Raw genomic sequence first — 72,089 nt, forward strand, 5'->3', positions numbered from 1 at the left:
CAAGGGGGAGAGGGGCTCTAGGTGGGCTCATGTTGGTATTTAAATGCCCTGACCCAACTGTGCCATGTTACAGTAGTGCAAACTAGCCATGTACATGACTTCACAGAACCATAAGGGGATCGTGAAGTGCAGTCCTTCCCATGGAACTGGAAAGAGAGAGTAAAAAAAAAAAATTTTAAATAATGATGCCAATAATTTATAAGTTCTCCCACTGGCAATCATTTTCTTAGCGTGATCACATTTTACCAGTATTTTCATTCACATTATTTTTCTTACATGAGTGTTGCTTTTAAACCTAGCTAAAATACCATTATAATCATCTTATTTGGAAACTCATGATTATTTTTATAGGTCCAAGGTCTTTTTAATGATATAAAATGATTTCCAATATAAAACATCTGTATTCATCTTTTATTCCTATTAACCACACTAAATTGTGTTGAAAATAGAAATGATATGTAGCAAATTGGACACTTTAAATATTTTTTTGTTTCTTTATGAAATTATTTCAATAAAAATACTTTTAAAAGGTAAAATATAGCCATTTTGTGATATTAAATTAAAAACTAGGGCTTGAGAAACAAATGTTTCTTTTATTTGTGAAGTAATCTAAATTGCTATCTAGCTGGATTTCGATACCACAAATACTAAGGGGAATGAAGTAATCTTAAACCATTAGTCATAATGTCATGCAAACACACAGATAAGTAGTTATTAATATGACCTCAGGAGGTAATAGATTTTTCCTTTGAAAAATAGTACTTATAAATAGATTAAATGAAATACAAGACTCAAAAGCAGTATTCATCTGACATTCCAATGCTCAGTATATATAACCATTTCTGGATGATGTCAAGGGTATCACATCTGTGGGAAAGAATAAAAAGAACTGAAAAGGGGAAAGATGATTATTTTAGAGAACAGACTCACTTTTGTTTAGAGACTTAGAATAGTTGAATCTCCTCCCTTTCCCCATGCCCCAGGCCTATGTGAATAATTGCTGGGTATATTACTTCACATCAGTCATCACCTAATAAGATGGCACTTCTAGGATCTCCCTGAAATTTCATCAGACTCCCGCATTTACTCTTCTGCTAGAAATTTAAAGAAGGAAATGCCTAACTAGTCAGGCAGCATGGGAATTATGTTAATTTTTAAAAGGCTCTTACAGTATTAGAAGCTTTAATGAGCACCTCAGTTAAAAAGAAAAGATATTCTGAAAATCAACTGGGCTCTCCCAGGTCAAGGGAGATCAGATGGAAAAGTTAAAAAATACTGTAACAACAACAACAAATTCCCATGGGACTCTGATCACCAGTGTTTAGCAGTAATGAAAAGAATGATAAAGATTTCCACATACTGAGGGTCTAACATGTTTGAATTAGATTCATTACCTCTAAGGATCCTAATAACATGTAAAATAGATGTTAAGATCCTTAATTTGAAGGTGAGGAAATTGAGACTCCACCTAGTAAAGTCACTTCATCAAAATCACACTTGCTGGAGCCAACGGTAGACCACAGTCACCAGGTCCGTGTCTGGGACCATTCTCCTTTTCTTCCAATCAGTGGCTTGCTGGAGTGCAAGGGACAATCGTTAAATTTTCAGGATGTTTCAAGCCATTATGAAAAAATAAATTATATAAACCTCCAGGCAAAGAAAGTATATTTCATAAGGTAATAAATACTCATAATGTCCTAATTCTTTTCTTATACTTTATTATCTGAATTATTGAGGTGTTTATGCCTGTTGTATCTGTTTAGTAGGAACAATACACAGTGGTGTACTCCTGTGTATCTCTTTCTAGCTCCCTTTCCAGTGGCATGTTGGTAGCTTAAAATCAGTCATAGTGGGAGTATTCAGACCCTGGAAATTAGTAAATGCTACGAACCAGAGCTTGGATTATTGTTCTGGTACTTTTCTAGATTTAATCAAGTGATAGAAAAAGTGTTAATAATGCAGATTAAACATAGAAGTGTTCTAGACCTGTAACCATTATGTTGTTAATAGCAGAAATAAATGACATATTCTTCCAATGTTAGAAAACTGTCATCCGATTTAGCAAAAATTCACTCATGTTCTAGGCAGAATGAGTGAAGTTTTAACGTTGACCTTTAATGTTTCACTCTCATCTTCTTAGCATAAATGAAAATAGCACCCAACATGGATGTCAGAACTACATTCATTCATTCATTCATCGGTTGTGGCCAGAATGTAAGAGTTAGGCAAAAATCAACAAAAGTATTCCGTCATGATAACTTAACTAAACAACACTGACAATTTACAATATAGAGTGTTGTATGTTATATTAGTATTTATAAATTGAATTCTGTACAATCTTTAATATCATTGAAATTCATTAAGAATATATGTATACCACACTTTTTTCAGAGAACTGGTTAAGCATTTCTCAGAACACCAGAACATTCAATGTCATGATATTGTCAACACTGCTTTTGCCAAAGTCACCAACTCCTAGTTGTTAAATTCAATTCTTTTTAATTGATTTCTTTTCAGCATTTGGCACTTCAACAACTCTTTTTGTGTGTGAAGTATTCTTAGCTTCCAGAAACTACTCCTCCTTTGCTTTTATCATAGTTCAATCTAAGTCCCTCATTTTCATGTCTCTTCTATTTCCTACACCCAAAATATTGGTATTCCAAGGAGTTCTATTCTAAGGTCTCTGTTCTTATAATATTCACTCTTTGACTAATCTCAACTACTAGTATGGTTTTTTTTAATTTATTTTATTTTCAGCGTAACAGTATTCATTGTTTTTGCACCACACCCAGTGCTTCATGCAATCCATGCCCTCTCCAACCCACCACCTGGTTCCCCCAACCTCCCACCCCCCGCCACTTCAAACCCCTGAGATTGTTTTTCAGAGTCCATAGTCTCTCATGGTTCACCTCCTTTTCCAATTTCCCTCAATTCCCTTCTCCTCTCCATCTCCCCTTGTCCTCCATGCTATTTGTTATGCTCCACAAATAACTGAAACCATATGATAATTGACTCTCTCTGCTTGACTTATTTCACTCAGCATAATCTCTTCCAGTCCCGTCCATGTTGCTACAAAAGTTGGGTATTCATCCTTTCTGATGGAGGCATAATACTCCATAGTGTATATGGACCACATCTTCCTTATCCATTCATCCGTTGAAGGGCATCTTGGTTTTTTCCACAGTTTGGCGACCGTGGCCATTGCTGCTATAAACATTGGGGTACAGATGGACCTTCTTTTCACGACATCTGTATCTTTGGGGTAAATACCCAGGAGTGCAATGGCAGGGTCATAGGGAAGTTCTATTTTTTAATTTCTTGAGGAATCTCCAGGCTGTTCTCCAAAGTGGCTGCACCAACTTGCATTCCCACCAAGTGGAAGAGGATTCCCCTTTCTCCACATCCACTCCAACACATGTTGTTTCCTGTCTTGCTTATTTTGGCCATTCTAACTGGTATAAGGTGGTATCTCAATGTGGTTTTAATTTGAATCTCCCTGAGGGCTAGTGATGATGAACATTTTTTCATGTGTCTGATAGCCATTTGTATGTCTTCATTGGAGAAGTGTCTGTTCATATCTTCTGCCCATTTTTTGATATGGTTTTCTGTTTTGTGTGTGTTGAGTTTGAGGAGTTCTTTATAGATCCTGGATATCAACCTTTTGACTGTACTGTCATTTGCAAATATCTTCTCCCATTCCGTGGGTTGCCTCTTTGTTTTGTTGACTGCTTCCTTTGCTGTGCAGAAGCTTTTGATTTTGATGAAGTCTCCAAAGTTCATTTTCGCTTTTGTTTCCTTTGCCTTTGGAGACATATCTTGAAAGAAGCTGCTGTGGCTGATATCGAAGAGGTTATATGCCTATATTCTCCTCTAGGATTCTGATGGATTCCTGTCTTACGTTGAGGTCTTTTATCCATTTTGAGTTTATCTTGTGTACGGTGTAAGAGAATGGTCGAGTTTCATTCTTCTACATATAGATGTCCAGTTTTCCCAGCACCATTTATTGAGGAGACTGTCTTCTTTCCACTGTATATTTTTTCCTGTTTTGTCCAAGATTATTTGACCATGGAGTTGAGGGTCCATATCTGGGTTCTCTACTCTGTTTCACTGGTCTATGTATCTGTTTTTATGCCAGTACCATGCTGTCTTGGTGATCACAGCTTTGTAGTAAAGCTTGAAATCAGGTAACGTGATGCCCCCAGTTTTGTTTTTGTTTTTCAACATTTCTTTAGCTATTCGGGGTCTCTTCTGATTCCATACAAATTTTTGGATTATTTGCTCCAGCTCTTTGAAAAATACCAGTGGAATTTTGATCGGAATGGCATTAAAAGTATAGATTGCTCTAGGCAGTATAGACATTTTTTTAAATTTATTTTTATTTATTTTCAGCATAACAGTATTCATTATTTTTGCACCACACCCAGTGCTCCATGCAATCCATGCCCTCTCTAATACCCACCACCTGGTACCTTGACCTCCCACTCCCCACCCGCCCCTTCAAAACCCTCAGATTGTTTTTCAGAGTCCATAGTCTCTCATGGTTCACCTCCCCTTCCAATTTACCCCAACTCCCTTCTCATTTTAACAATGTTTATTCTTCCAATCCAAGAGCATGGAATGGTCTTCCACCTTTTTGTGTCTTCTTCAATTTCTTTCATGAGTATTCTGTAGTTCCTCGAGTACAGATCCTTTACCTCTTTGGTTAGGTTTATTCCCAGGTATCTTATGGATCTTGGTGCTATAGTAAATGGAATCGATTCTCTAATTTCACTTTCTGTATTTTCATTGTTAGTGTATAAGAAAGCCACTGATTTCTGTACATTGACTTTGTATCCTGCCACGTTGCTGAATTGTTGTATGAGTTCTAGTAGTTTGAGGGTGGAGTCTTTTGGGTTTTCCATATAAAGAATCATGTCATCTGCTAGTAAGTTTTAACAATTTATACTTTGATAACTTGCAAATCTGTATTTCTGGCCTAGATATCTCTCTGAGCATTATATAGGCAAATGTGTAAATATCCTTAAGTGGCTATCTTTTACAAACTGCCATAAACTGAATGCTTGTGTCCCCCCAAATTCATATCGAAACAAAATCCCCAATGTGATGGTATTGAGTGGGGGGCTCTGGGAAGTGATGAGGTCATTGGAATGAAGCCATCATAAGGGCATTAGTCCTCATGAAAGAAATCCCAGGGAGCTCCCTCATTCTCTCTACTCTGTGAGGACAAAGCAAGAAGAAGGCCATCTATGAACCAGGAAGCTGGCTACCAGACACCAAATCTGCTGGCACTTTGATCTTGAAATTTCCAGCCTCCAGAACTGTGAGACATAATCTTCTGTTGTTTTTAAGTCTCCCAGTCTAGGGTATTTTTGTTATAACAGCCCAAATAGACTAAGACAGAAGTCTTGCACTGCATAGAGCAAAAACCCAATACGTTTTCCCTTGCAATTGTGCTCCTTCTTTGTTATGTTCTAATCTGATTAATGGCATTATGCAGCCATCCAAGAAATATGTGAGTCATCCTAGCCTTCTCATTCAACTCCAATTTCAATCAATTATGAAGTCTCTTTATCTGGTACATCTCTCCTTTTCTTTCTAAAGCTAGCTAATGTTTAAGTTGGGCTCTAACCATCTGTTGTCCGGACTATTGTAATAAGTTTCTAACTGTTCTCCTCACATGTACGTTTGCCCACCTGTAATCCATTCAACAAACTGCTACCAGAGTTGTATTTCTAAAATGCAAATGTAATCATATTATTCCCCTACATGAGACCTAATTTTCTAGAGTGGTGCTTTACGGTCTTTTTCATGTCAACTTTGTAGGAAAAGATACTTCATGTATCAAGACCCAGTGTATGTACACATGCATGTATGCACATGAATCTGCTGGGCACACATGTGTGCACACAGGTATGCATGCACACATATGCGCACACCCACACAAAATTGAAACAAAAATGTAACAAAACAACAGCTAACTTTCTTATATGCTTGCATTCTGTTTGGTACCTATTGTGTAATTTTTTTTAATTTTTTATTTTTTATAAACATGTATTTTTATCCCCAGGGGTACAGGTCTGTGAATCGCCAGGTTTATATTGTGTAATTTTTTAAATGCTAGTCAGCTACAGTCCACTGAATTCATTCTAAGGCCTACAAATTATGTGAACCTTCATACTATAAAATACCAAAGTAGAAGAAAAACAATCTGCATCCATGAAGCATAGCAAACAAAGCCTTTTGTGATCAAAAGTAACACTACAGGGGCACCTGGGTGGCTCAGTTGGTTGAGCGTCTACCTTCGGCTCAGGTCTTGGTCTCAGGGTCCTGGGTTTAAGCCCCACATCAGGCTCCCTGCTCAGCTGGGAGTCTGTTTCTCTCTGCCCCTCCCTTGGCTCTGCTCTCTCTCCCAAATAAATAAACAAAATTCTTTAAAAAAAGAAACACTTGAAAATGAAATGAGTGGTAATAAAATATAACCTATCAAAATTTGTTGTATGGTTCTGTAAATCTAAAACTATTCTAAAATAAAGTTTATCAAAATTGTGTTGGATATAACTAAAGCAGGACTTTGAAATCTAAAGTAAAGGCAAGGTTAGACTAAAAACAGGCATGAGGAAGCTTTCTGGAATGATGGCAATATTATATACCTTGAAAGTTTAGGCAACACAGATGTATGCATTTGTCAAATTTCAACAAAGAATATTCCTAATATCTGTACATTTTATTATATGTGAAATATACCACTAAAAGAAAAAAAAAGGAACTATATGAACATGTTCAACTATAAAGATATGCATGTTGAAGTATTTAGAAAACATCGTATTAATATGTGTGAACTGACATTAGTATGCACCAAAATCTACTACGTGTTGATGAACAGACAGATATGTGAGAAAGCAAGTATGGTAAAAGTTTAGCGGTAGACTCTGCTTTGTGGCTATGCGGATTTTCACATTCAAACCCTTGTAACTTTTTAATATGTTTAAAATGCTTTTAATACAGTGTTTAAAAACCTGCTGTGTGAAAGAATACAGACACAGAAGGGTACATACTATAAGATTCCATTTCTGTGATGATCAAAAACAGTGAAAAGTATGTGGAGAAAAATGAGAATAGTGACTGACAGGAGGAATGGGAATTGACTGAAAGGGGTAAAAGGAAATATTCTGGTATGAGGGAAATGCTCTGTGTGGTGGTGGACAGATATGTCGATTAAAATTCACCACATTGACATTTACAATCTGTGCATTTCACTCTACATAAATTTTAACTGAATAAAAACAAAAATTCTAAAAACAATAGGTTATGCTATTGGTATCAGACATGTTGAATTCAGAGACAAAATATTAAATAATACAACAAAAATACTTCATGATGAGATATGAGTAATTAGCAATGTGGATTTTAGGTTATGAGTTTTGTGTGTCCAATTACATAGCATCAAAGTGTACAGGGTCCTACCACAGGTATCGTTACAGGGTCTGACTCCATTGTTGTTTATCTGCTGAGAGTTTTCAGGCCCCAGTAGTCCTCCTCCTCTGGCCTTAGGTCTGAGCAAGGTGTTAACAACAACAGTGGGTGCCACTGTCCATGGTACTGGTGGAAAGTTCAAATCATCAAGCCCTGGCCCACACAAGGGAGAACCCCCACTCCAGGCCCATCCCCAACCCCTAATCAAGATGAAAAGGCCCAGCCGGTCTCCTTCCCCAGTCCCATCAAGCCATTTGTAGACCTCCTTGGGAGCCACCCATATCTCTCTGGGAAACCTTATTATGTGAGTGGTAAATCATTTCAAACCCATTTGGTGTGTGTGTCATGTTGTTTGGACCAACTTCTGGGTGAGAGGATCCATCCCATTTCCGCAGAGTGACTACTTAAAACAGAGCATGCAGTAGGTAGAAGGATCTCTCTTTGCCCTTGAAATGGCACATAAACAAATAAGAGCTTTTCACTTTTGCTGCATGACAAAACATCTCATTACCTCAAGCTGGAAAAATAATTTATGATTTCTCACAGTTCTTAGTGCTGACTGAGCAAAGGTGAGTGGTTCTCACTAGCTTTCCATCAAATGCCATGGATAGAATCGATTGGAGTCTTCTTTACTGGCATGTCTGGCTCATGGGCTGGGGTGGTTAAAAAAGCTGCGAGCCGTCATTCTCTCTACATGCTTTAGGGCTTCCTCACAGCAAGCCGTTCTCAAGTTAGTCACGCTTCTTACTGGTGTCTGGCTTCCAAGAACCAGGAGGTAGAAGCTGCCAGGTCTGTGCTGTGCCTGGAACTGGCACCCTGCCACTTCTGTAATATTTTATTGGTCAAAACGGTCACAGGGCTTGCCCAGTTTCAAGGGGTTGAAGAGGCAGGCTCTTTTATTTAAATTTAAATTTCAGTTAGTGAACATGCAGTATAATATTAGTTTCAGGTGTAGTGTTTCAGCGCTTCCACGCCCATCTCCTTAAGCCCCTCCCCTGCTTCCGCCACCCCCCACCCACTTACCCTCGGGTAACCAGCAGTGTGTTCTCTAGAGGTAAGAGTCTGTTTCTTGGTTTGCCTCTTCCTCTCTCTTTTTTTTCCCTTTGCTCATTTATTTTATTTCTTCAATTCAACCTATGAGTGAAAATAATATGGTATTTGTCTTTCTCTGACGTACGTCGAGAAGCAGGCTCTTTTGAAGGGAGAGCAGCAAGTGTCATAGCAGGAGAGCGTGGGGGATGAGAGTCATTGCTATTGCGGTCTTTGGAAAATGCTTTCTCCCATGATAAGGACAAAGGCCTGAAAACTTAAACCCTATGCCCTATTTGTGTACACATAAAACATTTGCAACACTAACCATAAGTAAAAATTAATATATTCTAAATAGTTAGAAGCAGGGCAGGGAACATTTTCTGATCAGTATAACTGAACAATAATACTTCTTGATTACCAAACTAAGAAAGCAAATATTTATCCCCCCCCCAGAAAATTAAATGCAATAAAAAAATTAAGTCCTTTATGAAATAACTTGATCCACAGAACAAATCACAACTCAAATGTTGGAATCTCAGGAAATAACAAGGAAAATGTTATATATAGGAAACTTTAAGATCCAGCTCAATCAGAGATCAGAGGTAAATTCATACAGAAGTATTTATTGGGTCGGATAGGCTGACGACTGTAACAACTGTGCACACCTGTAATGGCCCAAACAACAACAGAAGTGTGCGTATCTCTTCCATTCAAGGACAGCACTGGTGAGCAGCTCATAGTGCTGTACTCCTCCACATAGTCATTTGGAGTCTCTGGCTAATAGAGCTTCTGCTATATTGAATTTCTGGCTTTCAAGGTTTTCCTAGGCGTCATCCACATCCACACAGAAGAGCAGAAAGGAATGGATAGGGGGGGTTTTCTTTTTTAAAGTGCACAACTCATTTTGGCTTACATTCCCTTAGTTAGAATTCAATCACATAGCTACACAGAACTGCACCTTTAGGGAAGATGAGCTAAAAGAGCAGAGTCAACATCTATGAAAGCGATCTTTTTGTTAACAAGTGTTTATTGAATGCCTAATATTTACTGGGACTTGTGCTAGGAATCTGGGCTTTAGTGATGGATATAAATAAGACACACCATATTCTCATTAATCTTAGAGTCTAATGAGAAAGCAAGTAATTATAATAATATATGAGCTATAATATATTCATACAATGGAATATTTCCATCAGGAGAAGTAAATGGATTAGAGAAGTATCAATGTGTATACATCTTAAAAGCATATTGCATAGTGAAAAACAAGTTGCATAAGGTTGTATTTTACATGATATATTAAATATGTATTATTTAGGAATCTTACATATTAGTGAACTTATTAAGACATGTGTGTGTGTGATAAATACCAAATTCAGGATAGTGGTCAGCACGGAGAAGGTGAAAGAGTATAATCTGAAGAAAGGTCAGTAGACTCGCATTTGTAATGCTTTATTCTTTTTTATTTTTATTTTGAACAAGTAAAAATTGTATGTATTTAAGGTACACAGCATGATATTTTGGTATATGTATACACTAAAATAATTACCAGAATCAAACTAATGAACAGATCCATCTCCTCTTATAGTTACCATTTGTGTGTGTGTGTGTGTGTGTATGTGCATATATGGTGAGAACACTTGAGAGCTCAGCAAATTTCAACTATCTATTATTAACTACAATTACTATTACCTATAGTTACATGCTGTGAATTAGTTTCCTAGAATTTATTCATCTTACTGCTGCAAGTTTATACCATTCAATCAGTATCTTCCCTTTTCTCCAGCCACCATCCCCAGCCTCTGGTAACCACCAGTCTTTTTTTTTTTTTTAAACATTTTATTTATCTATTTGAGAGACAGAGAGAGGAGCAGGGGTAGGAGAGGAAGGGGAGGGAGAGGGACAAGCAGACTCTGTACTGAGTGCAAAGCCTGACATGGGCCAATCCCAGGACCTGGAGACCAAGACCTGAGCTGAAACCAAGAGCAAGAGACTCAAATGACAGCCATTCACGTCCCCCTGGTAACCACCATTCTATTTGTTATTATGAGTTAGAGTTGTTTTTTGGTTTTCTTTTAATACTTTGTCTTTTACTATGGTCATGGGAATGCAAGTATTCATAATATTATACCTTCCATGTTTTGTATGTCTGAAATTTTTGTAATAAAACTTCAAAATAAAACCAGAATCCTATGCATATATTCAGTAGTAAATCATATGCAAGTGCTTTTGTCATAGTCATCAGTAAATATTTATGGAAAGCTTTTTAAGACTGTGGGGGAAGATATCACGTTCATTATTCACTGGTACAAAGAGTGATTGTATTATGGACAGGAATGGAATGTTCAGTGACTGAATCAGTGACTCTCATGAGCATCTCCTGGACAAGAAGTAAGTTCCTTATATGGCCAATCCAACCATCTCTGCATCTGCCTGTTCAGATTTAACCTGTCCCTCAATTCCACTGACAAATTAGTAAAGGTTTCCCCATGGATGGACCAGGGTGGGAGTTTCTGCTAACAGATAGCCATCACTTCCTGGTGCTGGCCTTGGGGATCTAGGATTGATCGAGAGGCTGAGCAACCATAAGTCACCGCCAAGTTTTTTTTTTTTTTTCCTAGAATTATTTATCGAGTAAAACTTCAGTTGACTGCCCCAAAATTCATTCTGGAGAATTGTTAATAGCAACTAATGCCCATAGCACCATTGGGTCATGCTGTTTGAATCCCTGATGAGCAAATAGAAAAACCAAGGATGTGCTAACTCCCCAGGGTTTCTCTTTTCTCCTGTATGCAAAGCTTTTTTTCTCTTGTTCCCTGCTTAATGGCCTGGTCTCAAAGTTTGGATAAGAAAACCATTAGCCTGGGGGCACCTAGGTAGCTCAATGGGTTAAAGCCTCTGCCTTCAGCTCAGGTCATGATCCCAGGGTCCTGGGATCGAGCCCCACATTGGGCTCTCTGCTCAGCAGGGAGCTTGCTTCTCCCTCTCTCTCTGCCTGCCCCTCTGCCTACTTGTGATCTCTCTCTGTCAAATAAATAAATAAAATCTTTAAAAAAAAAAAGAGTGAGAAAACCATTAGCCTGGTATGTTGAGTTGAGAGACCTCTCTAATCTTCCTTAGAATGTAATGTTGGCTTCCAACACCACTTATCAATTATTTTTATTTAGTAGAGGTAGTTCAAGAGGTGTTTTGGAGAGGCCTTAAGTTTCTGGGTTCTCTCAATTCCACCAGCTCCTCCCAAATAACCCTATTCAAACCAATATAGTGCATGATTACCCAACCAGCATACCTATATTAATTTTAGAAATAGGATTCAGCAGAAAACTGCTGCTTCAGTCCAGCAAAATTCATGATTATAGAAATTTCAGAAGTCCCAATAACACTGGCTAAAGTCAGAAAGGACCTCCTTGATAAATGTTTCCTATCTTTAATTCTAGATTTTCATGTAAACAACCATTGGTTGCAGCACTTTTATTTAACATTTTTTTTTAATCTTTTTAGTGCCCTGGGAAGAAATTTATGGCATGCTCAAAGTGAGTAATATGAAAATAAATTGGTAAAGGGACTATTAATACAGGTGTGTTCAGGGTTTATGAAAACCAATGACAGAGAATGTGGTATCCAAGGACTAACACCAACAGGTAGCTCTTATGAACCTTACACCTAACAGTACAAAGGGAGGGACCATTTAATGAAACCCTAGTAGGTAGATGTATGGAGAAGGCTGCTGGGCAGGAGCTGTGGGCTTCCACAGATGGACTCAACCATGGTGACCCAAAAGGGTGAGAAACATGAATATAAAAGCCCTGCCTTCATTTCTCTCCTTCTGTCCTTATTGTGTCAGATCACAATCAGACCCAAAGGTCAAGGGAAATCACTGGTGCAATGAATCCATATAGGCCAGCCTACCTATAGGCATAGAGCTGGGTAGGGCAGGGTGAAGGGTAGTACTTAAAGGGACAAATGTAAGATATCCAGCGTGCCTCACTCTTATCGTTTTTTTTCTTATAGTTTCTTTTTAAGACTTAATTTTTAGAGTAGTTTTAGATTTACTGTAAAACTGAGGGGAAGATACAGAAATTTCCCATGTACCCCTTCCCAGAAAAGGCAAAGCTTCTCCCATTAACAACATTCCCCACTGGAGTGGAACAGTTGTTACAACTGATGAGCCTACCTTGACATATCACAAATACTCAGTGAATAATGAATGTTATGTCTTCCCCGTACTCCTTAAACCCATAGTTAAATTTAGGGTTCACTCACAGTGTTGTACATTCTAGGGATCTGGATAAAGGTATAATGATATATATCCATAATTATAGTGTCATACAGAGTATTTTAACTGCCCTAAAAATCCTGTGTTCTCTACCTATTCATCCCTTCCCTCTACCCCAATCCCTGGCAAACACTGATCTTTTTATTGTCCCTGTAGTATTGCCTTTTCCAGAACGTCATATAGTTGGAACCGTAGAGTATGGAGGCTTTACAGATTGACTTTTTCCCTTAGTAGGATGCACTTAAGGTTTTTCTGGGTCTTTCATGGCTTGATAGCACCTTTAGTTTTAGCACTGAATTATTCTTGTAGTTTCTTACTGAAGAACGCAAGAATAGGTTACACACTCTGATACAATGGCAGTTTCCTAGAACTCTCTCTTAAGCTTAAGCCACATTGGTTATTACATATGGTGCATCTTATACTGTGATTCACCCAAAACTGCTCAATAGTGGCCATAATATTTATCTATTTGATATATTCTCCCATAATATAAGTTAACATTATAATATATTGAAATGAACTCTAGACTCAGGTTCTTAAATCTTGTTTTGAATCACTGCTCTATGACTTACAAGCCATGTGTTATTCAGTAAGTCACCAAGTTCTCTGAACCTCAATACTATGATCTCTAAAATTGGCTTTAATAATACCTTCTCTGACTACCCACTGGGTTTTCATGGCAAACAGGCTGTAAATAAAAGATATATGAATAAAATGAGATTATGTATGTGAAAGTTCCTTCAGAAAATATAACTCAAGGCAATTTTAAGTTGCTTGCATTTTTAAAGAGCTATTTCTTCCACTCTTTTTCTTACTTCTCAAGCTAAAGGCATAGATCATTAACTTTTAGTCCTTCTTTCTTTTAAATATAGGATTAAGTGCTACATTTTTCATTTTAAGCATGACAGTAGAATCCCATGAGTTCTGATATGATTATTTTCACTACCACTCAGTTCTAAACGTTTCTTGATTTCCATTTTTATGTGTTCTTTGTTTCATGAGTTTTTGTAGATACGGTCTTTTAAAATTCCAAATCTTTGGATTTTTAAAATTTATCTTTTTCTTATTAATGGCCAGAGAATGAGGTCTGTATTCTCTGAAATATATCAAGGTAGACTGTTACTTTGGTGGCTGTCAATGAACTACAATTCCCTTTATTCATTCCCTTCCCTAATATCCCTACTATATTAACTCTGGGCTCGTGCATGTGACAATGGAACATTAGCAATTATGATTTAAGTTGGACCTTGATAAGCACTAGCAATTAGATTTGCCCTCTTGGAACATTCCTTCTGGGAACCCAGCTACCACATTGTGAAAAGACACATGGAAAAGACTTGTGTTTTGGTTATCTGTTGCTGTATAACAAAACATCCCCAAATTTAATAGCTTAAAAAAAACTTCCTATTTCTCACCATTTTATGAGTTGGCTAGCTGGTCCTTCTGCTTAATGTGGTGATGGCAGCTGGGGCACTGTAGCAGCTGGAATGTCCAAAGTGGATTCATTCATATAGTTGGCTGATGTCTAGGAACACAGCTGGAGATGTTGGCCAGGGGCCTTTTTTCTCCCACATGGGCATTCCCAAAAGGTTGCTTGGGCTTCCTCCCAGCTTGGCAGCTGGGTTCCAAGGAGTGTTTCAAAGGGACATGACATTACTTAACAGCAGAGCCAATACTCCAAGGGGAAAGGAGCAAACAGGCAAAGATAACACTGTATTTAAGAAGCATAAATTAAAAAAAAAAAACTAGCATTCTAGGTACAGATTCCATGAAGGAAAAAGGGAGGCAATAGTATATAGCCTAATAAACCTACTAAAATGGATAATGGAAGATATAAGCAATACAAAAGAAGAACATAAGAAGATGAAAAAAATCCCTTTAAGTAATTTATCATTATTAATAATTATTATTATATTTATATTTATTTTTGTACATTTTATTATAAATTTATTAACATTAAATTATATTTACTAATAATTATAAATAAATTTATTATTTACTTTAATAATAATTTAGGTTATATAATGTATCTAATAATTGAAATTAACTATGCAATACATGAGATAAAGAGCAGATAGATAAAACTGAAGAAGAAATTGGGAAATTTATAGAGCAGATTGAAGACATCTCATAGAAGGAAGAAAAACAAGAAGTAAGAACTATAAAAGAAAAGCTAAGAAATATGGAAGATGGACATAGGATATCAGAAAAAAATAGTAGAAAATTTTGAAGCAATAACAGAGATAAATTTGCCCAAAATCTAAAAGAAAGTTCTCAGAGTGAAAGTCCCCCTAGGGGGCCAACATGGGAGAATAGGGGAAAAAAATACACCTAGACATATCTAGAGGGGAAAATATTAACAGAAAGCAGAAAATAGAAAAATAAAGGATAAATCTAGTAGTGGGTTTATCTTTAAGAAAGAAAAGATCATATATAGAAGCACAAAAATCAAATTGACAGATTTTTTTTCAACAGTAAAACTGGAAGCAGAGAGAGTCAATTATCATAGGGTTTCACTTACTTGTGGAGCATAAGGAATAACACAGAGGACATTGGGAGATGGAGAGGAGAAGTGAATGGAGGGGATTGAAGGGGAAGACAAAACATGAGAGACTATGGACTCTGAGAAACAAACTGAGGGTTTTGGAGGGGAAGGGGGTGGGGGGACAGGTGAGCCTGGTGGTGGGTATTAAGGAGGGCATGTATTGCATGGAGCATACATGGGTGTGGTGCATAAACAATGAATCTTGGAACACTGCATCAAAAACTAATGATGTATTTTATGGTGACTAACATAACAATTAAAAAAACTGGAACTACAAAAACAATGGAATAGAATTTTTGAAGTACAGAAGGGACGTAACTGCCTTTCAAATATATACTCATAAAAATATCCTTAAATATAGAAGGCCACCAGAATTATGCCACATGAAGCCTCACATCATAAAGTTTGTATGACATGCTTAAATAAGAGACAATAAAGAGGAAGAGATGAAGAAAATTAAGGTTATCAAATATCTTGGTAAAATATATTGATATCATTTAAAAATCTAAGAGTAAAGAAAAAGAGAACATATATTTGTAGTTACTTGTAATTAAACCTTGTAGATAATATTTACATGATAGAATTTGGGAGTAAGGAAAACCAACACATGTGTGATCCTAATAAAATATTTGTCTTATTAAAGAGGTAAGACAGATAGCATTTTTTTAAAAAGTAACAAAGGATAAAGATAAAACAAAAATTATGGGACAAACAGAAGTAATAAATTAGTATGATAGAAATAGTTCTAAATATATCTGTAATTAGACTAAATGCAAATAGATTAAACTGGCTACTGAAAACAGATGGACTAATTGTGGGAAAATGCAAATATATGCAGTTTACTAGAACTACATCTAAATATATGGAAAAATTCAATGTAAAGTGATGGAAAAAGACCTGTGAAACAACTATAAATTCTAAGAAAGTTATAGCTTGCTTAGCTATATTAATATGCAGCTATATTAATATCAGAGACAATAGGCATTAACACACATGCACAAAACCATTACTTAGGGATGGTAAAGGTCACCACATTATAAATGTCTACATTCAAGATCAAACATGGTTAAATGTGTAGGCACCTACTAAAACAGCCTTAAAATTCATGAAGTAGAATTTGTAGAACTCCCAAAAGTTGAAGGAAACCATCTTCCTTTTGAAAATTCCAACACAGCTCTCAATTCATAGCTGAATCAGGGAAAAGGGTATATAAAAGATGAATATGATTAACAATCTTCACCTAATGAATATTCAGATACTGTATAATGGATATTAGGATACTGCATAGTGGAAATTAGGATATCTGTATGTACATATATAGGTAGTCAATGGATAATAGATGATAGTCTTCCAGCTGTTAGAAAATCCACATTTTCCCTGTACATATGGAACATTAAACTGTACCAAGCCATGCCATACAGAAAGCCTCAATAAACTTCAAAGACTGGGTGTCATACAAACTATGATCTCAGATTTTACTTCAATTACATTAGAATTTAATTAAAAATACACTTACCATATTTAGACAATAAAATATATATTACCAACTAACTCATTGGTTAATAAATTTTAAAAAAGCATTTCAAATATAAATCCCTATTTTCTGAGTTCCAGTTTTTCCTCTTGTCCTATGACCTTTTACATACAAGCTTTTTGCTAATTAAGAGAAGAAAATTACCCCAAAGCAACTAATTGCTATGAATTTCTGTTCTCTCTCTTCATTTTGTTCCCTGAGGAATTCCTTAATTTTATTGTGAGCTCAGATATTAATTTAAAATGATGTCTTATTTTATCCAGCATTTCTTGGTGGGTTTTGGAGTGGATTTCTGTTTAGCTGAAGGGTTTTCAGAATATCTAGTCTGCCATATTGTTGGAACTTGAAGTCTGTACTCTCTTTTACTCAGTCATATAAATCCATCTACCTTGTTTCCTTCAAACCTAAATTAGTACATATAATGCCTTCACTAAAGATTATTTAGCAGATATGATCTCTCTAATTATAAAAGCATACAACACTCTAAAATATGTATCATTACGATTTTAAAATGTAAATTGAAAGATAGATGTTGGAACAAATTGAGAAAATAACCAGCATTTTTCTAGGTATAACCATATGATGCTCAGTAATTCACATCTGATCTATTTCCTGCTTTCCTGATATTTTCTAGATTTTGATATATATTATGTGCAATTCCTGCCTCTGGCATAGCTAGAAACATAAAACAATTGGGATTTTCACTGCTATGACTATGAGTCAAATTACTTTGTCATTTGGACCAGAAAGTGAACAATAAACTCAGTGACAGTTAAGAAAACCAAAGACTTGACAGGTAACCAAACCAGCGCTGTCCCTCAGCATATGGAGATGGCATCAGAGGTCATAAATGTCAAAGCGTCCTGCCCAGGATGTGGACGTAAACACAGGCTTAACCTTGAAACTGGTGTCAGGGACAGTTTTATGATATTTATGGTGTGATATGCTTCTTGAAGAAGCACCTTTCAGAGTTACCAAAACAAGGAGAATTCACCTGTGCTAATAACAACCCCGGAGTTACATTTTCACTCATTTTTTTCTTATTTGAGTCTAAGTTACCCAGCAAATTGCCTCTGAAGCAAAAACAATTCAGTAATTTCTTTCTATATTTCCCTGTCTCATCCAGGAAGCCCATGGGTGTCTCGTGTGTGCTCTGTATCTTTCCAGTGGCTCTTCTCACATCCTTGTGTTGACTGACTGATGGCTGAGCTGTAGCTTATGAGTATAAAACAAGAAATTGCCCCTCCTTTTTACCTGACAGAGTTCTGTTAAGAGTGATAGTAAAGAAACAAAAAGTGATTTTAAAACTTCAGCAAAATAGGGCGCCTGGGTGGCTCAGTTGTTTGAGTGACTGCCTTCAGCTTGGGTGATGATCCTGGAATCCCAGGATTGAGTCCGGCATAGGGCTCCCTGCTCAGGAGGGGGTCTGCTTCTGCCTCTGACCTTCCCCCTCTTGTGCTCGCTCTCTCCCAGATAAATAAATAATATCTTTTAAAATTTTTAAAAAGGGGTGCTGGCTCAGTGGGTTAAGCCTCTGCCTTTGGCTCAGGTCATGATTTCAGGGTCCTGGGATCGAGCCCCGAATTGGGCTCTCTGCTCAGTGGGAAGACTGCTTCCCCCTCTCCCTATGCCTACTTGTGATCTCTCTCTCTCTCTCTCTCTGTCAAATAAATAAATAAAATCTTTTTTAAAATTAAAAAAGAATTTGGGGCACCTGGCTGGCTCAGTGGGTTAAAACCTCTGCTTTCAGCTCAGGTCATGATCTTGGGGTCCTGGGATCGAGCCCCACATCGGGTTCTCTGCTCAGTGGGGAGCCTGCTTCCTCCTCTCTCTCTCTCTCTCTCTTTCTCTCTCTCTGCCTGCCTCTCTGCTTACTCGTGATCTCTCTCTGTCAAATAAATAAAATCTTTTAAAATTTTTTTTTAAAAATTTAAAACTTCAGCAAAATAGAACAATTCTGGAGCTTTTACTCTTGGATATGGTGTGTAATATGTGGTTTGGAGACTTTAAACAAAGAGTTTCTCCTTCATAAAATGTGTTCATTACAATGTTGACTTGAAAGAAATCATCATAGAATTATCCATTATTTCCAATTTATTGAATCTTTTAAAATGCCAATGACAACCTCATGTATCTTATTTAATGTTCTCATGTGTATAGGTAGGCAATGTAAAAGGTCAATTTAATTTTACTAAAGTTATCTAGCACAAAACATCCCATAGTGTCATTTCCCACTAATGAAGCACTCTAGCCTAACTGGCCTATAGATTCCTTTCATCAGTTACCAAAATACTCTCCCTATCCTATATTAGCCTCTCAGTTCTTAGTAGCAGCAAATCTGCTCTTCTTTTTTTTTAAGATTTTATTTATTTATTTGACAGAGAGAGATCACAAGTAGGCAGAGAGGCAGGCAGAGTGTGAGGGGAGAAGCAGGCTCGCCGCTGAGCACAGAGCCCGATGTGGGGCTCGATCCCATGACCCTGGGATCATGACCTGAGCTGAAGGCTGAGGCCTTAATCCACTGAGCCACCCAGGCGCCCCAAATCTGCTCTTCTTATCTCTAATCTTCCATGGTGTCTAGTCTTTCTTTTAAATGCAGGTGTTTGTTAAGTGTTGAATTAAATTAGACATGCTTAAAATTCTACTTGACAATGTTTATTTTTGTTTCATAGAGAATAAAATTGCCACACATTAGTTACATAGAAATCAAACTAATTCATATTTCATCTTTTACATTCTTATTCTTCTGTTCTCTTTTCTTTATGAACACGAAGCTGAAACTTCAGGCAGGTCTGACGCCTACGTCCAATGAGGTAGATGTCTGGAACTGGCTTCTGATTTCATCCAGGCCCCTATGTCTTGTACTAGCTCTCTTACTTACAAGACAAGTGAGTGGACATGAACATTCATGGACAAGGCGCATTAATACCCTAATGCAATTGATTTATACATGGTTGCATCAAGCCAGCAGGCTGGCATGGAAATCAGAATTTCTTCATGCCTCTCAGAACAATTAGAAGTTGCCACAGGGGAATAAGACCTCTCCCAAACAACAACAGAAAGATGATGGGGAGGGTGCTTAGGCTTGTCTTCTTGGAAGACTTGACGGAATCCTAATCCTGATCACACAGTATCACTGACAATTGTGTGGCCTTGTGTGGGGCCAGAAGAGCTGCACCTCCAACTGCAGAAATGCTGCTCCATCTCTTTCTGTACGTAGCCATTTTAGGTCAGTTCATTTGTTGTAGCTTTTACTTATATTAAAGGAACTTGTATCATGTGTATCTGGATTAATATTACTGCAAGCCTTGTGACACCTGTCTTAGCTCTTCTCTATAATTTAAAAGCATGATTATTGAAATATGAGTGGTAGTTTTATACTGAAACCCCATAACTCAAACAAACAGATGGCTGCTGTCATTTTTTTTAACTCTTTAGAAATTTGTTTTCCAAAATTACATTTCCTCTAAATAATTACTTTGCTTTAATTTTCTTATTTTCTACAGCATCTTAATGATACTTCCATTGCAACTTAATAACTGTATGACCTTGGGTATGTTAGTCTCCTGTAAACCTCTTTTATCATCTATAAAATTGAAACAACGGCACATATTGGTGGTGAGACACATAGTCTGAGTTTTAGGGAAAGGATATTCAGATATTTCTGGAAAAGGGTCTACTATCAGATCCCCTGATAGGGAATATGAAATCTAAAAAAGACTTCCAGGAGTCTAATTAGGTGGCTCTTGCAATATTTCTAGGACAGATGTGATAAGGGTCTGAAGGAAGATAATGGCTGTAGGGATGGAGACAAAGGGTCGGATTTAAGACATATGGCATAAATGTCATAGTTGTAGTTGGGAACAAGAGGGAGAAAAATCTAGGATCACTGCCAAATTTCTGACTTGGGCCACTAGCTGGATGAGAGAAGATTAACCAAGACAGAGAACATTGTGGAAGGAGAGACAATGGGTTCAATTTCTTCCAAATCTAATATTTATTGAATTATTATGTCAGATCCTAAGTTAAGTGCTTTATGGGGAATATCTCATTTAACATATACAACTTTCTTACTTTAGTGACACAGTTATCCTCAATTTCAAATTAAAAAAACTAAGGCTTAGAGAGGTTAAATATCTTGCCCACATCAGAAGGCAAATGAGTTGTGTAGCCAAGCACAGAAACTACATCTGCCCAATTCTAAAGTAAATGCTCTTAATCATTACTAGTACAGCATGTCCCAGCTCAATCAATGGTGGATAATGCCTTTGTTTATTTTTGAATGTGTCCAGATTTCCCATTATAAAGCTAGCACATACTTACTCTTCTTGTTGGATAGCCTTTACTTCTTTATTAAAGAAATTTTCTAAGATTGTGATCGTAAAATATACAAACAATAATTCTATGTTCCTTACTGAATGTGTTTGAATTAATGTAGTTACATTTCACAGACGTGTCCTCTGATGTACAAAAAGTAATATTGTTTGTAACTGAAGGTTCCATTGGGATTCAATGGTGGTAAAACTATGAAGGTGATTCACAATAAACTTTGTCACCTCCATCTTCTACCTTAGTTTCTTTCGCATAATCAGTTCAGGAGTTTCCCTTTCCCTTTCCCCTTCCCTTCTCCCTAGGAGGTTGGAAGGTATTTTTGTCTTGAAATCAGAGGGGGCTGGGCCATCTGGTCTACAATAATCAGAAGTCTACACTGGCTTCCTCTGAGATATACTGCATATTCTTCTGTCAGTTTCATTGTAATTTACTCTCTAATGCTGATGGTTGTGGTCCTGCCATGATCTCTAATCACTGAACCCTGGGGATCTACCCTGGGACCTTGAGTGTCTTCAGATAAGTATGTGAGGCAGGCTCAGACACATTGGCCTAAGCCTACACGCAGCCATGGCTACTCTACAACTCTGGCTTCTGTTAGTAGCTCTCCATGACCCAAGTACTACAGTCTGTGCTGGCAAACCACTGTTACCTTCTGCCTTCATTCTCACTCTACATGTTATGAATTCAGTTTGAAATTTGCAGTTTGTTGTACTTGTGGGAAAGTCAAGAAGAGTTGGTTAGTGAGCAATTGGAAATATCATTCTGGAACTCAGGAGAGAATTCTGGAATTGAGATGGTTCTTACAGAAGCATCAATAATACATGGTGGTTTCAGACAGAGATGCTGATAATATCACCCAGAAGCCATATATGAAGTTATGAAAATGGAAGAAATAGCCATGAGCCACAGTTCTACTGAAATGTATGTACAGGAAGCAGAGTCATTGAGACAGATACATATCTGTCTGAGGTCGCTGTCAAATATTATACTCTGATATTTCAAACAGGCCAAATAATGGTGTCTAACAAACTAGAGAAATCTTTAACAGGGATGGTTTGTATTTCCATTTAAAAAGCCCATTGTACACAGGTATAGGAGAAGGGAAGTCTGGTTTGATACAGTTTGGTGTTGAAAAGACCCAGCGGGATTGGGATTAGTTGACCTAAACTCAATGCCTGGGGTGAAATATAATCTATTTGATCAAAACAGATTTTTCAAAATGGCTTTCTTTCTTCCCTCTGTCTTTCAAGGCCACTTCTCTTAAAATTAGCAGTCAGCTCTTTTCTGGCTCTGATGGATACAAAGTGCGTATCACTTAGCGTGCTTTTTGCCAGCTTCTGCTTTAGGATTCCTGTAACCATCATTTCATAGTAACAGTATCCTCCAGTGTCTCAAATTTTCCTCGCTTCATAGTGGAATAACTTGGCTAACGTACCCTATGCCATTATCTCTCTTAGCCATGTTAGTACTTTTTTATCCTCAAACTCATTCTAATTCAGCATTGAATTCATTATACGAGGACCCCTGTGCCTCAACAACTTTAATCTAATAGCTTATTTGTCAAGCTGGGATGAATGTCTCAAACTGATACACTTCCTTGGCCTGCTACTGAGCTCTGGCTGGGCTGGCTTGCCAATATTTGAGTCTTTCACTCAACATGTTCCTGGGTAATTGAAAAAAAATGTATTAATGAGCCCATTACAGATCAAAGACATCAAAAGTTGGAGCCTTGGGAAGTTGATCATTATCCCTTTGTAAACCCACCCCAAACTTGTCTCTCAATTAGCCTCTTTAGATCATTTTACTTTCACAGTTGCTCCCAGTAATATCCTCTCTACCCTTATTGACCTGATCCTGACAATCTGGACTTTCTCATTTATTTATTTATGGCAATTCTCAGAAATCATTGTCTGCATCTTTTGTCTGTAATCTCTGAAAACTTTATTAAATTGTGGATATATTTGTTTTTGTAAATTTACTACTGCTACTATAATGATTACTACCACTGCAGCAGTAATCTTCACTCACCTCAGCTAGAGCAGCAGCTCTTACTCATTACCTTGGTACTGTGGTTGCTAGAGGTCCTTTAACATATGTTTGCTTCTGAAATATGTAACTTCTTTTCTTTTTTCTTTTTCTAAAGATTTTGTGTTTAGGTAATCTCTACACCCAACATGGGGCTCAAACTCACAATCCCAACATCAAGAGTCACATGCTCCACTTACTGAGCCAGCTAGGAACCCTTGTAACATCTTTTCTCTATCAATATTTTAATTCATGTAGGGGTGCCTGGGTGGCTCAGATGGTTAAGTGTCCAACTTGATTTTGGCTCAGATCATGATCTCAGGGTTGTGAGATTGAGCCCTGTGTCAGGCTCAGTGCTGAGTGTGGAGTCTGCTTGAGACTCTTTCTTTCTCTCTTCCTCTGTCCCTCCCATACCTGTTTCCAAAAAAATTTTAAATTTATGTAAATGGTATTATGTATAAATTCCATCATCTTCATTCTGTCACTCAACTATACAATTTTTTTTTTTTTTGGTAAAATGTTCCTTTATTGGGATTTGTCTGTCTTTACCATTTTTTTTAATTTTTTATTTTTTATAAACATATATTTTTATCCCCAGGGGTACAGGTCTGTGAATCACCAGGTTTGCACACTTCACAGCACTCACCAAAGCACACACCCTCCCCAATGTCCATAATCCCACCCCCTTCTCCCAAACCCCTCCCCCCAGCAACCCTCAGTTTGTTTTGTGAGATTAAGAGTCACTTATGGTTTGTCTCCCTCCCAATCCCATCTTGTTTCATTTATTCTTCTTCTACCCACTTAAGCCCCCATGTTGCATCACCACTTCCTCATATCAGGGAGAAACTATACAATTTTTAACGGTTTTATTTATTTATTTATTCATGAGAGATAGAGGGGGGCTGGGGAAGAGGCAGAGGGAAAAAGAGACTCCCTACTGAGCAGGGAGCCTGATGCAGGGCTTGATCCAAGGACTTTGGGATCATGACCTGAGCCAAAGGCAGACACTTAACCAACTGAGCCACCTAGACACCCCTCAACTATACAATATTTAAAGATATCCATATTGATATGTTTACCTAGTCCATTGCTTCTCACTACTCCATAGTATTGCACAGTACCTATCCATCACATTTTGCTGTTTCTTTTACCAAAAAATGATGAATTAACATTATGTGTTGTTTTTTTTTTTAACAACAAGCCTTATTGGAAGAGAGGGCTATACTCATTGTCTTCACTTCTTCATCTCTCATTCTCTCTTAAATAAAATAATCACTCTCGTCATCAACACTATACTGAAACACTACACTATAAACACATTTGTCAAGGTTGCCAATGCATTCTGAGTTGCCAAATCCAGTTGTCATTTTTTTAAAAGATTATTTATTTATTTATTTGACAGAAAGAGGCCACAAGTAGGCAGAGAGAGGGAGGGCAGCAGGCTCCCTGCCGAGCAGAGAGCCCCACGTGGGGCTCGATCCCAGGACCCTGGGATCACGACCCAAGCGAAGGCAGCCGCTTAACCCACTGAGCCACCCAGGCGCCCCTCCAGTTGTCATTTTTTAGTTGTCATCTTACTGGACCTTCCAGCTGCCTGATCTGTCTTACCTCTTCAACCTCATACTCCACCACTTTCCAATTCATTCACAGAACTCCAACTACATGTGCTGAATTGTTGTTCCTCAAACACATTAATCCTGATTCAATATCATTTTTACTTTAGCTGGTTGTTCTGCCTGAGACCCCTATCTCCACACAGATAAACCACTCATTTCCTCCACTAAGTAGCATCTGATAAGGAAAGCCCTGTTGCTGTCATTTTCTCTTCCTTTATCCTACTTTGTTAATTCAGAAACTTAGTATTATGTGAAATCTCATTATATCATTACTTATTTATTTTATTTATTGTTTGTCTCCCCTCACTAGAATGTAAGGCCCCTGAGGGCAGGGATTTTTTTCTATTTCTTTCACTGCTATATTTCCATTGTGTAGCACAATGCTTGGTTCACAGTAGATTTTGAATAAATTTCAGTTGAATTAATAACTGAATCGTATCACATGAAATGCTCTTATATTTTCTGTAAGAAACACAATTTGCTCATTCTTTTGTTTGCTATTTTACTAGTGTTAGTAGAAAAGAGGCAAACCAGACAATTGAATTATGATTGGCTGTTACCGTAGCCAATCATTTCTGCCTGAGGAGAAATCATTATGGGTCCCTTCAAAATATGCAATGAGTTAGAAATTACAGGAATCAAGACATTTAAACTCATTAAATATTTTTCTTCTCCTTTATCTTCTACCTTAAATAATAATAAATAGCATTCAGATGCTATACTATTATTCAGATGGTTGGGGCCCTTTCCTTGTGAGATTTTTCTATTTTCCTATTGTCTATATAGTTCTATGCTTCCTACAAAGAGTGGAGAGATGGGTGAGAGACACAAAAGGTTTTGGTTCCTGAAATTTCTATCTCATTGCTTATTTTGATGGGATCAGAATTAGATCTAACCAAAGAAGGGCATCACCTTTGAATTTGGTAAGTGCATAAAAGAATTATAAGCATGTAAAGGACCATAAAATATTCATTAGATAGTAAATGTAATGAAAATTTTACAGAAATAAAAATATAGCTCTTCCTCCTATGAAAACCTCTAATCTTGAAAACAATTTACAAGTAATATATTTGCCTCAAAAATAATAGCCTTATTGTATATGTCAAATTATAAACCCAAAGAAGAAACTAGCTATTTCATAAATACATAATTTTTTCCTTTAACAGATAGTATTGCTCCTCTATAAAGAAATAACAATCAGTGCATTATCAATTATTTAGAGGACAAGATGGCCAGATTGACCTCTAGTCTAGAAGACCTACTAAACCATATCTGGAAAACACAAACTAGTAATTATGTCACTTGGTATTGCCGTTTGCACTCTAAAATTAAGCTGTCTTGTTGTTTCAGCCTTTGTTATACTAAATGTCATTTGTTCTTGAAACAGATGGGCCCGGCTAATTAAGAAAACTGCTCCGGTTCATTAAAGAAATAGCAAACAACCAAATGAAGTGTCAGTTCTTAGGGTCACTCAATGTGCAAGGCTTGATCACATTACTCATTTGTTCCCTCTTTCTCTGAAACATTGACTAACTTAATGATTTACCATCTATTACTTTTAAGTATTGTAATTGCAAAAACCACAGCATACCGAAAGGTTTAAGTATGTGCAGTATTATTTGGGGGGTGAATATTTCATATTTGTTAGACCCTTAAAAAGATAATTTATAGAAGTATTATACTGGGAAGAGACCTTAGGCATCTTTTAGTTCAATGTCTTTCACTCATTCAAATGTTCATTACTTATTGGACTCCTTCTACTTGCTGAATTTGTGCTAAAGGCTCATGATGCAGATATTAATAGGACTATCCTTTTCCTCAAGCTTTCAAAGTCTATTTGGGGACAGAGATACATATAAAGTACTCAAAATAGGTTGTTTTGTTGTTTAAATGTATAAGAAATTTTATCAGTGCAGAAAGAACCACTTAGCTCTAATGTTGTATAGGATGGTTAATAAGGTTTTTGTGGAAGAGATAATGTTGCAGGTATACAGGAAAGCTCCTAATTTTTCTGTTTTTCTTGCTGCTACCTTGAATGTCATGTTATTGTTATCTCCCACTAGTTCTAATTATTTGTTAGTATATTCACATCTATTTTCTATGCAGATGAAAATATTACCTATAATGATGATAACTTCAAACCTTCCTTTCATGTTTATCACTCATTTTTTATTTTATGGCATTGGCTAAGATACTCAGAACTTCAATGTGCTCTGGGGCACCTGGGTGGTACAGCTGGTTAAGCATCTGACTCTTGGTTTAGGCTCAGGTCATGATCGTGGAGTCATGGGATTGAGCCCCACACTGGCTTCCATGCTTAACAGGGGGTCTGCTTCAGGATTCTCTCTCTCTCTCTCTCTCTGCCCCTCCCCCTGCATGCTCTCTTTTTCTAAAATAAATAAATCTTTTTATAAAATAACTTTAATGTGTTCTGTGTTCTAATCTGTTTGATAATGAATAAAAATTTTATTAGTTCAATTCCAGTTAGGTTATAGGAAGTCAAAAGATATTGTCCTTCTTACCCTATCAATTAGAAAAACCTAGATAATATGCAAAGTCATAAGTTTTAAAAACCCATGAAAGAGCTGGAAATGTCTCAGAGAACAAAATACATAGATTTCAAGCCCTTTCTAGGCGATACGATAACTGTTGCTGCTTCCATCTATGACAAAGTGGGAAGAGGTAGAAAAAATACCTTATATATGGGGGTTAGGAGAAACGAGCAAAACTTTTAATAAACACTTACTGGTTACAGGTGACCTGGAGTTATAGAATTGAATTTATTTTATTCATTCATTCATTTATTCATTTTGAGAGAGAGAGTGTGTGTGCATGAGTCAGGGGGTGGGGCGCAGAGAGGAAGGGAGTGCTCCACACTCAGCATAGGGCCTGACACAGGGTTCAATCTCTTGACCCTGAGATCATGACCTGAACTGAATCAAGAGTTGGATGCTTAACAGACTGACCCACCCCAGGGCCCCCAGAATAGACTTCCTTTTTTTTTTTTTTAGACTTATTAAGAGCTCCCACCTCCAAGCAAGTCTATATTTGCCTGCCAACTCTTTTTTATGGGTCTTCAACAAGATCACAGGAGTAGTCCAGGAAAGACTACGTGGAGGCAGGAGAGCTGAGAAAGATAGACCCCCCACTGAGGCACACATTGAGCATTCAGTGAAAAGCCAAAGTCTGAAGATATGACAGGAGAGCTGGCTTTTCATCAAGGTCAGTGCAGCGGCCTTCCAAAAGCTTAAGGCAAGGCAACTCAGAAGAGATCACCCAAGGGCCTGAAATCCCAAGACAAGATTGAAGAAGATAGAGAATTCTAAGGCAACCCAGTCATTGTCCACCAAGCCACTCTGTAAGGCAGAGTGATTTTCCACCATGGATTGGAAAGCTGGTGACTGCAGTATTAACCATAAAGTGTTCCCTAGTGCTTGCTGATACTTTCATATTCTTTGAAGGGAGTTTCTGACCCTACCTTTGAAATATTTGAAATTCATGGTGACATAAATCTAACTGAAATTGAAGAAAAAGCTTACACTCATGTCAACTTTAGATTAGAAAGACTTAATTCCCTACCTCTAATACATTTAGTGACTCAACAGAAGAAGAGATATAATCTCTTCCTGGGAAAAATATTATCTAATTTAGAGTCTACTGCATTCTTATCTTTTTTTTTTTTACCATAGGCTCCACACTCTATGCCCATTGTGGACCCCAACATAGGGCTTGAACTTATAGCCCTGAGATCAAGACCTGAGCTGAGATCAAGAGTAAGATGCTTAACCAACTGAGCCACCTAGGCACTCTTCTACTGTGTCCTTTTATTTGCAATATCCAGAACACAATAAATTATGAGAAATGTTTAAAAAAAATAAGTTAAAACCCATGATCAAGAGAGGAAATAGTCAAAGGGAGCATATGCAGAGATGGTTATAGGTTGAAGTTATCAAGTAGGAGCTTTACAATGTCTATGATAAATGCATAGAATATTTATTTGAAATGGTGAACAACATACAACAACAGATGAAGAATTTTATGAAAGTGATGGAAAGTATTTAAAAAAAACCTTCAAAATGCTAGGATTGGAAAATACAAAATCAGAAGTGGAGAACTTATCCCATGGAATTAATAACAGGCTGGACACAGTACAAGAAACTGTTCAGGATGAAGACAGAGTTCTGTAAGAATGATCATAGTGTCATTATTCGTATCTGTCAAAAATAGAGAACAACTCAAATGCTAACCAGTTGGGAAATATATAAACAAATTGTGGTATATTAATATTTAAAATAACAACCACAATAAGTAAGAATAAACCATTCCATGTAACATGGATGAATCTCAGAAACATGCTTAGTGAAGCCACATACCAAACAGTACATAGTGTGTTTTTCCATTTGTATCAAGCCCTTGAGACAAATCTAATTTATACTGACAGAAATTAGAAAATGGTTGCCTATGGGGATTGATGGGGAAAAAAGACAAGGGAAATTTCTGGGATGAAAGAAATATTCTGTATATATTTTTGGGGGGGTGGGATTATATGTGACTCTAAACTTTAACAAGCATTGAACACTTCAGATCTATACAATTGATTGTATGTAATTTAAGCCTCAATCATTAAATATATATTCTTATAGTTGAGGCTATATAACAAAGAAATACCAACATATATTGGCTTACATAAAGCTAAAGTTTATTTTTTTCTCATGTAACAGTTCAGTTGTTCTGAACTGGAGGAGATACTCTGCTCAAAGTAGTCACTCAGGGAACAATATTTATATGTTCTTTTCGCTCTGACAGTCCCTAAAGTTGTCTTCAACTGCATGGGCAAAGCAAGGTTGCTGCTATGTCTGTGTTCTAGTTCATGGGTAGAAAAAAATAGCCATGGAAGTTTGTTTTCTTTGAGATGATCCAGAAATCAAGCACATGATTTCCACTCCCATTCCAAAAGCTCAACCTCAGTCACATGGCCACTCCTACCTGAACACTTATCACCTAAGAGTTAAGGCAAGACGGCTGAAGGGCATTAGGTAAAAGAAGGTAAAATATAGTCATGCTCACTCTCGCTCGCTCTCTCTCCGACAAATAAATAAATAAAATCTTAAAAAAAAAAAAAAAAAGAGTGGGAAAGTAAAACTGAATGGGGAAAAATGTATGGCTTTAGACGGCATTGAAGGCCCACTTGAGGTTTGAGATTAGGAATTTCAAGTGAGATTAGCTAACAAATTTGTTCTGTTTCTAGCCATGTTCAGGTCCACCATACACACATGGAATAGCCTGAGAGTTTTGTTCAACCAGAGGTAGATTTGCTGAAGAAGTATAATAAGTTGAGAGAGGAACAAGGCAATTGTGAGTGTGTGCATGGGAAGGATTATAATGATTGTCCACTTTACAGATGAATAGAGTCTCATAGAAGGTGAAGGATGCACCCAATGTCATAAACGTACAAATGCGTGGAGCTAGAGGTTGAACCCTGGTTAAATGATGAGAATTTCTGTGCTTACTATATTGTAGCACAGAGAATCCTCGCTTTAAGTCAGAGCTGAACAACACAATTTGATAGATCAAATAATACCTATGTATCAGGGAAGTAGATGTATAACTCTACGCAATAGTAATCAAGTGTTTGGCTTCATGATTAAGGAGGAAATAGTATTTAGATGGAAAAATATATGAACGATATAAAATAAACTAAAACAACTCCCTGATGAATATATCCGGGTAAGGCAAATTTATTTAAAATGTACTTTGTTATAATTGAGTGACTAGAGAAGTCCAATTACTTACTTTTAAAATGAAGAGACTGAGATCTAGAAACTATAAAGCACAGCCTGAACTAGAGCAAAGGTCTTTATATAACACCATGCAATTTCAGAGGGTTTAGATGTAGTCCCACCTAATGCCAAGATGATTGGACAGATGACCTCCTGACATTGCCTTTTTTCTTTTAAGATACATTCCCTGATTCTAAAATACCTGCTACAAGATTATACACACTAATATCTAGTAACATTATCATCTTAGCCTCTTTTATCCCAGATTTAGTGAGGTGTAAATGATAAAAAACTTATATATTTAAGGTATATAATGTGATGATTTGATATCTGTATACATTGTGCAATGCTTACCACAATAAGCTATCCTAGCCTCCTCCTGACTCTTTGTATCCTTTATCCTGAAGGCTCATGGATGCTAAGAATTCACTGTATTAATTTTACTATTTTGAGAAAAACTGAGAAAGATAAATAAGGGATAATGATTTTACCTAAGATTGTAATAGAAAAGGTAGTGAGTTTTCCAGAATCTCCTAAGTAATTTTCTACTGAAGAACTCTGAAGATGAGCTTAAGAACTGTAACTGGTAGGCAGTGCTTATTGAAATTTTTCTTACATTGCTGAATAATTTCACATTACTTAGGCAGTGTCATTATGTATTTCTATCACAATAGGGGAAAAACATTAAACTAATGAATGCCGGGCCTCGTTTGTCAAGATCTGAGTCACTGGCATGAAGCATCTTTCATTGTAAATGCAATTTGGGAGATTCAACCATACTTCTCCTATTTGAAAATACCCAAGTGGTTAGTACTGAGCCATTTTACTAATACATTGAACATTAAAAATAATTTGACATATGGGAAAGCTATTCGAGACTAGATAATTAAAAAGGATGACTAAACGAGAGGCTGAATGTTTTATTTGTATAGGCCACAGTTTTTCCTTTTGTGAGGAACAGCAGGACTTTTCTGAAAACGGGTACTTTTAGAATGTCATATTGTATAAAATGTTATGAAGAAATCAATTTCCGTTTTCCTAGACACGTCTTTCAAGATGCTGCTTTTACAAGCATCATGTGGGAGTCCTTCATTGTAAACACCTTAGGACATGAAAAAAAATCAATGTACACAGTTTAAGACAATGAGCAATCTGGCTAGTCCATATTTGGAGTGTCAAACTATTGGGTCCGGGAAAATATTCAGGGCAGGGGAGGTTCAAAACAAAACAAAAACAGAAACACTGAATGAAGAAGCAGGTGTCAGACCTCCCTTTTTCCATCCCTGTTTCTGAAATTAGGAACTCCAACTTCCATTAGGAAAGGAGAAGAGAAATTAAGCCTAGGAAAGAAAATGGGAAGGAGCATTGGTTTTATAGGATTCATGCAGTTTTTCTGTTAGATATTGGGTATGAATTTTTGAATATTAGAATATCTGCCTAAATCCTGAAACATGTATAGGCCTGGAAGAAAACAGAGTTGAGACCTGCCTGGACATCAGTTCACCAAGGTTGGCTGGTCTGGATACCACTGATCCCTGAGGTCTAAGTGGCCCACTATGCAGGGGTGGGGTACAAGAGTCTTTTACGTTAAATGTAATCCTGCCGTACTTCTGATGACTCCCACCTCCTGGTATTCGTGCATTTGTATAATCCCTTGAAGGTGGGCAAAACCTGTGACTTGCTTCTAACCAACAGATTATGGCAAAGGTGATGGGATGTCACAACTGTTATTATTACATTATGTAAGACTCCATTTTAAAAGACTTCAATGAGACTCCTTGTGGACACAAAGTAAGCAGCTATGTTGAAGAAGCCCGTATGGGAAAGAACTAGAGTTGGCCTCTAGGATCTAGAGACAGCCTCTAGCTAATAGTAAATATCCAGGGCTCTTAATAGTATAATTTCAAGAAAGTGAATTCTGAAGATTCCCCAGGCAAGACTCCAGATTTCTTGGCTTCAGCAAACATTGTTTGTGCAGCTTTGTGAGACTCTGAAAGAGAGGACCCAACCCTGGTCCACAGAACCCAAGACACCACGTTTGTGCTAATTTCTCAGACAGCAATAGGAAAACTAACTTGATGCAATATATGTGTTCCTGGAAAACCTCACAGTTGGTGAATTAATGCATAGAATATAAAAGTACGCACAGATCACAAATAAAAACTAACAAAATCCTGAGAAATTTTATAAAGATAGGGTAAATTACTGACAATAAAAGGACATTATATTAGATATATACTTTAATCTCACCCAGAAGGGTTAAAGGTAACTTGATGGAAGGCAGTGGAATGGTTAGAACTGCTGAGTTATGTGAACAAAGGTAAAATGCACACAGATCCGAGAGAATGGGCTGATAAGCACTTCTAAGTGGAGCAGGTTGTCCAAGCCATTAGGAAGAGCAGGCAGGGAATGGACATAGTGTACAGTGTGTTAGTTTCGTAGGGCTGCCATAACAGAGTGCTACAAACATGGAGGCTTAAACAGGATTTTATTATCTCTCAGTTCTGAAGGTTAGAAGTCCAAAGCAAGGTGTCACAGCATCGGTTGTTTCTGAGGACTCTGTGGGATTTAATTCCAGGTCTCTCTCTTTGGCTTGCAGATAGCTGCATTCTCCCTGCGCCTGTTTCTATCATCTTGCCGTAATCTGTTGGTTAGAAGATGTGTGTGTGTGTGTGTGTGTGTGTGTGTGTGTGTGTGTGTGTGTGTGTGTCTCCAGATTTCCTCTTTTTATAAGGATATCAGTCGTATTGGATTAGGGTCCACCCTAATGACCTTACTTTATTACTGCTATAAAAACTCTGCAAGTAAGTTTCACATTGTAAGCTATTGGGGGTTAAGACTTCAACATATATTTTTGGGGGGGAGGGGACAAAATTTGGCCCATAATACACAGTAATGGACCCCTCTGCAGCTTGCTGGGTTCACTGCTGTGCATTCAGCTGCCGTTACATGGTACAAAAGTTTCATCCCTGATGGGGGGAGAAAAGAACATAAGCCAAATCAACTTCCTCATCATACTGACATTATTACTAATCCCCAATACAGAAATCTACCCTCTCGCAGAACAGTCTAGAAAGCATCTAAACCTCTTCACTCTCACATAATGACCTTATATATATGTGTGTGTACATATACACACGTATGCATAAAATGATGTTTACTCAGTGATCACCACATCCAATTAAATAACTTGCCCAAGGTCAGGCAGCTAGTAAACGAAAGAGATATAATTTAAAAATAGGAGGTATGCCTGGCTGGATCAGTCAGTAGAGCATGCAACTCAAGCCCCAGAGCTGGGCATAGAGCTTACTTTAAAAAAAATAACAGGAAGCAAATGCAGGTAGTTTGGCTCAACAGCCTATAGGTTTTTAAATTTAATTTTATTTTAAATTCCAGTATAATTAACCTGCAATGTTATGGTAGTTTCAGGTGTGCAATACAGTGATTCAACACTTCCATAAATCACCCAGTGCTCATCATGACAAGTGCCATCCTTAATCTCCATTACCTATTTCACCCATCCCCCTAACCCCCTCCTCTAGCAACCATCAGTGTGTTCTCTATATATAGTTAGGAGTCTGTTTCTTGGTTTGCCCCTCTCTTTTTCCCTTTGTTCAACTGTTTTGTTTCTTAAGTTCCACATATGAGTGAAATCATATGGTATTTGTCTTTCTCTGAATGACTGACTTCTCTTAGCATTATACTCTTTAGGTCCATCCATGTTGTTGCAAATGGCAAGAGTTCATTCTTTTTTATGGCTGTGATATATCTATATCGATATCGATATAGATATAATCACATCTTCTTTATCCATTCATCAATTGATGGAACACTTGGGCTGTATCCGCATCTTGGCTATTGTAAATAATACCGCCATAAGCATAAGGGTGCTTGCATCCCTTTGAATTAGTGTTTTTGTATTCTTTGGGTCAATACCTAGTAGTACAATTACTAGGTTGTAGGGCTAGTTCTATTTTTAACTTTTTGAGGAAATGCCATGCTATTTTCCACAACAGCCACACCAGTCTGCATTCCCACCAATGCACTAGTGTTCCTTTTTCTCCAAATCTTCGCCAATACCTGTTGTTTCTTGTGTTGTTGATTTTAGCCATTCTGACAGATGTGAGGTAATAGCTCATTGTGGTTTTGATTTGTATCTTCCTAATGATGAGTGATGTTGAGTATCTTTTCATGCATCTGTTGGCCATCAGGATGTCTTCTTTGGAGAAACATCTCTTCATGTGTTCTGCCCATTTTTTAATTGGATTATTTGTTTTCCGCGTGTTGAGTTTTATATGTCCTTTATATGTTTTGGATACTAACACTATTGGATATGCCATGTGCAAATATCTTCTCCTATTCCATAGGTTGCCTTTTATTTTGTTGTTTCCCTCAACTGTGCAAAAGCTTTTTGTTTTGATGTAGTCCCAATAGTTTATTTTTGCTTCTGTTACCCTTGCCTCAGGAGACAGATCTAGAAAAAAGTTGCTATAGCCAGTGTCAGAGAAATTACTGCTTGTATTCTCTTTTAGGATTATTATGGCTTCGGATCTCACATTTAGGTCTTTAATCCATTTTGAGTTTATTTTTGTATATGGAAAAAGAAAGTGGTCCAGTTTCAGTCTTTTGCATGTAGCTGTCCAGTTTTCCCAACACCAGTTTTTGAAGAGACCATCTTTTTCCCATTGCATATTATTTCCTGTTTTATTGAAGATTAGTTGACCACATAATTGTGGGTTTACTTCTGGATTTTCCATCTCCTCCATTAGTCTATGTGTCTATTTTTGTACCAGTACCATACTGTTTTGATTACTACAGCTTTGTAACATAGCTTTAAGTCTGGAATTGTGATACCTCCAGCTTTGCTTTTTCTTTTTCAGAATTGCTTTGGCTATTTGGGGTTTTTTGTGGTCCTATATAAATTTTAAGAGTTTTTTGTTGTAGTTCTGTGACAAATAACAATCTTAACCATTATACTGTAGTATATCTCATGACACAGACATTAGAGTAGCCATCCTCTGGATGTACTGACCCACCATACTGGGACTAAAGGGACTGCTCTAGGCCAGTGTTTTGTGTTTTTTTATACTGAGATCTCTATGAGGATTAAATACTTTATTTCCATGTTAATAATTTTAAAATGTTAATAAAAGCATATTATGAATTATTTGATTATTACCTTTGAAAGAGTTCTGCCCATGTACCAGAGCGCCTGCATTTCCATTTGTGTTTAAAGGGCACACTAAATGACCTTTAACCTAAAGTAACATCTTTTATATTCTCTTGCACTTTTTCTCAAATTATGATCCACAGACTCCTGAGAATTGAGTTAACTTGCCAAGTTTATAAAACACTTACCTGGCCTAGGATGAAGGACTGTTTTGAATAAATGATAAAAATGGGATATTATGTGCCAGACTTAAATTCACAGTAGACTTACAGTATCCTGCAGGCATGGCCCACCGGATAGGTACTTTGGTCAAAAGTCTGAGGTAGTGATGTACAATCACCACTTCCTGCCCCCTGGGGTGCCTAGGTTAGTGAGTGAGGATATACATGTGCACCCGTGCACACACACTTGTACAAAGAAGTATTTTGAGGGGTGCCTGGGTGGCTCAGTTGGTTAAGCATTTGACTTATTTTGGCTCAGGTGGTGGTCTCCAGGTTATGGCATCAGTCTCTGCACTGGGTGTGGAGCCTGCTTGGGATGCTCTCTCTCCCTCTGCCCCTCCCAAAGCTTGTGCATTCTCTCTCTCTAAATAATTGTTTTCTTTTTAAGAAGAGAAGTATTTTGATTATAGGGAGGAAGAAATGTGACTTTGGGGATAAAAGGGGGAGAAGGGATTAGGAATGTCTCTGAAGACTGATGCCCTAAGGTAAGTCTGGTTGTCAACACTGAGGAAGCCATAGGAGAATCTAACCAGCTTAACTGGAACCTCAGATATGGGAGGATGATTTAATTGTAAATCCCAGACCTATTTTACTGAAGGCCTGGAGCAGCAGCATCACAAAGGAGCTTACCAGAAATGCAGATTGTCAGGCCTACCCCAGACCTATTGAATCAGCATCTGCATTTTAATATATTAAAAAACAGATTTTGGACATCTAATTTTGTGTTTATAATTTAATACATCTGAGGTCAAGGATTTCTAGTAAGTTCTCATATGATGCTGATCCTTATGCTGCTGGTCCATGTGCTGTACTTTGAGAAACACCGCCCTCATATATGGGGGCTGGAGAGAGCAAAATAGAGGGTATAGATATACTTCCGGTTTTATTCAGGATTCAAACAGAAGATGATTATGTGCTTGAGCCTGCAGGTACAGTTGGTTCAGCCTTGAAGAGCTAGCTATATAATTTCTTCCTATACATGAGCAGGTCTTCTACGTTATTTTAGTAATGCCTGGACACACTGTATTAGTCAAGTGTTCTCCAGAGAAACAGACCCAGTAGGATGTGTGTATATGTGTGTATATATTCATCGGGAGAAAGAGAGAGAGCCGTTCATTATAAGCAATTGTCTGAGACAATTATGGAAGCTAAGGAGTCCCAAGATCTGCAGTCCATAAGCCAGAGACACGGGTGAGCTGATGCGCAGTTTCCAGTCTGAGTCCAAAGGCCTGAGAACCAGGAGAGTCAATGTTGTAAATTCCATTCAAACAGTCAGCAGGCTGGAGACCCAAGAAGAGCTGGTTTCAGTCTGAGTCTAAAGACCAGTAAAGATCAGTGTCCTAGCTGAATAATCAGGCAGGAGGAGTTTCCTTTTACTTGGCCTTTTTTGTTCTATCACAGTCTTCAATTGATTGGACGAGGCCCAACATTATGGAGGGCAAATTGCTCTACTCAGTCTACCAATTCAATGTTCATCTAATCAAGGTACACCCTCAGAGACATACCCAGAATTCTGTTTGGTCAAATGTCTGGGCACCTTGTGGCCCAGGGAAAGTGAGACATAAAATGAAGCATCATCCACCCATAGTTTTGGTTGCTACTGTGAATTGTTAAATCATTATTACCTTGTTTAATTGGCTGTGGTGGTTATATAGAAACATTTTTGGTGCTTTGATCTTGTATATATAAATTGCTGACAAAGTCATTTTCCTAAAATTTATTTTTTTAAGATTTATTTATTTTATTTGAAAAAGAGAGAAAGAGTATGAGAATGGGGAGGGTCAGAGGTAGAAGGGACTCCTCGCTGGGCAGGGAGCCCAACACCAGCCGATCCCAAGACCCTGGGATCATGACCCAAGCCGGAGGCAGAGGCCCAACAACTGAGCCATGCAGATGCCCCAGTTTCTATTAAATCTTATCCAGTATTTCTGTGTTTATAGCAGGATGGGGCCTATTGGCATCAGCTCATTTCTCCAAACTCTAGGATGTCATCTAGGTCAGTTTTCCTTACGTTGTAATCTAAGTACGACTTGTACCAAGTCACCTGGGATGCTTGTTCAAAAAGGCCTATTCCTGCCACCCTAGGCCAGACCAACTAAAATAGATATGACTCTGAGGAATCTGTATTTTTTTAAAGACTATTTATTTGACAGAGCTCACAAGTAGGCAGAGAGGCAGGCAGAGAGAGAGAAGGGGAGAAGCAGGCTCCCTGCTGAGCAGAGAGCCCGATGGGGGACTTGATCCCAGGACCCTGGGATCATGACCTGAGCCGAAGGCAGCAGCTTAACCCACTGAGCCACCCAGGCACCCCAGGAATCTGTATTTTAAATGAAAACATGCACCTTTGCACATTAAAGTGTAGCAGCCACCTTTTTGGGGTTTGTGCACCAGGACAGAAAAGACAACCAAAGCCTTCCGGGGTGTAGAATGCCAATTAAATAGCTCTCTTTACTGGATTTCCATATGAATAAATTTTCAGTCTCACAAATGTAAGGGGAAATCCTCAAAATGCTAGAGTAATTGTGCTTTTTCCCTGAATTTCAGAGCACTGTTGACTTTCTGATTCTGCTTGCCTTAATAATGAATTCTTAAGTGGTGGAGTGCCTGTTGTGTACACTTCCCTAGCGGAGCTGAAAGAAGCAAGGCGATTTCAAGTAGAGCAAAGAGACATTGAACGACAAATCTGGTTTAGTTTAGGTGAAGAAAAGAAGGAGGAATTTTCCACTTTAAGCTTACTGGAGGTTGTAGTGACACTACATTCCATCTGTTTGAAAAACCTTCTTACACCAATTAAATGTGGCATATTTTGATTTAGCTTCCAATAAGTTTAGATTGTGTAATTCAAAGCTTTTCTTTTCAGGAGACATTATCTGCCACATTACAGTTTAGTACCTAACCCAGTGAGTTCAGTGGTTGCTAAGGGACTAGTCAATGCATGTTTGAATTATCAAAGCTGTACCTTCAATTGACAAAGAGTTAAGGTTAAGAGATGCAATCAGGAAGTTGGGGAATGTCCTCCTGAATGTGAAAGGGTGATCAAGGGTAGAGTGTAGAGGCATAGTGCTAATGAGTATTTTTTTTTCCTCTCTTGACAAATTGAAATAAAGAATCAGATATGCTTAGCATTCATCTAACTAATTTTGAACTTTGGGAAAGAAATTCAGCATTTTGTTACTGATTATTTGAGGAACTGAGGTCTTTATCAATAGAGGGAAGATTCCTCCTGCACAGTCAACAGCTGAGAACGGTCCTATAATTGAGAGAAGGAGGCCAAGAAACATCTCTGAGGGGACTGAGATGTGCAGGAGGCAATGATACTTCTTATACGTAAGGAAGATTCCACTGGCAGAAGTGTCTTACCCCATCCTGATCTCAGAAAGGCTCTATATAAACTCCCAGTTCTTGCCAAGTATTCTGATGATTGAACACAAGCCACACCTGCCCATTCACTGGGTACCAGCAACTAACAAAACATACACACATATACACACACGCAATCTCTTTCTCACTCTCTCTCTGCCCTCCTCCTATTTAGTCAGAGTTAAGGTGACTGAAATAACAATTTCCCAAGTGTAGCATCCCTCATCAGGTCCAGTTCTTAGGACCTCTTGACATCTATTTTTAAACTACAAAACCTTTTCACAGAAAATTAGCCAAATATGTCAGGACTAAAACCATTCTTGCAAAAGTTTGAACTATTTTAAGGAAAAGGGTAGAGTTAAAATAAACATTCTATTTATGAAAGATTACATTGATTATATTAAGTAGGGTTGATTTGAAGGATTAGCAAGTAAAAATATGAAATTTGCCTTAGGTATGTCTGTTCTTTTAATCTTGCTTTAGATCATAACCTATTAGGTCAATAGCATTTATTAGTGAGCAATTTTAACAAAGAAGAATTTGGATATTTTCCAAAAAATAGAAAGTAAAACTGAGTTTGAAAGTATACCAAATATATGTAATACACTTTACTCATTTATCAAGTAACTAGAGAAAGAGGGACAAAACCATAAAATTTCTTGCTGAGCAACAGATTGGTAGTTAATCAGAGCCCAGGTTCCTAGGTGTTCATCCCAATGCCTATACTACACTATGTTTTTTAATCTTTCATTCACTTTATTTTGCCTGTGAAGAAACTAGTTCCTGGGGCACCTGGGTGGCTCAGTGGGTTAAGCCTCTGCCTTTGGCTCAGGTCACAGTCTCAGGGTCCTGGGGTAGAGCCCCGCATCGGCCTCTCTGCTCAGTGGGGAGCCTGCTTCCTCCCCCTCCACCTGCCTCTCTGCGTACTTGTGATCTCTCTCTCTGTGTCAAATAAATAAAATCTTTAAAAAATTATTTTTAAAAATAAAAGTAAAAAAAAGAAACTAGTTGCTTAGAGCTTGAAGCCATTACCAAGGATTCATATCTATCATAAAGTATAATCTAAATATCGTCTAAGCAAAAGAAATAAAAGGGATCCAGACTGAAAAGGAGCAAGTTAAACTGTCTCTGGTTGAAGACAACATGATCTTATATGTAGTAAACCCCAAAGACTCTATAAAGAAACTCTTAGAATAAATGAATTCAGTAAATGTGCAAGACACAAAATCAATGTATAAGAATCCATTTTGTTTCTATACACCAACAGCGAACTCTATGAAAAAGAAAGAATGCAATCCCATTTACAATAGCATGATAAAGAATAAAATCCATAAGAATAAATTTAACTGAGGTAAAAGATCTATACACTGAAAATTATAAGATGTTGATGAAAGAAATTGAAGAAGATACAAGTTAAATGGAAAGATATCTGTGTTCATGGATTGGAGGAATTAACATTATTAAAATGTCCATACTGCCCTAAATTATCGACAGACCCAGTGTAATCTCTATCAAAATTCCAATGGCATTTTTTATAGAAATAGGAAACATAATCCTAAAGTTCATATGGAACCACAAAAGACTCGAGTAGGCCAAGCAATCTTGAGAAGGAAGACATAGGTGGAGGCCTCACACTTTCTGATTTCAAACCAGATTACAAAACTATAATAATCAAAACAGTATAGTACTGGCATAAAAACATAGACCAATGGAGCAGAAGAGAGAGACTGGAAATAAACCCACACATATGTGGTCAACCAGTCTATGACAATGGAGAATACACAATGGAGAAATAAGAGTCTCTTCAAGAAACAGTGTTGGGAAAACTGGATAATCATATGAAAAGGAATGATATTGGACCCTTCTCTTACACCATCCACAGAAACTAAAAGGCATTAAAGACTTAAAACTTAAAACTCCCATGGCAGTTGGAGAGGGGACAGAGAAAAAGCTCCTTGACATTGTTCCTGGCAATTTTGGGGGGCATGGGGAGGAATTGACACCAAAGTACACATGGTGAAAGCAAAAAATAAACAAGTAGGACTACATCAAACTAAAAAGCTTCTGAACAGTGAAGGAAACTTTCAACAAAATGAAAAGACAACATGCAGAATAGGGAAATTATATTTGCAAACCATATCTCCAAAAATGGTTTAATATCCAAAATACATAAGAAAGTCACACAACTTAGCAAAAAACAAATCAAAAAACAAACAACCCAATTTAAAAAATGGACAAAGTACCTGAATAGACATTTTATCAAAGACATACAAATAGCCACAAATACAAAAAAAAGGTGCTCAACATCATTAATTATCAGGGAAATGGAAATCAAAACCACAGTGAGAAATCTCTTCATACATATTATAATGGCTAGTATGAAAAAGACAAGCAAAAACAAGTGTTGGTGAAGATGTGGAGAAAAGGGAAACCCTTGTATCACTATTGGTGGAAATGAACATTGGTACAGGATCTCAAGGAGATATCTGCATTCCCATGTTCACTGCAGCTTTAGTCACAATAGCCAAGATATGGAAACAACTTGTCTGTCAACAGATGGATAAAGAAAATGTGATACACACACAGGCACACAAAGAATGGTTCTCAGCCATAAAAAGAAATTGAAAGAAATCATGCCATTTGTAATAACATGGGTGAACCTGGAGGACATCATGATAAGTGAAATAAACGAGCCAGAGAAAGACAAATACTATATGTTCTCATTAATATGTCAGAATTTGAAAAGTAGGGATCATGGAATCAGAGTAGAACAGTATTTATCAGAGACTGGGGTTGGGAGAAATGGTGAGATATAGGTCAAATAAAACAAACTTTTAGCTATACAATGAATAATTTCTGGATATATGATATGTAAGAGGGTAATTATATTTAATTTATATTGTATTATATACTTGAAATTTGCTAAAAGAGTAGATACTAAGTGTTCTCACCACACCAAGAAAAAGGCAACTATGTTTTGTGATGATGTGTTTGTTAATTTGATTGTGAAAGTCATTTTACAATGTGTACATATATCAAAGCATCACTTTGTATGCCTTAAATATATATATATTAATTTTTATTTGTAAAAAAGATAAAAACTTCAGTCATAACAGCCTCATTTCAATTGCTCAGTAGCAACATGCGTCTTCTATTTTGGACAATGCATTATACAATTATGTTTTTAAGGGACTTGCAATAATAACAAAACACGCAATCTATGATTTCTATAGAGGAAAGGAAGTCACTGAAAATAAGGATATAATGGCTTAGGAGTTTAGATTTATAGGGGCACCTAGCTGGCCCAGTCATAAAAGCATGCAAATCTTGATCTTGGGGTTGTGAGTTTAAGCCCTACGTTGAGTGTAGCAATTACTTAAATAAAACTTTTTAAAATTTTAGAAGTTTAGATTATAAAATATCTGAAAGTATAGAGGCACAAAGCTAAAAGCATGAACAACTAAGTGGAAATAATGAGAGAAGGAGGCATGCTTTGGAGGTTCACACTGACAACATGTCATAATGGCAACATCCAGAGTCGAACCTGATGTCTTGGCTACAGAAGAATGGGAATGGGAAAAAAGATCATTAGAAGTAAAGAGGGTGAGGAACTGAGGTTATAGAGTTTTGGCTGGGTTGCCCACCAACGATGTTTAAGACATGGCAGGTGGTAACAGGAATAGGGGAGAAGGGAGAGGCCATGAACCAAGAGTCCAGGACTCCACTGAAGAAGGAATTTTGAGCAAGATGTCAATAATACCACGGAAGTGGAAGCTTGTGGCATAAGCTTACAAGGGTTTTATGAGCTACAAGGATTCTGGGCATCGAATGGAGGTGGGAATTAAAAGGAGTCTGAAAATGTCGGGAGATGTAGTTTCTAGTGTTCATGGGAGAGCAAATAGGAACAGGAGAGAAAAAGTTTAAGGACGACATTAGAAAGGACAATTTCCTACTTAAGACTTGTCATAGTTGAGTGCAGAGTAACAAGCCAGACATGACCTTGGCCAGCAGCCCCTGGGGCCTTAGGAAACACCTGGTAGGAAAAAGTGAAAAAAGATTAAATAAAATACAGTTGTGTTGTTCCAGGGATGAATGTTGACTTAGAAAAAATGGAAACAGAGACTAGAAAGGGTTTGTAAAGTGGCTGATATGAGTATATCTCTCAGTTGGCACAGTAAGGCCAGTAACTAATGAACAGTACAATCTCCCCGCTGAATATTAGCCATGGTGTCAAGGAGAACCATAAAGGGAGTTGGCCTGGGAACCAGAGTGAACAACCATCTCTAATCTTCACAGGAAACAACTTCCTATATAAGCAGTGACTCTACTTGGGGACACAAACACATCCACATGCACCAATACAAAATGCAAACAGTTTTATTAAATAGTTTTCAATAAACGAGAACCTAACAGATGAGGTAGCAGAACCAGAGCAGCTCCCTGCGGAATCACAAAGAACCGGACACATAGGGCTCAGAAAGCAATTTGAGTCCAGGGGCCACTACCCTGATGAGGTAAGCCCAGACTCAGGGATGCCCTACCCCCCCTCACCAGGGGCAGATGCTCTGAGGATGTGGCTCTGAACAATCTTGAGGCCAGAGTCTGGGTAAAGCACTGCCGGAAGAAATGAAAAAGCTACTGATGGGGTCTCAGGAAGAAGCAGAGAAGTCTGATAGTTTCCTTCCATCTGTGTCTCCCTGTTCCCTGATCCCACTCAGACCTCTGCTCATGACTATGCAGGCCCCCGCTGGTTGCATTCAGATGACTCAAACCCAGCAACTGTCCTAGAGCAACTCCCCGATAAATGCTTCAGGTACGTCCATGCTCTCAGAGGACATGCCTGTGGGTTTCACTGTGTGAGGCATCTTCAAGGGCAGCCTTCCCACCAGAACCTTCCAGAACAGCACAGCACCTGTTCCTCCTGCAGTCCCTCCGAAGGGGTAGGAAGCCCAGACTCTGGCATGATGGTCCTTCCCCTTTCCCTTCCCCTTCCCCTTCTCCTTCTACTATAGGCTAGAAGGAAGGAAGCTCTGGACCAGCTCCTCCTTGGAAGGGATACTGTGCTAGAATGAAGTGTTTCAGGAGAGAGACAGCCTCCAACTCTTCCCCAGCCCAAGGCAGTCTGCTACAAGCACAGCCACAGCCACAGCACAGAGGCACTCCTGGGCGAGCTGGGCAGGGCCAGAGGCCCAAAGAGGCACTGATCGTCATCCATGAAGAGAAAACTTGGCACCAAGTTTTTACAAAATTATACACGTACAGACAAAATGATAGGTGGGTAAAGTACACAGGAACAGCATGTGTCTGCTCTGGTCACTTAATCAAGCTACTGTGTGATCCTTGAACCAGCTCCGAAGAGGGCTCAATAGTCTGAAAGTTAGCCTCAAGTTAATCACAAAAAGGAATTCCAAAACACCCTAACCAGTGAGAGCAGCATCAGAGAAAACCCATGATGATAACTGTGAAGCCAACACAGAGCTGTGCGTATTCATTCTGGTCCACTTATGAACGTGCTCATCGCTTCAACACAAAGAAATGCAATGAAATGTTCCATGCTCATGGATTGGAAGAAAAAATGCTGTTAAAATGTCTATATTACCCAAAGCAATCTATACATTCAATGCAATCCCTATCAAAATATGAACAACATTTTTCACAGAACTAGAATAATCCTAAAATTTGTATGGAACCACAAAAGACCCCAAATAGCCAAAGCAATCTTTTTTTTAAAAAAAGATTTATTTATTTGAGAGAGAGAGAACATGAGCAGGAGGGGCAGAGGGAAAGAGAATCTCAAGCAGATGCCCTGCTGAGCGCAAAGCCCAGTGTGATGCAGGGCTTGATCCCACAACCCTGAGATCATGACCTGACCCAAAACCAAGAGTCAGATGCTCAATCGACTGTGACACCAAGACACCACACCCCCCAAAGCAATCTTGAAAAAGAAAAGCAAACCTGGAGGCATCACAATTCTTGACCTCAGCCGATATTACCAAGTTGTTGTAAACGTGGTACTGACACAAAAATAGACACATAGACTAATGGAACAGAATGGAAAATCCAGAAGCAGACCCACAATTATATGATCAATTAATCTTCAACAAAGCAGAAAAGAATATGCAATAGGAAAAATCTCTTCAAAAACTGGTGTTGGGAAAATGGACAGCTACATGCAGAAGAATGAAACTGGACCACTTTCTCCCACCAGACACTAAAATAAATTCAAAATGGATGAAAGGCCTAAATGTGAGACCTAAAACCATAAAGTCCTAGAGGAGAACACAGGCAGTAACTTATCTGACATAGGCCGTTGCAACTTTTTTCTAGCTATATCTCCTGAGGAAAGGGAAACAGAAGCAAAAAAAAGCTCTGCACAGTGAAGGAAACAATCAACAAAAGTAAAGAGCAAACTATGGAATGGGAGAAGATATACACAAACGACATATACAATAAAGGGTTAGTGTCCAAAATATATAAAGAACTCATGAAACTCAACATGCAAAAACCAAATAATCCAATTAAAAAATAGGCAGAAGACATAAGCAGACATTTCTGCAAAGAAGACATCACGATGGCCAACAGATATATGAAACGATGCTCAACATCACTCATAATCAGGGAAATACAAATCAAAACTACAATGAGATACCACCTCACACTGGTCAGAACGGCTAAAATAAACAAGATAAGAAACAACAGGTGTTGGTGAGGGGGTGGAGAAGAAGGAACCCCCGTGAAATGCTGGTGGGAATGTAAACTGGCGCAGCCACTGTAGAAAATAGTATGGAGGGTCCTCAAAAATAGAAGTGCCCTATCACCCAGCAAATTGCATTACTGGGCATTTACCCAAAGAATACAAGAACACCAATTTAAAGGGAGACATGCAACCCTGCATTTACAGCATTATTTACAAGAGCCAAGATATGGAAGCAGCCCAAGTGTCCCCCAGTTGATGAATGAATGAAGATACATATTATATATTATATATAAATTATATATTACATATATGCACACACATAATGGAATATTACTCAGCCATAAAAAAAGAATGAAAACTTGCCACTTGCAATGACATGAATAGAGCTAGAGCGTATAATGCTAAGTGAAGTCAGTCAGTCAGAGAAAGGTAAATACCATAGGGTTTCACTCATACATAGATTTTAAAAAACAAACAAACAAACAAAGCGAACGAAGGAAAAAGGGGGGCTGGGCAAACCAAGAAACAGACATTTAACTACAGAGAAGTTCATGGTTACCAGAAGGAAAGCGGGTGGGGGGGATGGATGAAACAGGTGATGGGAAGTAGGAGGGCATTTGTCCTGATAAGCACCGGGTGATGCATGGAAGTGTTGAATTTCTATATCGTATGCCTGAAATAATACAATACGGTATGTTCCCCAACTGGAATTAAAATAGAGACTTTAAAAAACAATTTAAAAATTTCTAGTCACTTTACAGTGACACTCATAGTTCTTTACCGGATCAAATAATGAGATTTCTCCTCAGTGTTTTTGCTGAGTTGATCACAAGTTCAACTTGGCTGTAGTATTTTGTTTTAGTTCTAATTCCACCCCTAAATAACTGCTGAGTCGGGCATAGAGAAGCCCCCCCCCCCACAGGGGATTAAGGAAGCTGAGTGACACCGGTTAGCAGAAAGACTTGGCGATCAACAGGGAAGCCCACACGGTGACACAATCACCCCCATGCCACACAAGAGATGGTCAAACAAGTGGACCAGGAGCAAAAGAGAGTGAGTGACTGGCATTCCAAACCACATAAAGAAAGTGACAGTTGATTTTTTTTTAAATTAAAGCCCTCAACTGTGTTCGGTGCTGTAGTATAATGTGCTGATTTGTGCTGGGGATCCTCACCTCCCGAACTACAATAAGCTCTCTTCATAAAACACCATACTTAGTATTCTAATTTTGTACAAGTTTCAATTTCAAAAGTCAGGACTTCATATTTCTTACAAAGAGTTATGCTCCTCAAGGGTAGAGACAACGTTTTGGAAGAAAGAAGCCTTTCAGGAAATGTTTGCTGAGCTGCCTTCAGGTAGCACACCAGACACTGGACGGCAGTACACGCTTCTAAAAGATAGAGGGAAACCGGCCCTTTTGGCCTCCCAACCACCCCGACCCCACCCTCAATACTAGTTTCCTATTGTTGCTCTAACAAATTACCACACCTTTAGTGGCTGAAAACAACACACATTTATTGTGATACAGTTCCATGGGCCAGAAGCCCAACACGGGGGTCACAGGGTTGAAGCTGTCAGCAGGACGGGGTTCCTTTCCGAAGGCTTGTAAGGACCAACTTGTTTTCGAGCCTGCAGTGGCCTGTTGAGTTTTTCCCACCTGACGTCACTCTGACATTTGCTCGTCTGGCTCCATTTTTAAGGCCCCTTAGGATTGTATCGGGCCTACCTACATTATCCAGGACAACCTCCCTGGCTGACGGTCAGCTTAATTCCATCGGCAGCCTTGATCCTCCTTTGCCATGTAAGGTAAACCTAGTCACAGGTTCCAGGGATTAAGACACACACACACACACACACACACACACACACACACACACCGGTGGCCACTGTTTGCCTAGCATGCTCTCTCAAAAAAATAAGCAACGATAAATCATCCAAGGCACAGCGCCCATGTCAGGGAGAAGTCATGTGTGCATTTATTCTTCCTTATTGTCAACATCTCTTTCTCCTTTGTCGTTTAATATTCTAAAGAGAGCTTTCCGGGGCAACCTAGAGATCAAACTATGAAGGTTTTTCCCAGCTCACAACAACCACTAAGTTTCTCTCCTGGACGAATTCGTAGATAGAAAGGCTCCAGGCTGGGTCCTTTCCTAATAAAAGTCTTTAAAAGTAGGCAATGATCTGTCACAAGAAGTTGTCTCATGGCAATGACAGTTTAAGGGGACTGCCCTTCAGCATGAATTTTCCGAAGCAAGAGGATTCACAGGCCCAAAGACGTTCCGTGGTAGTTACATTCCAAAATTCTTCCCCTAGTGTGAGTCATGTCATGTCAGGCACGGAGGGCTCACCAGCACGAGGCCTTCCCGCGTCTCTTCCCTTCACCGTCCCAGGCACGAACCCTCTAGTGCTTGGTGAGGGCTAAGCTGAAGCCAGATGCTTCCTAACACCATGTGCTCCTCGGGCTTCTCAGCAGTGTGGCTCCCTGTGGCCCTCCTGCCTTCTCTGCCCTCAGAGGGTTTTCGTCCCGGAGTTGTTATGCAGGAGGAAACTGAAGCGTTGGGTGAAGGCCTCGCTACGTTCTTCGTGCTCCCGGGGTTCATCTGCAGGTGTAGTGGACTCCACTGGGGCTGCGTGACGTGCGATCTGCCTCGAAGGCCTTTCCACGCTTGCTGCTTTCCCCAGTGTGGACACTGTCGTGCTGGCTGGGAGAGCTGTCCTGACAGCCATAGGGCTTCTCCCCAGCGTGAATGTGCTCGTGCCGCATGGGGTGCGACTCGTGGATAGAGGCTGCGCCCCACTCGATGCTTCCAGAGGCTTCTCAGTGTCCTCCTTGGGTAAGAAGCTAAGGAAAAGCTGAGACAAAAGGCTTTTCTGCATTCCCTCTACCCAAAGGGTTCTTCTCTGGCGTGCATTCCTTTACGCTGGATGAAAGCAGAGTGGCAGGTGAAGGCCTCTCCACATTCACTCCCCTCATTGGGCTTCTCCCTACTATGGACAGGGTCAAATGCGGTGCACTCTGTTGAGAAACTCTGTGGGGCTCGTTGTGCTGCCAGGTCGTCTTTCTGGAGTCAGTCTCCCGATCTTGTAGAGGAAATTCCCCTTATCCCCTTCCCTGAAGTGCTTGAACTTTTAAGAATTCTTCCCTGGATGAAGCCTGGGGTCTTCCCCTGGTGGGGATGAACCCTGTTCGTAGGCCGAAACTCCCGGAGAGAACTTCTGCCATAAAGCTCTTGAGCGCAGACCTGTCGGCAGACTGTGCATTCGAGGCTCTTCTTCAAGGGAGTCTCCTGGAGGACTGGCCATGCACTCAAGCACCTTTCCTGCATTTCTGAAGGCCCTTCCTTGCTGATCCCTGCCTCAGCCCACTCTGGACACCCCCTGAGGCTCCCAAAGTCAGTTGTCCATGGAGCAAGGCTCCTTGGTGGTAGGCTCTGTTGGGTCAGGTTTTGCTCGGTCGCTTAAAGGGGATCCTGTATATAAAAGCCAGCTATTAGGAGACAGACAGAGAAGCAGCAAAATTACCACTTCAGGGGAAATGAAGATGAAAATAGTGTCTCTGTGCCTGCTGTGTTTCGACATTTCTGAAACCTCTGTTTGCAATTTCTTTCTTTTCTGATCCTTGGATCTCTGACATCTTTAAAGGGAAATCCAGGAAGATAGACTCAGGCAGGGGACAGAGGGACTAGAGTGAAAACTGCTCCTTGAAGTGCAGATTGGGAATGAGTGGATATCATCTCAAAGTCAAGGGCCATCTCTAAATTGGGACTCACTATACTGCCCAACTTTTCCTTGCTTGCCAAAGCCCGAGAGTCTAGGGTAATAAAATGAGTGGGGCAGGGGTGACACGTGGGTGACAGTGGGTGACACTCGCACAATGGTAGCTGCTTCTCTTGACACTGACCCACAAGAGACGGAGGGGAAAGGAACCGTTTTTTCCAGACGCCAGTGTCATTTAATGAGTGGTCTGTGCATTCTCTTGTGTAAGTGGAGATTCTTGGTCCATACCTTAGGAAACGAGGAACAGCCCTCGAGGTAGGCCTCTGGGAATGACAGAGCTTTAAACCTTTAACTGAGACTGTGTTTTCCTCCAAAGGGTACCAGGTAACAGTGATGGTAAATGCCTCTGGACGTCAACTCACCTTTCTCCTTGGAAAATAGCTCATCACCAAGGGCCCCTGCTGTGGGGGCTCTGAGGACCCCTTGACCCCTGGACCAGCCAGCTTCCTTCTTGTGGAAGTCTGGGATGAGGATCTCAGATTGAGGCCAGCCTATGAAGTGCACTGGGGTGAGAAGCTGAGGGAAATCGAGGCTCAGGTAGCCCTTTCCTGCCTGCCTCCAGGATGTCCATGCAGAAAAGCCCAACTACAGAGAGAAACTGAAAACAAGGATGTAGAACTCGTGGACAAAAATAGAGGCAAGGAATCTAGGGTCCTCTGAGAGTGATCTGCACCAGAAAGAGCTAATCAGCTGCATAGAGGACACACAGAAGCCATGACAAGAGACACAGAGGCCAAGGTGTATCATGGTTCCTTTCGGTTCTTGACTGCAGTCTCTCATGGGCCACAGCTGGACATTCTGCCCTTGGCTTCTGCTGTATCTCCCCATTCCCTTCCAATAAATTCTCCATTTCTTTTGAACCATTTTGAAGGGGGCTGTGCTCCTGGCCCCACCAATCCCTGCTAGACACACAGGGAGACCAGGCAGGATGTGAGACACAAACACAGCAGGAGCTGTGGGGAAGAGAGACGGAAGGTCCCCATACTGTTTGGCCTAGCCAGGCCTGAAGTGCAAGGGCAGAATGAAGGAGGCTGCAGGTTCCCCCCAGGAGACAGCTTAAGTGAAAACCTACCCAGTGAGAGAAGGGCATCCAGGTCTGCAGCATCACCTCCTGGTACAGTGGTCTTTGGGCTCAATGTGTGGAGCTAGGACCGCCAAGGGAAGGTCATGGCCACATCCTCAAAGGTCGCTGATCCCTAGGAAGTCAAAGAGAGGCAGGGATTAGAGACTGTCACTCCACCACTGGAAAAGATACAGCGGGTACCCAAGGTCTGAATCACTAGGCATCTCCTGAGGGCCTCGCTCTGTGCTGGGCTCAAGGGCAGTGGTAGATGCTGCCTTGGCCCAGAATGCAATTTTGTCAGAGTCTGACACAGAAGTCTGCTAGGGGGGCAGCCAGGGGAGAATGGCACAAGACAATAACACGCCTCGGTGGCCTGAGAGGAGCAGAAAGTATGCACTAGAGGATGTCAAAGGAGGAAATAATAAGAGCAATCATCCCACCAGTGATGGTAACAGCAGCAGCTGCTGAGTCTCATTGGTCCTCGCTGTGCACCTGGCTCTGTGCTGAGGGCTTGCCTGCTGTGTGACCTTGGGGAAGTCACTTCATTCCTCTGAGCAGTGAGTTCTGCATCAGTAGTACTAACCTTCCCCGCTTCAGCAGGCTGTTGTCAGAATGCAAGAGAAAAATGTTCATAAGGCAGACACTGGAATGCCTGGCCCACACCTGTGCCGCTATGTTTTTACTACTTGTGTTCATCTTCCCACAGCCCAGGTCAACACTGTCATCATCTCCGTGTCACAGCCAGTGTGCTGAGGCTCAGGGAGATCCAGCAAGTCAAGCAGAGTCACATCTAAAAAGCAGACATCTGAACCTAGGTCCCTCTGGCTCAGGGTCTATGTGTATAAGCCCCATACCCCTCCACCACTACAGTGAGAGTGAGATGAACATGCAGCAATTCCAATAGCACAGTCTTGCCCAATGGGATGGGTCTCAGCAGCTGGAAGGGGCCCTCAGCAACCACACCAGCCCCCTCGTGCCTTTTTGACCAATCCATATCCCTACTTTTGCCCATGTGGTTCCCTCTGCCAGAAATGCCCCTTATGCCTTCCTCATTAGGAAGCCTAAACCCATTCTGCAAAGTAGATTTCAGGTGTCATCTCCAGGCCTCCCCAGCCCGCGATGGGTACTGTTGTGCTTAGGAGTGGAGGCTCTGGGGGTTGGCATACTGAGTTGGAGCTTCAGCTACTTAAGGGCTGGGTGACCTTGGGCTGGGAAATTGACTTCTCTGAGCCTCAAGTTTCCCTTCTGTGAAGTAAGGATAAGAACAGAAGCAAATTCTTTTTTTTTTTCTTTTAAAGATTTTATTTATTTATTTGACAGACAGAGATCACAAGTAGGCAGAGAGGCAGGCAGAGAGAGAGGAGGAAGCAGGCTCCCTGCTGAGCAGAGAGCCCGATGCCGGGCTCGATCCTAGGACCCTGGGATCCTGACCTGAGCTGAAAGCAGAAGCATAACCCACTGAGCCACCCAGGTGCCCCCAGAAGCAAATTCTAAGGAGGTAAGACTTAAATGAGGTGGCACATAATAATTGTCCCTCAGTGCATATCAAGGGCTTGATGAAGGCCAACACTTCACGGTTGTTTTGTTACTCCTATTTTTCCTATTTACTCCCTCAGCACAACCTGGAAAAGCTCAACCTAACGTGCATCTTTGCTTTTGTAACTGTGCCATGTCCCCTGCACAAAAATGCCAAAATGAGAGCAGACTGGGACAGGGGATGTTTTAGCTAGAACTGCCAGGAAAAGCCTCATTAAAGAGGTGATATTTGAGCAGAGCCTGGAAGGCTGTGAAAGGGCCGCCAAGGAAAGATCTGGCAACAGTGTCCCCATCAGAGGCAACTCCGAAGGTCAAAGCTGGGAGGAAGTGGGAAAGTTTGGCATATTCAGGTTGGCCTGGCTGGATGGCAGAGAGCAAGGGAAGAACAGAAGGGGGCAAGATCGTCTCCAAGCATGGAACTTCCCAAGGCATGGTAGGGAGTCCGTGAAGGGTAGCATCGTGCGCTCATTTACTCCTTTCCTGAGCACCTGTTACAAACCAGCACTGCTCTAGGCCTGGGGTAGAGCACAAGGAGAAGCTTACATTCCAGGGCTGGAGACAGATCATCTGCAAGGAACTAAACAAAAGATCAAGAAAGTCCTAAAGACAACAAAAGAGTAAGGAAACAAGAAACTGGGGGCAACTTTCCATGGGGCAACCAAGGAAGTCATCTTGAAGGAGGGGACACTGGGTCAAGCTTGCAATGAAGTAAGGGTTTGGATCGAGTCATGTGACAGCAAAGGGAAAAAGAAGGCAAGACCTGACAGCCATCAGGGCTGTGATGAGAGTAAACAGGATGTCCGCTAGAGGAATGAACGGGCCCGGCGTATGTTTACATCCAAACCATAAACGAAAACTGGGTTCAAACTACAGCACTGCCTCGTACCAACTGCACAAACTTACAGAAGGACTCAACCTCCCTGTGCCTCAATGTCCCGATCTGTCAAACGGGCACAGTGGTACCTATCCCATAGGGCTGCTGTTGATATCAAACACTTTAGTACATGTCAAGAGTGACATATCAGCTTTTACTGTCTACAGGATTAACACCTTGGTGCAATGAGGCGATGAGCCTTTGAAAATGTGGGTGGCTTTCTTGCTTTTAAGCGTTTAAGAGGGTGTGATAGCTAATACTTTATTTTAATCAAATGTTTAGAGGTATAGTTACTTTTCAAACAATTAGTAGGAATTTATGTGAATTTAACTAGTTAAATCTGTAAATTTAAACTTCTGTTGTGTGTTTCTATTTAGAGAACTATTTAAAGAAGCAGTCATTTACTAAATAAGTAAATAAATTCTTGGGGGGGAGGGGTCTAAGCAGACAATGCAGCCTGTGTGTTCCACCCGGTCTGGAGGAGAACCTGCTCAAGAAATGTCCATTAGAATAGTGGACCAACCCTCCTGCTGAGGGGCTAAAAGAGCTGGAGAAGCTGATGAACCCGTGCCCTAGCCTGGTCTAGGCTGTTCCACTGGCCTAGCTAACTCTTCCCTTGCTCCCAGGGATTAGACACAAGGTCCTGCTGAGCCCACGCGGCACTGGACAGACACCACCCCACAGCTCTGTCTCTAACCCTGTCCAGCTCTTCACCCACTACTCCTTAACCCTGGCCTCCTCTCCCTCAGATAACAGCCCGAACCCAATGGGACTAAAGGCTCCCTCCTCTTTGGAGGCGGCCTCGGGGATGTCCAACCCTGCGCGTACCCTCCAGCACTTCCACCTCTCACTTTCAAAGAACGACCTTAAGCTTCCCTCTCCTAAATGCACTCCCCGGGCTATGTCCTGGTCCAGATCTAAAACTCCCTTGGACTTCCCCCGTGTAGACTCCTCCTGGAACTTCAGACTTGCTTGTCCCTCTGTCCATCTCTTTCTCTTTCTTTCTCCACCCCCTCCCCAACACTCTTCTGGAACATCTCAGAATCACTAAGTCCAAAATGGAACCTCTGATCTGCCTCCCCACCCACCGGGCAACCTGCACCCTCCACCCATGGTCTTCTCCATTCTCCCAGATGTTCAGAAAGAAAAAAAAAAAAAAGGGAACAAAAAACCTGGGGTGGGCCTTCACTCCCTACTTTCCCTCACAGCCTCTGATGCAGCAGGAAGAGGGCTCTATCCCTGAACGCCCCATCTGTCCTCGAGGTACGTGGCCCTCCTCTGCGGCCGTCACGGGTCTGGACCCCATCCTGATGCCGCTGGACTCCACTGCAGCAGCCTCTTCCTTAGTCTCCCCGCTCCCCCCAATCTCCCCTGAGCAACCTTTGGGGAAACTTAAAATCCTAAAGCAGATCGCGTCCCGGCTGAATTCCCGACTCTCCATGGCGGGTAGCGCCCCAGGTAGAAAGGTGCAGCTGTCCGGGTGCCTTTCCAGGCGCGACCCGCCCGTCACGCTCCAGCCCGTGCAGACAGCGCGCGGGGGCTCGGCTTCCCTCGCAGTCCCCCAAGCGCTCCCTACCCAGGGGCACACCCAAGCCTCGGCACACGCTCGTCCTTCTGCCGGGAGCACCCGCCACGCCGTCTCCCACTGGCCGTCAGAAATGGCGACGTCCCTCAGGGCCCCCCACTGTCCGCCCGGGCTGCAGCGGCCTCAGCAGGCGCCCCCATTCGGAGCTTTAGGATCGGGAGGCGGCGTCGGGCGGGCGACCACCCGGGAACCGCAGCCCCCACCTGCGCCCGGTCCCACAGCGCAGCCGCCGCCGGCAGAGCCTGCGGGCGGACCGAGGCCCGGAGACACGGGCGGGGACCCGAACTCCGTGGTCCCCAGCTCGGCCCCCGCGGCGGGGGATACGGGGAAGCGACACTGCCGAGCCCCAGACCCGGGTCTGTGCAGTGAGGACAGCAGTTTCTCTTCCGTCACCTTGGGCCGGACGCGGTGCTCCGGCGCCGGGAACGAATAAAATCACCGCCGCGGGGACAATGCCAGAAGTCCCGCCCCGACACGGCGCGTAGTGCACGGTTTCGTCCCTCTCCGGCTTCTTCATTGGCCAGCGACGCCGCCGCTCATGGAGGAGAGCCTTCTGGGTGATGTAGTTCCCCAGCTCCAGGCAAAGGCCAAGAGTCTGGGCGCTAATAAACATGAACTCACTCAATACAGTATTCTCAGGGACAAAGAGAAAAGACTTCAGACAGGACCATGGTTGCCAAGATGGAGGAGGCATGCCAAGGGGTCCTGAAGCAGGTAGACAAGGGTGGCTCCAGCCTCTAGTTCCCTCAGGAAAAAAAAAAATCTCCCCTCCCTGTATAGTTAAAAATTGTGTTCTAAACTAGCCAGCAACACCATTTTATCCAGATATGTCTTATTCCATATCGTGATATATATCCAAGTCATTTTACACATATGAGACCTACATGGAAAAAAAGTGACTTACCCAGAGCCATCTCCTGGAGAGATAGTAGCTGCTGTGGTCACGGTCAGCAGGTGTGGAAAAGGGGCCATCTGAACCCTGGACATTCTGCCCTTGGCTTCTGCTGTATCTTCCCATTCCCTTCCAATAAATTCTCCCTTTCCTTTGAACCATTTTGAAGGGGACTATGATCCTGGCTCCCCCAATTCCTGCTAGATTCCTGGTCCCAAAGTTTGGGACACCATGATTTCCTCTTCTTGCTGGGAAGTGGTTATAATTTCACTTGAAATCTCAGTGACAGGGTCTGCAAGGGAGTTGAGGTTATCTCAGAAAAAGCTGTGAAATATCTACTTAATTAAAGCTACTAATAATAATTATGCTAAGAGAGTGGCAAAAATAGCTCTAGATAAACATATCTCTGACATACGAAAAGTCTGGGATCTCATTTAGTTTGACCAGGGAACACAGAAGTCTGAGAAGCTGAAGACATGGGCGCAGTGGAAACTTGGTTACTCTGAGGCTTTGACTTTCTTAAGTATGATTTTTTTTAAGGTTTTATTTATTTATTTGAGTGAGAAGGGGGGGGGTGGTTGGGGGAAGGGCAGAGTGCGAGGGAGAGAGAAACTCAACCAGACTCTGTTCTGAGCACAGAAGCTGAGGTGAGGCTCAATCTCACTACCTTTAAGATTCTGATTCGAACCCAAGAGCCAGTCACTTAACCGAAAGGGCCACACAGGCTCCCCCTAAAGTATGATATTTTAAATCATTCTTGAGAACACTGAGCAATACCAACTTGAGAGAGGCAAAGGGCAAACTCAGGGAGTCTTCAGAATGATAAAGACCAAGTACTCACTCAATTACTCATAAGTAGCCCACTGGATTTTTTTTCTTTGTTTTGTTTCCATTGACTTGATAATTTCCCTTCTCCCACAGATCCCTAAATTTTGTCTCACTCTGAAGCTTAAGCAGGCACTGAGATGCAGCTCATTCGGGGCTGTCCTCAAGAGAAACATTTTCCATTAACCCCTCACTCCCATCCCCACCAAATCACGCAGGCCACTCACCCCCACGGCCCCCTGGCAAAGTTCCTGCTAGCCCTGCTTACCCTTCCCTATTTAAAAACAAAAAAAACAGAAAAACCATTTTTCCTCTTCTATTTTGAGGTGCCTGTGGATCTTGTGGTCAGAGCATTCTCCCTCTTGCAACAGTCTTTTCAAATAAATTCTTTCTTTACCTAACTCTGGATTTGTTTTATTGTTTGACAGTTTTATAGTGCTATGACTCAACACAAGATTGGACTTCACTTTCCCCCTGTCTACCTGTCCAATATCTAATGGCACCTTGCAAATTCTTTGAACTCCTCTCTCGTTCATGATTTTGGGGATCCTTTGGTAAATTCAGTTCTCAAGCCAGTGCTCTGGGAATCATGTCTATGCTCAATAAGGAGTTACTTTGACTGTTTGGGCAAAGAATTTTTTCTTCAGCGTTTTGAGGTCTCATTCCCTAACTCTTTTTATTTTTATTTTTATTTTTTACAGACAGAGATCACAGAGAGAAAGGAGGAAGCAGGCTCCCCTCTGAGCAGAGAGCCCGATGCGGGGCTCGATCCCAGGACCCTGAGATCATGACCTGGGCCGAAGGCAGAGGCTTTAACCCACTGAGCCACCCAGGCGCCCCTCATTCCCTAACTCTTGAGAAGAAACCTTCCCTACTCTTCTGTGTGAGGACTCCTTCATTTTCTTTGGGAACTGGGGTAGGGAATTTTCTTGGCCCTTCAGAACTGTACCAGGGGAATAATCAAGCAGGACTCCTGGCTTCTTTAAGGTCTTATCTCTGATTTCACTGACTAATGCTATGGGTAACTCTCCCTCTATTTTCCCTGCTGACTATCTTCCCCACCATGGTGGCATTAACTCAGTTCAATATCTTCAAAAATGGCAAATTTCCCTATAGTCCATTTAGAATTTCAGTGGCCTCTTTGGGAAACATGTCATCTCTGCGTCCTGGCTCACCAATTCCTTAACCCTCTCCCCATCCTCCTTCCTCTGTGTCATGACCTTCAACTTTTCCTTCAGCTCCCTTGAATCCCTCGGTCTGTCCCTCGTTAACACTCCTACCTCCTCCGTCCCTCTATCCACTTCTGCCAAACTTTTCCCATCCCCCTTGGGCCCTTCGACATCCTATATCACTTAAGCTTTATGCCCCCCCTCCCTCTTAGGAGTTCTTGAGGGATTCAGCGGACACCTAATGCTGAAAAAGCTAACTGGAAAGAGGCTAGATGTTTTATCAAGTCGGATGAGCTTTAGACACCCAGATGGTCACTTGGCATCTCCTCAGTCCCTTGCCCAAGATTTTAATCCACAGCCTCTGTGAGATTACATATCAGGGCAAAGAAAATTTTAAGGGTTTCCTCCACTAATATTGTCAGGAATGCTTCAGCTCTCATTATGAGTAGATAACTTCCACTTGCCCGATCTACCAGAAATGCAGTCCTGAGTTTTATAAAAATGTAAAGGTGTCCAGGGGCAAGAGCCAACTCTTCTTAACCAATGAGTTAAACATTTTAAATTAAAGCTATTAATTCTCTCTTTGTGTCTGGCTGTATATGTATTTACGTATGTTCTTTTCCTACACCCAGATAGTACTAACATATTAGATTATAAAATGCCTTAAAGGACTCTATTATAATTGGCTTAAAGATAAATAAGCACGTCTCTAAATTAAATATTCCTACAATTCTCAAAAATTAAAGAACTTTAACATCTAGGATTTTTAAAAATACTCTTATGAAAACTAACTCAAATATTTTTTAAAATTTTTATTTAAATTCCAGTTATTTAACATGCGGAATATTTGTTTCAACTGTACAACATAGTAATTCAACACTTGCATACAATATCAGGTGCTAACCCAAATATTTTTATTTTTATTTATTTGTTTGAGAGAGAGAGAGAGAGAGAGAGAGAGAAAGCACACATGCACACATATGGGGTGGGGCTTGAGGGAGAGGCAGAGAGAGATAGAGAGAGAATCCTAGGCAGGGTCCACAGCCAGCCTGGAGCCTTCCACAGATCTCAATCCCACGACCCTGAGATCATGACCTGAGCTGAAATCAAGAGTCAGACACTTAACTGACTGAGCCACCCAGGCACCCCAACCCAGATATTTTTAAAACTCAAGTTCACACAAATGAATCTTGACAAACAAGACTAGTTTAATATTATTGGTTTAATAACATCAAGTATGTTTTCTGAGTTATCAAGTTTAGGTAAAATGTAAGCAGACATTTAAAATTCTATTTGGAATATTCTTCCTAAACTTATTCAGGTTTACTGATTGAATAGACTAATACTACATAAATATTTAAGATTATAAAAAATGGAAATTTGTGTTTAACCAAATTAAATCATTATCCTGACAAACCTTATTTTAACACTAATTATGTTTTGTAATATGTCAACTTGAAAACAGTTTTCAAAATCTTCTGGTAAATTAAAACCTCAGACTTATGCTAAATTAATTAATAAATATTTATTAAATAAATAGATCATTTTTAAATAAGATAAATATTGAAATGCTAATTACTAAGCATACTTTTAAAGCTATATCTTTGGGTCTATTAATGAACATATTCATTTTTGCCTCACTGAAGAGTTGTGCTATAAGAGATAGTTATGACTGTAAAAATTGTAAGAGGTATATATTCATAAGCTCTGGTGATTTGCTACAAAATACTGGTGTATGACAGTTCACAATGTCTAAAATAAAAGTTACTGTGGGTGAATGTCGTAATCAGTATATGTGAGTGAAACTGTAGCAATAATAACACACAGGAACAACTTTGTATTCAAAGTTAAAAAACACCTTTCTCCGTTCAATTATGAGACACCTGCAGAACTTGCGACCAGAGCATTCTCTCTGTAACTGTGGTCTTTTCGAATAAAGCTCCTTCTAACATAAATCTAGATGTTTTTACTTGGCAGTAAAAATGAACAGGAATTCTGTGGTTTAATGTTTATTCCTATTTAACAGAAATTAATTAAACCCCTAATGTGTTTCAGGCACTGTTGTGGCTGCAGGGGACACAACAGAAGCCAACAGGCATAGACTGGTATCTTGGGGAATAAATTCTAGGCGGAAGGAACAGCCAGGACAAAAGCCCTAAATTGGTACTGTCTGTGCCCTTCTGCGGCTGGTGCTAATGGATGCAGGTGAGTGAGGAGGAGACTAGAACGAGATGAGCTGCTGGTGAGAGACAGCAGGCAGGAAAAGGAGGAAAGTAATATTAAATTTATTGTTCCATTTACATGATGAATTGGTCCACAGTACACAAGTGTGCTGTGCTGTGGTAGTAAAGAGGAGAGGCATTTGTCATAGTCCGAAGGCAAGGAGATAGGGGAGGGGTGCTTTTAAGGAAAGACAGCTGAGGTGACTCCTCAACCGCCAGAAGCAGGTACACGAGTGAAAGGGTGGGAAAGTGTTTTTCAGACAGAAGGAGGCGGGGAGAGTTCGCAAAGGCACTGAGTCCCAAGAAAACTCTGGGTGTTCCGGAGGACATGTGTAGAATAGGACTACGGTCTGAGCTAGGATGGGGGAATTGGAGGGGAGGGGGGCCCTGCAGATATAAGGAGGTCAGAACTTGAAGGGACACCAGGAATATGTTAATTTAATGGCTGTATTACTCTGCTTGGAAATAGCTTTATTAATGTTTTCTAAATATAAACCTGTACTCGGTGCAAAATAATCTGGAAATGCAACAAAAGTTTTAAATAATAAAATTAGAAAGTGCTGATAATGCCATCTCAGAAGTATGTACTGTTAATATTTTGGTATTTATTTTTCTACCCTAAATGTTTATAATGTAGATACTATTTACAATTAGATGGGTCCATATACATAAATGAATGTACATTTTTATTTCCTAGAAGTTGAATCAAACTCTACATGCTGTATTGAAGTCCTTTCTTCCATAAAATATTTTGGGAAACTATTTCCATGTCAAAAAATATATATCCGTCATTTTTTCTAATGATTGCTATAGCATTCAGATTGTTTACAACCCCATAGAGGATGCAAGTTTCGTGAGGATAAGTATCATGCATTTCTATTTCATTGCAGCGTCCCTAACATCTAGCAGCATCTAGAACCTTAAAAAAAACCTTAATAATATGTTTAATTGTGAATTTTTAGTTGTATTTACAATCGTTGCTATTATAAACAATGCTGCTGCGGTAATGTTTTTAGATTAAATGCCTCACAGTTAAAATGTTAAGCAAAAAATATATGTTCCTTTTAAGGTTTTTTATATCAATTGGCAACTGCCTTTCAGAAGAGTTTTTATCGCCAATTCATAGTCTGCCTGAAAATAGAAGAGAATGCCATTTTCCTCACGTACTTGCCAACCTTTAATAGGAACAGTAGTACTGATGTTTGCAAATATGATGTGTGAAAAAGTAATCTCACCTTAAAATAGGTATATTTGATTACTAGTGAGGGAAAATATTTTTTCATATTTTATTGATGTTGATCACTGGTATTTATTCTTTGGTGAATGTCTTGATTACATCTGTTGCTGTTTCTCATTTTGTGTTTGCCTTTTCCTTATTTACAACTTTTTACCTATGAAAAGCTTTTGGCATTTTGTCTAAGCATTGAATGTTGTAGTTGATATCCAACATATTAGGTAATTAGAGCATACGGATAAGTGAAATAAAAGGCAGCAAATGTTATCAGGGCCAGGAGGGAGAAATTGACAACATTCTATTATTCTATTATGTGACCTTCACTATCCATATGTGATAGAATGGTATTTGAAAGTTGACTTGGATCAGTCATAAATTTATACTGTAAACTCTTGAGCAAAAACTAAAACAATTTTTTAAAAGTACAATTGGTATGGTAAGAGAGGAGAGAGAATGGAATCATATAAACTGTTCAGGTAAAACCAGAGAAGGGAGAACAAGATGGGAAAGGGGAGAAGCAACAAAAACAAGTGCAATTAATAAAAACAGTTACAAACATCGTAGGCATTAATCAAATGTAACAATAATCACTTTAAATAAAAATGGTCTAAATACACCAATTTGTCTATAAAACAAAGTAACACTGAGAAAATATAGTATACTTCAATGGAAGAGGGAAAATTAAAATGAATTCAGGGAAACATATCTGAACCACTGAAACAGATAAACCTGTTAAGAAGGACAGGCAGTCAACATTTAAACAAAAGCAAGGGAAAACAAATTTATGAAAAGTAAAAGATCTTTATAAAATGGTGTTGATTATCTCCAGTCTGATATACAGATAATTTAAAAATAGGCCCATTTGCAACATTCACTAATGAAAAAATTCCCCAGTACCTAAGCCTCCCAAATTAAAAACCATCTGCTGCATAGTAATCACAGGTGGTAGAGTTGAGAGGTAAGAAATACTTGATAATGGCAAAACCAGTTTCTTAGCTTATGAAAGCAATGGAAGAAAATACAGAATTTGGGAAACACTCCCAAGAACGCATAAAAAGAATTGTTAAAAAAAATCCTACCTCCTGGTAAAAGATTATTTTGTTTTTATTTTTGTTTCTTACTGTAAGCTCATTTTAAAATCGAGGTGACTAGAATTTATGGCATGGGGAGTTTCACCTCATTTGTATTTCAAGATTTTCTACTTGTTCCGATTTGATGTTTCCCATTCAACAACTAGATTTATTGTGATCTCATGGCCTCTATGAAGTATTTTTGTCCATTTTTCTTGATGTAAATATTTTTCCACATGTCTTCTTTTTTGCTTTTTATTTAGCATGCAATTTGAAGGATTTTAAAAGCCAGATAAAATAAAGTCAAATTAATCAATTCATCCAAGAAATATTTATTGAATACCTCCTTTATGCCATGTATTCTACTGGGTACTTACATCAGCAAGCACAAGAAAGAAAAACTTTTGTTTTCATGGAACTACACTGGAGAGCGTTAATACCTTACATGTTACTCAACAGTCTTTTGTGTTATTTATAAATATCCTCTTGACAATTATATTAAGTATTTAAAAATATTTTGTATAAGGAAACTGAGTCTTAGAGAGGTCAGTGACTTGTGAATATCACATGGCTAAGAAAAAGCTGGGCCAAGTTTATAACCCAATTTTGCCTTTGACTTTCAGGATAACTTCAGGAAATGGCATTGTTCTTGTTACAGGAATGATGATGCTATATTTGAATGAAGAATGTTTCTGAAAGCAAACGGGAAAATGACCAAGCACAACTACCAAGCCCCAGCCTGTGTGTTTAATCTTTTAGGATTTAATGAACATTTGCTGATTTCTGATAAATCTCCCTTTCTTCCAGTAGAGATATAATCTCTTCCAATGCTGGGCTTTATATAAGAATCAGAATAGTTCAGGCATTTGGCCCAATATTTGGGAAGGGGCTTTGTTTACAGAGATCCTAACACAAATAGTTCAATGTTTATAATGGATCTTAAATCATAGGGAAAATGTCCTTAGGACCAAAATATATGAGAATAAAATAAAGCTATAAATTTTCTTATCATAACAGTTCAGGTTCTCATCAGAAAACATTTTTTTCTAATAATGCATCATTTTGGAACTATGCAAAATGTATTTTAGAAGAATTATATAACTTGTTATTATAGAGATAAATGTATCTCTATTTTTCTATAATTTCCTTCTTTGGGGAAGAATTAGATAATAGTATGTTGATTACACACTGTGATGGACACCAAAAAATAGTAAAAACAAAAATAAGCCAAACATTCCCAAAGCAGGTATTGTTTTGTTCTTGATGCAGTTTTTTCTTACATTCTGTTTTGTTTTATGTGGTTTCCCTTGAATGATTTCTTTCACTCACATGGACTTAACTTCTTACCATTCTTCAATAACTCCTATTCTGAATTTTCTTCTGAACCCTGAGACCATATTTTTCTACTACTACCTAGACCTCTCCACTTGGATGATGCAGTGGCAATGAAAACTCCAGTAGGACTGGAAGCAACTTAATTAACTTTTCTCAGACATATGTCTCTCCTTGTATTAACCTAAACCAATTAATGTCTCCACTAGCTATACTCCCATCTCCCAAGAGAGACATAGAAGCCATTCTTAGCTCCTTGCCCTCTCTAATCACCCATTGTCAGCAGGTTTTGTCAATTCCATTCCCATAACTCAAGGGTGCCCCCTCTCCTACCTACATCTGCAATGCTTTAGTTCATGTACTACTGATCTAGTGGCCAAACTTTTGAAATATTAACCTCTCATGATTATGATTAACCCAAATAAGTACAACAGTACAGCTATAAAGAGGCATGCATGCAATTAATGATTCTGATAGTTGACTATATAATATAATCTGGATAAAGAGGAATCTGACAGTATAAATGGGTGACAAAAATCAAAAGGATGTAAATTCAATGTATTAGATATGTTAGAGGGTGGTCAAAAATATTTTAGATGTGGTACTAAAGAGAGTGAGTTGGAAAGTTAGAAGGCTATGGCCAAGGAATGGGATCCTGGAGGAGTTATGGTTATTGGAAATGATAAAGTCTAGGATGTGGCCATGGGAATGATTATAAGGAAGTGAAAAACAAGTTCACTAGAGGAAAGGAAAAGGAACTGAGAAGACAGACGACTGGTAGGACCGTCTGTGTTAATACTGAAACTGCCCAGAATTAGGGAAGGAGTAGAGTTGGAGGAAGTGACAGGGAATCAAGAGTCTGTAAATGAGGACAATGGGGTCCATGTGTTGAAAACATGAGATCTTTTTCAAATGATGAGGTATGTATTGGTGGTGATAATTTCCAAAGGATCCAGCAAATGAGTTTCAGGAGTTGAGAGAAGGTAGGAGAAACAGAAAAAAAGATGCAATATGGCTTTTAGGGTCCAGGAGAGAAAGGATGAATGACTCAGGACTCGGCTTCTTACGGCAACTAGCATCAACATAAATAAAAACCAAGATGAAATCTATTTTTTATTGTGGTAAAAATACATAACATGAAACCTAACCTCTTAACAAATTTTTAAGTGTTAAATACAGTCTTGTTTACTATTGCCCATTGTTGTACAACAGACTTCAAGAACTTTTTTATCTTGCATGGCTGAAGCTCTATACCCCCCCCCCCATTTATTATTTTTTAGGAATTTTTTTTTACTATTTTACATTAGTCAACATACAGTACTTCATTAGCTTTTGATGTTGTGTTCCACGATTCATTGTTTGCATATAATACCCAGTGCTCAAGGTGAAACTATACCTCTTGAACATCAACTTTCCATTTCACACTACCCTCTGTCCCTGGTGACCACGATTCTTACTTTCTGCTTCAATAAGTTTGACTACTTGAATTATACATGATTCCACTTATATGAAGTATTTGCCCTTCTGTGACTGGCTTATTTCACTTAGTATAATGTCCTCAAGTTTCATCCATAGAGTAGCATATGACATGGCTTCCTTCTTTTTTAAAAACTGAATCATATTCCAGTGTATGCATATACCACACTTTCTTCACCCAGTCATCCATCCATGGACATTTATATTTTTTTCACCTCTGTTCTATTGTGAATTATGGTACAAGAAAGATGGGAATGCAAATGCCTGCTTGAGATCCTGATTCCAATTACTTTGAATAAATACCCAGAAGCTGGACTGCTAAATCATATGATAGTTCTATTTTTAACTTTGGGGGTAAGCTCCATATTGTTTTCCTGTTTTCCATAGTGGCTGCACCAACTTACACCCCCACCAACCACACACAAGGGTTCCCACATCCTTGCCAACACCTTTTATTTTCTGTTCACGATGTATATTTATATATTTATGTAACTCTCTGTCTAAGATGGCCATCCTTGCAGGTATGAGGTGACACGTCATTGTGGTTTTGATTTGAATTTCCCTCACAATTAGTGATGTTGAGAATCTTTTCCTATATCGTTTGGTCAGTTTTTAAATTTTTTTCCAGCTTTATTGAGATAGAATTTATATATAGCATTCTGTAAATTTAAGGTATCGATAGTCTTAACTTGACACATGTATATATTGCAAAATTATTACCACTAAAGTCTTAGCTAGCACCCATGTTACATAATTACCATTTATTTTATGTTGCTAATATATATATATATTTATTTATTTATACATACATACATACATACCTTTTGGCCCCCGCATCTATTTTTCTTATCCCCCTGCCATGTCTCTGACAGGATCAATCTTCTCTGTATTGATGAGCTTGGTTTATTTGTTTGTTTATATTCTACAAGTAAGAAAGATCTTACAATATTGTCTTTCTCTGTCTTACTCCACTTAGCATAACACCCTTGAAGTTCACCCATGTTGTAAATTCTAGTCTCTTAGTAGCTTTCAAGTATATAGTGCGATACTATTAACTATTATCACTATACTCTACATTAGATTTTGAGAACTTGTTAATCTTATACCTGAAGTTTATAAACTTTGACCAACAACTCCCCATTTCCCACTCCTCTACCCCATAGCAACCACCACTCCGCTCTGTTTCCATGAGTTCTGGATTTTTAGATTGTACATATAAATGATATCATACAGTATTTGTCTTTCTCTGACTTACTTTACTTAGAATAATGCCCTCGAGTTCCACCCATGTTGTTGCAAATCACAGGATTCCCATCTTTCTGATGGCTGAATGATATTCCATTATAAGGGCAACATATATATAACAAGTATACAACATAAATATAAATATATCACATATAAAATATATATAACACATACAATTGATATATGTAACATATATGAAAATATTTATATATTAAACATCTTCTTAATCCATTCGTCTATTGACAAACAAAGGTATTTCCATATCTTGGCTATTGTGAATAATGTTGCAATAAACATGGGAGTTCAGATATCTCTTCAAGATCAGAATTTATAGATATATACCCAGAAATAGAATTGCTGGATCATATGATAGTTCTATTTTAATTTTTGAGGAACCTCCATATTGTTTCCCACAATGGCTATACTAACTCACATTCTCACCAACAGCACACGAGGGTTACCTTTTCACCATATTCTCACCAGCATTTGTTAACTGTTGTCCTTTTGATACTAGCCATTCTAACAAGTGTGATGTGGTATCTCATTGTGGTTTTGATTTGCATTTTCCAGATGACTAGTCATATTAAGCATCTCTTCATGTACCTGTTGGCCATTTGTATGTCTCCTTTGGACAATGTTTACTCAGGTCCTTTGGTCATTTTAAAACTAGATTTTTAAATTTTTGCTTTTTGTTTGTTTGTTATTGAGTTATATGAATCACTTATATATTTTGGATATTAACCCCTCATGAGATATATGACTTGCAAATATTTTCTCCCATTCTGCAGGTTTCCTTTCATTTTTTTGTTTCTTTAGCTGTGCAGAAGATTTTTAGTTTGATGTAGTCCTACTTTTCTATTTTTGCTTCTGATGCCTGTGCTTTTGGTGTCACATACAAAAGAATCTTTGCCAAGACCAATGTTATGAAGTTTTTCTCCTGTGCTTTCTTCCAGGAGTTTTATAGTTTCATGTCCTCTATTTAAATCTTTAATCAATTTTGAGTTTATTTTCATGTGTGGTATAAGATAAGGGTCTAATTTTATTCTTTTGCACAGGGATATCCAGTTTCCCGACACCTTTAATTGAAGAGAAGGCAGGATGAAATTTAACCATGATAATCACAAGGCAGAAAGAGGTGACAAGCCTGTAGGAAAGGCACTGAGGCGAGGGGCCTTGCCAGGAGCAGGTGGAATTCTGGGGCACTCACTTGATCACTGATGATAGATAGACAGAGTCCTGCAGAGGTGTTATCACTCTTAGCACATAAGCTCCCTCTTGACCTCTGCTGAAAAAAGCCTCAGAGCCAATAGTATGGCACTCACATTGTGAGTCCATGAGCACTTTGTTGGCTTCTGCCCTTGGTTTCTGCAAAGAAGTGGTGTTAATACAAGGACATGGAGTTCTTCTTGACTTCTGGTAAAAGAAAACTCTGATTAAAATAGCTTCCACATCTTCAATATCAACTATATTTCAATATTAATTAAATTAATTAATAACTGTCAATTCCTACCCACATGCCAGTTTGTTTTTTATTCTATTTTCAAAACCGATTCTTCAAGGTAGTTTGCAGAATAGAATGATTCTCTCCCCCTTAGACTCCTAGACAACTCTACTGCTAATAACATACATCACAGTGTTGGTTTTTAATAAATTTACCCCTCTGGCATGTTTTTCTGAAAAGCTACATATTCAAATAGCTATCTCATAGGCAGCACGTAGTAAATAGTAAAATAAATGAGTAGAAAGAATTTTTTAAAAAACGAATACTTAATGGGATAATTGAGAAAAGGACTCTGGGAGGTAGCTGTTAGTCTGGGCTTTGAAGAATATTGGGTTTCGGTTCACAGAGGATAGCATGGATATAGGTAAAGAGGAAAACAGGGGGTCTTAGGGAAACCACTGCATTAGTCATCTTTTCTGGAGCATAGGTCACTTGAATCAAGGTTGTCTTGGATGTGGCTAGAAAGATAACTTGAAGCCTGTTCATAGGGGATCTTTCCTGTAAGTCTAAAGAATTTGCGCTATATTTTGTAAGTGCGAAGGAGCAAATAACAGTTTTTGCAATAGGAAATGACATGTCAAATATGCTGTCCTTTTCAAGGGGAATAACACCCATTTGATACTGATCTTTTTTGTTATTGTTCTATTTGGATATATTCTCTCTCCATTTGTGGCTTCTTATTTATGGTTTTTTTTTTCTTTTTTAAGCCTTCATATCCCTGGATCCTTTTAAAACTCCACATATTGTCAGTTCTTTGTGGAATATGACAAGATATACATGCATATTTAAGTATGTATTAGAGTCCTTTGGGAAACAAAACACTCTAACATTTGCTTTTGGTTAACCTCAGCTCTTGAGACATGGAAATCTGTTACCTTCCACTATAACAGCAAGCATTTCAGCATGTCCTACAACAGAGCATTAAAGTGCAATAGTGTCAAATGGTTATAATGTATGCAGATCAGGAATAATAACATCGGCCTATCCCTAGACATAAGCTCTCTCCGTCCGTATCAGTCCGGTAGCTGCTTGAGATAATCGATTTTCTACAAACAAGGCATGAAAGTGCTCCCACTTCCTTTGAAAGGACAGCACACCCAGGATGTCTTTCACTCTTATTGATTTTAAATCACATTTGGTGACTGACTTTGAATCATCAACTGGGTTTCCGTGGAGTTAAAGTGCCAGAAAGATTTAATTAGAGAGCTGCAGTCTAGATAAAAGATACCATATCATTGACTGAAAATCTGAACTGAGCTTTTCTTTAGATGCTGATGGGTGAAAAAACTCTATGTTTTAGTTTTTTTCTAAAATGTTTTCTGAGGTCAAACAGGCTTCTTGAGGTCAGGGACTCCACCTTATGCATCTCCATATTTGCAAAGCTTAGCAGAGGCCCTGGTATTAAGTGGTTACTCTGGAAGAATCTTCAGTTCATTTGACTGAAAGGTCTTTTACTCTTTCAAAAATTTTTTTTCAAAATGAAAGTTAACATAAAATTCCACATTCTAAAACAATTTATAAAATGTCTGCCTAAAAGCATATAAATATCTTTAAGGCTTAATAAGAGCAGGAAGTATCTTGCTATGTTAAGCAATTAGAATGTGAAACTGGAAAGAGTTTCTGGTGTCACCGGGGAATGATTTCAGCAATGTGTGTGGTTCTTACCACACTGTTATAGTTTTCACCCATAATGTAGACACTGCATAGAATTTACGGAGCCATGTGAAAATGTCTCTGGTAGAGATCCCCACGCACAGAATGACGGGATTGTAAGGTTTGCATGCATGTGATTAATTACTGTTGGATTATTCTCGATAAGTGCTGTACCAGTCCACATGCCTTCCTATCAGCAGTGCAATGTCCCAACAACTCAACCAGGGCTTGGTAGTATCCAACTTTCTCGTTTTTGCCAGTCTAATAATAAGTGCACTGTTATTTCATTTTCACGTCAATTTATGGAAGTATTTGAGATGCTCTAGTTTACACACAGGAAAGCTGAGGCACAAAAAGATGAAGCCATTTGCCCAAAGCCATACAGCTAACTGTATGCTGTCAGCCAACAGAATTGTTTTGCTCATCTCACTTGGAAGTCCGGGTGACCTCTTCAAAGAATTTCTTTCTCTGGGGAATTGTGTTACACAGAATATTGCTCCAGCTCTCTGTAGTTAATAGCCTGTATGTTCTGGATTCATGCAATTGTCATCCTTCTAATATTCTTAAGATTCCTCATCCATTCCAGGATGGAACTTGCAAATGACTTGTACCAAAACAACCAAGTGGAGTTCTCCACTCAGCAGAGAGGGGGGTAAAAAAATACTGGCTTTAAAACCAAGTATTCGGGGCGCCTGGGTGGCTCAGTGGGTTAAGCTGCTGCCTTTGGCTCAGGTCATGATCTCGGGGTCCCGCATCGGGCTCTCTGCTCAGCAGGGAGCCTGTTTCCTCCTCTCTCTCTCTCTGCCTCTCTGCCTACTTGTGATCTCTGTCTGTCAAATAAATAAATAAAACCTTTTAAAAAAAAACAAGTATTCACACATACGTTGGCTGTTTAATGGTGGGCAAATAACATCTATGCAACTCAATTGATCTTTCTGCAAAATAAGGACAATAAAATCCAAGTCACACAGAATGTAGTGGGATTAGATGGGTAATCATAAATTAAAACTACCCCAGCACAAATCAATCTGACATATTATAAACAGTAAATAAGTGGTTTATAATATGTTTGTTATTATCTTTTTAAAGATTTTATTTATTTGAGCAAGAGACAGAGCAAGAAAGCAAGCGAGTGAGAGAGAGAGAGCATGAGCAGGGGGTAGGGACAGAGGGAAGGGGAGAAGCAGACTCCCCACCAAGCAGGGAGTCCAACAGGGAGCTCGAACCCAGGACCCCGGGATCGTGACCTGAGCCAAATGCAGATAGTTAACCAACTTAGCACGCAGGCGCCCATGTTTGTTATTATCTCAATACCTTCAAGATAGTATCAGCACAATAAGTTTATTTTCCTGAAATAAATATGCATTAATTTTAATATATGTAAGAATATTTATTATAAAAGTCTAAATAAATACAAATGTGTATAATTTTTTTAAAAATCATAGGACACCTGGGTGGCTCAGTTGGTTAAGCATCTGCCTTCTGCTCAAGCCATGACTCCAAGGTCCTGGGATCCAGCAGCCACCCCCCACCCTGCGTCAGCTCCCTGCTCAGTGGGGAGTCTGCTTCTCCCTCCTCCCTCTCCCTCTGCCCCTTCCCCCGCTTGCACGCGCTCTGTCTCTCTCTCTCTCTCTCTCTCTCAAATAAACAAATAAAATCTTAAAAAAATTTTAAATAAAAAAAATCAGATCATTTCCTAATCACATTTCTCAGAGGCAACCATAGTTCTTAAAGATCTCTTTCTTTGCATATGCATATAAATTTATTATTAACAGAAATAGGAACATAATACATATATTTTCTGTGACTTGACTTGACTTTTTCCTCATCTATTTCCATCTTCATTTAATAGCCTTGTGTTCTATGGCATGGCTATACCCAGAGGTACACGAGTATATCTAATAACGGGTTCTCTGGAATAAAAAGGCCCTTACTTGTACCATTTTCCCCCTTTCTGTGTGGTAGAGACTCCTGTGTTATAAATTAGCTGAATTCAAGCCAAGTAGTATGACAGGATTCCAGCACACCACTGACTGTACCATCATTTTTTTTTTAAAGTGAGGTTTCTTACAAGCAACTTCTAAACAAAAGAGAGAGATTATCTTAGGATAGACCAAAATGATTATGGCGTGAAATAGTAAAAGGATTTCTTTTTGAGAATTAAAGCAAGTACATGAAAACAAGTCTATATTTTCTCAAAAACCGTCTTTATAAAATGGTACAAGAAATATAAAATATAAAACCTTATGGTTTTGACAAGCACATTACAAATACAATATCAACATAAGTTTATGAAAAACTTAAGTATGTACACATATACACACATTCAGCTGAAGATTCCAAGTTGTATTTAGATAAATACTGGTTAGATATAAAGTTGACCATGAGAATTCTTATCAGTAGGTGATGGGATTATTGGTTATTTTCATTTTTCTTTAAGCTTCTGTGTTTTAGAGGCGCCTGGGTGGCTCAGTGGGTTAAATCCTCTGCCTTCGGCTCAGGTCATGATCCCAGGGTCCTGGGATCAAACCCCGCATCAGGCTCTCTGCTCAGCAGGGAGTCTGCTTCCCCCTCTCT

General features: G+C 39.3%; 1 long non-coding RNA gene across 1 annotated transcript; it reads right to left on the reverse strand.

The window, feature by feature from the left end:
• Nucleotides 1-49,261: 49,261 nt before the first annotated feature.
• LOC116583618 lies at nucleotides 49,262-55,325 on the reverse strand. The gene is made up of 3 exons (XR_004282807.1): nucleotides 54,897-55,325; nucleotides 50,908-51,031; nucleotides 49,262-49,545 (listed from the first exon to the last, which is right to left on the reverse strand). It is a non-coding gene; the product is annotated as an uncharacterized LOC116583618 (long non-coding RNA).
• Between the last annotated feature and the right edge of the window lie 16,764 nt (nucleotides 55,326-72,089).

This window comes from Mustela erminea, chromosome X (genome assembly GCF_009829155.1).
Source record: "Mustela erminea isolate mMusErm1 chromosome X, mMusErm1.Pri, whole genome shotgun sequence".
Lineage (NCBI taxonomy): Eukaryota > Metazoa > Chordata > Mammalia > Carnivora > Mustelidae > Mustela > Mustela erminea.